Source organism: Cajanus cajan, chromosome 6 (assembly GCF_000230855.2).
Source record: "Cajanus cajan strain Asha chromosome 6, NIPB_CcT2T_4, whole genome shotgun sequence".
In the NCBI taxonomy this organism is placed as follows: Eukaryota; Viridiplantae; Streptophyta; class Magnoliopsida; order Fabales; family Fabaceae; genus Cajanus; species Cajanus cajan.
The window spans coordinates 29,069,491-29,141,579 of record NC_138522.1 but is presented as its reverse complement, the minus strand read 5'-3'; the positions used below and the strand labels follow the sequence as shown (position 1 = coordinate 29,141,579).

Genomic DNA, 72,089 nt, shown 5'->3' with positions numbered 1-72,089 from the left:
GTTTTAGAGAGGATTTATTTTTCAAAAATGATTTTTGTAAGAATGGATGGCCAAGGTAGGCTTATGTGTTTAGGCTTGTTTGATTAAACACTTATGAAGTTAAAAAGTCGTGTTGTGATTCGACAACTTGGATAGCTTCCCTTGAACCTTTCTTTTTGAATTCGGTTCATGGTACCATCATGGATTTCTTTTGTTTTTTTGATTGTCCTTACTTTTGCCTAAAACACCCTTTTGTGGTGTTTTAGCGGACTTTTGTTTTTTGTTTATTTTGCAACCCTAATTTTTGCCTAGGTCACCCTTTCGTGGGATTCCTAGCGGGTTCTTTGCTCTTATTTTTGCGCATTCCCCTTTTTGGGTTTTCTGCCGAGCTTCTTTTATTTTAAAGGATTTATTTTTATCCATGATGGCACTTGTCGAGGCCAAGGGAAGGTGCTCCAAGTTGTCACACACAATTCCACATAAAAATGATGCGGGTTTATTATTATTAAGATGATTTTAACCTCATTCATGTTTATTCAAACAGGGTTAAAAATAATGTGGTTTAGATTTTTATTATAAGCAAGAAAAGAAGCAATGAAGGATGATTTTATTATAATCATAGCGGAAACATGTGTCCTTATTTCATCACTGATATGGGTCCCAATGTTGACCTCTTTTATCTCTCGGCCATGCCCCAAATTCACAATCTCCAATTTCTCTTGACGAGCTTCTTGATCTAGCAATCTTTGCAGATCCGGAGAAATGGTCTCCTCATCACTGTCCAACTCAACCCTTTCACCTTTGGATCCCGGTCAGAGCGAACAATTACAGACATAATTATTTTATTGGTTCTGTTTAGGTTTAGAATTATTAATGTTAATGAGGAAAGAGAGAAAAGAACAAAAAAGAGAGTAATGTGAAAAATGCCTCTTTATTGATATGTATTAAAACTGTACAAAAACCCTTATTTACATGAAAAGGTTCTCATGATCTCGGATACTGATCATGAGTCCCTAAAAGAGAAATATGAAGGGGCCCTATCGTGGCTTGTTCTTCTCTCTACTCCTGCTTTGGCAGAGGATTCTTGCTCACGTCGGGCGCTGTCGAATCGAAGGTGACCCACCCGGCATCAATAAGGTTTTGGACCTTGTATTTGAGAGCTAGGCATTTCTCTGTTGAATGCCCTGGTGCCCCCGAATGGTATAAACATTTGCCTTGTGGCTTGTACCAATCGGGGTAAGGTGGGTCGATCTTCCTTGGTGGAACATGAGCTAGAAGTTTGGCTTCTACTAGCTTCGGCAGGAGATCGCTGTAAGTGGTCGGAAGTTTATCAAACTTCTTCACAGGGGTGAATTGCGATCTTCCTGACTTCGAAGTGGAAGAAGATGAAGAAATGGTTATGGCGTTGACTCCTCCCTCCTTCTTCTTCCCGAAGGTCTTCTTAGCTTCGAATGATTGGGAAGGCTTAGCCAGCTTCCCACTTTTAAGTCCTTGTTCCACTCTCTCCCCAATGGTGATGATGTCCGAGAAGAGTGTCGTTGTGTTCCCTATCATTTTATCGTAATAGGGACCAGTCAATGAGTTGATGAATAAGGACACCGTCTCCTTATCCGACAGCGGGGGCTCTATCTGTGCCGCCAACTCCCTCCATTGTTGGGCGTACGCCTTGAAGGATTCATCATTTGTCTTACTCAAGGCTTGAAGATCGGACCTATCGAGTGTTAGGTCGATGTTATATTTATAGCGCTTGAGAAAGGCGTCGGCCAACTGCCTCCATGTGCACACTTGACTTCCATCCAGCTGCATATACCAATTGAGTGCGGTGTCAGCCAAGCTCTCTTGGAAGCAATGGATCAAGAGCTTTTCATTGGTAGCATATGCAGCCATTTTTCGGCAATACATGGTGAGATGACTTTTGGGGCAAGTCGATCCCACATATTTTGGGAAATCGGGCACTTTGAATTTGGGAGGGAATTGGATGTCCCTCACTAAGCACATGTCGGCGGCATCTTTAATATCAAAATCATGCCCCTCCATAGCCCTCAGCCGATCTTCTAGAGCGCGGAATTGGTCTTTTGAAATTTCAGGCTCTCTAATCGTAATCCCCGCCCCAAGGGGTACAGCTCGCGGAGGGTCTTGTTCTTCCTCATGATCCTCCTCATGATGGGACTCATGGTCACTGTGGTGAGCCCCATTCATGTTTTGATGACGCATGAGTTCCATCATTTGCGCCATTTTCTCCTTGAGCTGTGAGAGCTCGGCTGTAAGCTTCTTATTTTGTTCCTCCAACGCGTCCATCTTCTTGATTTTCTGCGCGCGCGTGAGGACAGAGAGATGACACCCTCCATTTTTAAGGCGCTGCCTTTTTAAAACAGAGTGTTACCACCCTCCTTGACTTATGATCCCTCCCCAACGGAGAATCTCGATAATTATGGGTCTCTTTTACTCATGTCAAGAGGTATTGGTGAACCTAAAATGCATGGTTTATGAGGATGCATGATGTCTTATTGGTAATGATGTACATGCTCCTCACTTTTATTATATTTCCACACATGGTCTTTCCTCTCATGTCATGGTATTTTCATGCATGGGGATTATTCTTAGACCTTATCACGAGGTTTATTATTAATGCACAAACAATTGCACATAAGCATTTACACAAACAATTCACTCATCCACGAACAGTCACGAGCGAATCCCGAGGTAGGGGTATCCTGCAGAAAAGTGCATATTCAAGGTGGATCTAACTGTTCTCACCGGTCTGAGGCCCCCAAGGTGCCCCCATTATAGGGACCCAATTCCTCTCGTCGTAAGCCGATGGAAAGCTCCAACGCACTGTCGGACTCGAGTTCATGGTTATCACCTTGAGTGATGCTTTCCGACAACGGTCTACGGGCACCTATAGACCCATTCGACAACCGGCCGTACTAACATCCACTCCCTATGGTTTACCACTCATGCCCCCGGGTATAGAGGGAACTGTTGTGTGCAAAGGTTTGTGTGCAGTTTTTATTTCAAACAATTGCGGAAAATTAAACAAACAACAGTTATTAAAGCCATATAAATAAAGCATGTTATTTATCAAACAAGGGGTAATGAAGTAATTTTAACTATTATTTGTTAAAAATAATCTGTCACTAAATGGGACTGACTCTCGAGGCTTCCCCAGTGGAGTCGCCATCTGTCGCCACCGGCCCGAAACGGGCTTTCGGCACTCGCGAGGGATGGTTGGACTCTTTTATTTGTTTAAAAATATGGATTGCTAGAATGACTTATTCTCAAACTGAGACCTCGTCAAACGAGCAATTTTATTAAAAGGCTCACCAATCCATGTTAATCCCAAGCGGGACCCTCCATGGATTAGCGGTTTTCATAAAAAGGAAGGGTTCATGGAGTCGCCACCAATGTTTTACTCAAAACATTGGAAAAAGAGATTTAAGGTAATCGATTCAAAAATCGACTTCGGCCATTACAACCAGAGTCGGGTAAGGGAGTCGGTTACGCGTGGGGAAGGTGTTAGCACCCCACAGCGCCCCTTTCGGGTTCCCTATGACAGATTATTTAAACATAATAGTGCGAAATTACTAAATTACCCCTATTTATTCTAAGCTATTATAAATTAACTATCTACATGATGACAGTTTAAATATGTACACACAGAAAGCGGTAAAAGAAGGGATTTTTAGAAAAGAAACCTCTTGAAGCGTGCTTTTTATATATCAAGTAAAACTGGGAAGCTTTTTGGCGTTCCCTCGCTCTACAAGCCCGCTCACTCCTTCCTTAAAAATTTTAACTATGGAAATCCGGAGGATTTCCCTTCGACTAGGTTCGAATCTCCAAGCTAAATGCTCGGAATTCCAGAACTTCATCGGATCGACTCCCAGAGAGATTTCTAGGGCAGAACACTGCTCAAAAACCCCAGAATACTCAAGGAGGGAGTCAAAACTGTGTGTAAAAGTGTCAAATGACGTCCCATTGACGTCATATTTATAGGGATGAGGCTCAATACGGTTTATGAGGGTCAATACGGTCCATATTGAAATTTTGAACTACAATACGGCCGTATTGAATTCAATACGGCCGTATTGAAGTTCAAAAACCTCAATACGGCCGTATTGAAGTTCAGTGCAGCCGTATTGAGTTTAATGCAGCTGTATTGAACCTCAATACGGCCGTATTGAGTTCAGTGCGGCCGTATTGAAGTTCAAAATGTTCAATACGGCCGTACTGAACCTCTGGGAGGCCGTATTGGGCTTCATTCCTCCCACTTTTCTTATTTTAGCTATCCTAAGACCTCTAGACCTATAGAGAACCCTCCTTGGGCCTTCTGGAAGTCCTTCTGGCTGATCTTCCTTCAGTCTTCGAGAGTCTTCCAGCTTTATTTCCGACCCGGACAATTTTAGGGGTCTACACTCCTCGGCCGACCTTGGATTCATGATGCGAAAGCTGTACCCTCTACGCTCCACCAGAAATTCAAGTTCATAGTGGGTGACAAACTGGTGACCGTACAAGCTGAAGATGACATACTCATCAGCAAGCCATCCACCATACCTTATGTGGATGCAGCAGAGGAAGCTTTGGAAACCGCCTTCCAAGCATTGGAAATTGCCAATGTTGAGACGTTTCCCCGAGAAATGAAGAAAGTAGCCCATATGCTCACTAAGAACGGATACTTGCCAGGACAAGGATTAGGCAAGGACTCCCAAGGAATCCCGGAGCTACCCATTATCAAGGACAATCCGGGGAAACAAGGGTTAGGATACAACCCTGTTAATGATCAAAGAACGAAGAGGAATCAAGATCCTTCTCGACGTTCTTTAAGCCAGATCTTTAGGAAGGCTGTTTCACAAACGTCAAGGCCAGCTGTCGTCATCAAGTGTCCTTTTCCTTCTAATAGGGATGTGTAAGTTCAGTGACTATTAGAGATCACTCCTCGGGGACAGCCCGACCCCCGAGCCTTGATAGGGCACATGTTTTCCACTATGATTATAATAAAATCATTCTTTCTTATTGCTTCTTTTCTTGCTTGCAATAAAATTCTAAACCACATTATTTAACCCTGTTTGAATGAACATAAGTGAGGTTAAAATCGTCTTAATAATCAATAAATCCGCATCATTTTTATGTGGAAGTGTGTGTGACAACTTGGAGCACCTTTCCTTGGCCTCAATAAGTGCCGTCATGGATAAAAAGAAATCCATTCAGGACAAAAATCCTAAAAAACAAAAAGCTCGGCAGGAAACCCAAAAAGGGGACTGCGCAAAAATAAGAGCAAAAGACCCGCTAGGAATCCCACAAAAGGGTGACCTAGGCAAAAATTAGGGTTACAAAATAATGAACAAAAACAAAAGCCCGCTAAAACTCCACAAATGGGTGTTTTAGGCAAAAGTTAGGGCAATCGAAAAACAGAATAAATCCATGATGGTACCACCAACTGAATTCAACGAAGGGGCTCAAGAAAAGCTATTCAAGTTATCAAATCACAAATGTTAATAATCAAGACGTGCTTAACTTCATAAGTGTTTAATCAAACAAGCCTAAACACTTAAGCCTACCATTGGCCAAGCCATTCTTACAAAATCCATTTTTCAAAAAATAAATAATCCCTTCTAAAACACAAACTTTTGAAAATATATCCTTTCCTTCTTTTCTCTCTTGTCCCAACGATTTTTTAATAATCTAGTGGAAACATGGAGATATAGTGGTCAATAGGAGGGTTGACACATCTTCTAAAGGAAGGGAAAAGATCATTGGGTTGATGACACAAAAAACAAATATGCATCATTCCTCGGTCATAAAAGTCGGCAGCGCACAGTCCGTCTGGAGGAATGGCAAAATCCAAGCAAAAAACGCATCGGTTAATTCTTTTGAAAAATGAATCAAATAGAATTAGGTGCATCATACTGCATACATGCATACAGATGATAGGTGTAATGGAAGATCACTTATTCTCTGTTTATTGAAAAAAAACAAAAAAATATAAACTTCAAAAAAAAAAACAATGCGCCCGTACCATGTTCAGTACACCCGTACTAAAAATAGGGTTATGAACAAATTTTCAACTCAATACGGGCGTACTGAAATGGATATGGCCGTATTGGCCACAAAGAAATTTTCAAAGACCTTAACATAAGGCAATTGCATAAAATAAAAAAATAGAAAATTGCTTGTGTATGACAGCAGTCAACAAAAGCCGAAAACGAAAAAAGGCAAGGATACAAACAATACTCCTCAGTTTGTACAGAATAATTGAGCCTGGAGAGGCTTGCTGAAAAAATACTTCCTCAGAATAATTAAGCCTGGAGAGGCTTGCAGAAACAATACTCTCTCACCATACAGAATAACCGAGCCTGGAGAGGCTTGCCGAAATAATACTCCCACAGAATAATTGAGCCTGGAGTCTCTCAGAATAATTGAGCCTGGAGAGGCTTGCCGAAATAATACTCTCTCAGAATAACTGAGCCTGGAGAGGCTCGCCGAAATAATACTCTCTCAGAATAATTGAGCCTGGAGAGGCTCGCCGAAATAATACTCTCTCAGAATAACTGAGCCTGAAGAGGCTTGCTAAAATAATACTCCTCAGAGACATTTCTGTACAGAAAAAGCCAAAACCAACAAAAAAGGCAAAAATACAGAAAAAGCCAAAATCAACAAAAAATACAGAAAAAGCCAAAATCAACAAAAAATACAGAAAAAGCCGAAATCAACAAAAAAGGCAAAAACACAGAAAAACCAAAATCAACAAAAAAGGCAAAAACACATAAAAAGCCAAAATCAACAAAAAGGCAAAATACAGAAAATCCAACAAATTATACAGAATAACTGAGCCTGGAGAGGCTTGCCAAAATAATACTCTCCAAAAGACGTCTCAGCTCGCATTCTCGGGCTGAACAAAAAACCAATTCATCATACAGAATAATTGAGCCTGGAGAGGCTTGCCGAAATAATACTCTCTCAGAATAATTGAGCCTGGAGAGGCTCGCCGAAATAATACTCCCTCATCAGAATAATTGAGCCTGGAGAGGCTTGCCGAAATAATACTCGTACAGAATAATTGAGCCTGGAGAGGCTCGCAGAAATAATACTCCCCAGAGAAACCTCAACTTAAGCTCACGGAACAAATCCCCAGCGAGAGCTATCAAAGCAAGATCGACAAAATTCCCAATGGAAGCACGATCACCCAAGCAGTATATCTAGTCAAAGGACTTAAAACTTCCTCAGTGGAAAATAGCTCTCCAACTCAGGCGTTGAGTGAGTCTAAGCCTGTAGAGGCTTCCTAAATAATACTCTGGGATACATAAGATCCCCAAATCCCCAGTCGCCTACTCAAGAGGCATTCCTACAAAAAGGAAAAAATCAAAAGATCAATAATCATTCCCCAAGTGGAATCCGGCTCTTGGCCAAACATCAAGTGTCGAGATGATCTGCCTAACAGAAGAGGCTAATCACAATCAATGACAAAATTCCCCAGCGGATAACCGCCTACACAGAGGCGACAAAACCAGAAAAACAAAAAGAATCACCCGAATAAGGATAACCGGGATACTCCACCAACGTCGAAAGGACGTCAGCCAATCATAAGGCACCGCTCATCTCAGAAAGAGCATCTTCGTGTCTACACCCCAGGGAAACAGAAATTCCTCAATGGGCACCAACTATGCAAAGGAAAGTTGGGACACAAGAACCTATGAGTAACTGCACATCCCCTAGACGGATCCCTGCGTTATCCAGCCCTCAGTGGCACAAAAATCAAAAACAATTGTCAAAGCAGCATCGTGGACTGTGGAGACAAAATCAAAATCAACATCCAGAACCCCCAGTGGATAATAGCCTACATAGAGGCTACAAAATCAGAAAATCAAAGAGAGACACCCGAATAAGGATAATCGGGATACTCCACCAACGTCAAAGGACGTCAGCCAATCATAAGGCATCGCTCACATCAGAAGGAGCATCTTCGTGTCTACACCCCAAGGAAACAGAAATTCCTTAATGGGCACCAACTATACAAAGGAAAGTTGGGACACAAGAACCTATGAGTAACTGCACATCCCCTAGACGGATCCCTGCGTTATCCAGCCCTCAGTGGCACAAAAATCAAAAACAATTGTCAAAGCAGCATCGTGGACTGTGGAGACAAAATCAAAATCAACATCCAGAACCCCCAGTGGATAATAGCCTACATAGAGGCTACAAAATCAGAAAATCAAAGAGAGACACCCGAATAAGGATAATCGGGATACTCCACCAACGTCAAAGGACGTCAGCCAAACATAAGGCGTCGCTCAATTCAAGAAGAGCATCTGTGTCTACACCCCAAGGAGTCAGAAATTCCCCATGGGTACCAACTATGCAAATGCAAGTTGGGGCACAAGAACCTATGAATGACTGCACATCCCCTAGACGGATCCCTGCGTTATCCAGCCCCCAGTGGCACAAAATCAGAAAAAACGTCGAAGCAGCATAGTGGACTGTGGAGACAAAAACCATCTCAGATCCCTGGAGAGGGCAAACTCACATTGCCAATGTCATCAAGAACACGGAGGCAGACCCTGGGGAGGGCAAACCGCAGACCCTGGAGAGGGCAAACTCACGCTACCAAAGTGATCAGAAGCACGGAGGTACGCAGACCCTGGGGAGGGCAAACCGCAGACCCTAGAGAGGGCAAACTCACGCTACCAAAGTGATCAGAAGCACGGAGGTACGCAGACCCTGGGGAGGGCAAACCGCAGACCCTGGAGAGGGCAAACTCACGCTACCCAGATGTCCAGAGCACCGAGGTATGCACAAGCCTGGAGAGGCGGTACTCACGCTACCAAAGTGTTCAGAAGCACGGAGGTATGCAGCTTCCAGCTCGGGCGGCGAGCGAAGCAAAGCCTGGAGAGGCGGTACTCACAACTTCCAGCTCGGGCGTCGAGTGAAGTTGAGCCTGGAGAGGCGGTACTCACAGCTTCCAGCTTGGGCGGCAAGCGAAGCTAACCCTGGAGAGGGCAAACTCAACTGCCTAGGATGTCAGAAGCACCGAAGCAGAGCCTGGAGAGGCGGTACTCACAGCTTCCAGCTTGGGCGGCAAGCGAAGCTAACCCTGGAGAGGGCAAACTCAACTGCCTAGGATGTCAGAAGCACCGAAGCAGAGCCTGGAGAGGCGGTACTCACAGCTTTCAGCTTGGGCGGCAAGCGAAGCTAAGCCTGGAGAGGCGGTACTCACAACTTCCAGCTCGGGCGTCGAGTGAAGTTGAGCCTGGAGAGGCGGTACTCACGCTACCAGAGTGTTCAGAAGCACGGAGGTATGCAGCTTCCGGCTCGGGCGACGAGCGAAGCAAAACCTGGAGAGGCTACTCAGCAATTTTCCACCGGAAGATACTACAAGTCGGAATGATGGCCTTATTCCCCGGACAATTGGGTCAACTCCTTTACTTATCAACCGGTACACTAAAAGGCCGTTTGACTAAGTAAAGGGGGGGCAGCTGTAGACCCCTAAAATTGTCCGGGTCGGAAATAAGACTCGAAGACTCTCAAAGATCGAAGGAAAGTCAGCCAGAAGGACTCCCAGAAGACCATAGGATGACTATCTGTAGGTTTAGAGGTCTTAGAGTAGCCAAAAATAAGAAAGTGGGAGGTTTGAAGCTCAATACGGCCTCCTTGGAGTTCAGTACGGCCGTACTGCACATTTTGAACTACAATACGGCCGCACTGAACTCAATACGGCCGTATTGAAGTTTCTGAACTTCAATACGGCTGCATTGAATTCAATACGGCTGCACTGAACTTCAATACGGCTGCATTGAATTCAATACGGCTGCACTGAACTTCAATACGGCTGCACTGAACTTCAATACGGCCGTATTGAGGTTTTTTGAACTTCAATACGGCCGTATTGAATTCAATACGGCCGTATTGTAGTTCAAAACTTCAATACGGACCGTATTGACCCCCAGAGACCGTATTGCGCCTCATCCCTATAAATATGACGTCAATTGGACGTCATTCTAAACTTTTCCACACAGTTTTGACTCCCTCCTTGAGTATTCTGGGGTTTTTGAGCAGTGTTCTGCCCTAGAAATCTCTCTGGGAGTCGATCCGATGAAGTTCTGGAATTTCGAGCATTTAGCTTGGAGATTCGAACTTAGTCGAAGGGAAATCCTCCGGATTTCCATAGTTAAAATTTTATAGGAGGGAGCGAGCGGTCTTGTAGAGGGAAGGAACGCCAAAACGCTTCCCAATTTCTGTCAAGATATATAAGAAAGCACGCTTCAAAGGTTTATCTCTTTAAAGTCCCTTCTTTTACCGCTTTCTGTGTGTACATATTTAAACTGTCATCATGTAGATAGTTAATTTATAATTCCTTAGAATAAATAGGGGTAATTTAGTAATTTCGCACTATTATTTTTAAATAATCTGTCATAGGGAACCCGAAAGGGGCGCTGTGGGGTGCTAACACCTTCCCCACGCGTAACCGACTCCCTTACCCGACTCTGGTTGTAATGGCCGAAGTCGATTTTTGAATCGATTGCCTTAAACCTCTTTTTCCAATGTTTTGAGTAAAACATTGGTGGCGACTCCATGAACCCTTCCTTTTTATGAAAACCGCTAATCCATGGAGGGTCCCGCTTGGGATTAACATGGATTGGTGAGCCTTTTAATAAATTTGCTCGTTTGACGAGGTCTCAGTTTGAGAATAAGTCATTCTAGCAATCCATATTTTTCAAACAAATAAAAGAGTCCAACCATCCTTCGCGAATGCCGAAAGCCCGTTTCGGGCCGGTGGCGACAAAGTGGAGCAAATCTTCACTTGTCACCAAGTAGGGAAGAGAGAAAAGTTCCCTCAGCCACCTTAGCTTTCCAAGGACAAGCTATGTATTGGTGGACAGCCTTGGTTAGGGAAAGGAGACTCCATAATGACCCACCCATAGAATATTGGAATCATTTGAGGAGTGCTATGAGAAGAAGGCACATACCTTCTTATTATAGTAGGATGCTTATGGATAAGCTCCAAAGACTCCAACAAAAGAATATGAGTGTGGAAGAGTATAGATAAAAGATGGAGTTGTACTTGATGAGGGCTGGCATAAGGGAGGAGGAAAGATTAACCATTGCAAGATTCTTGAGTGGTCTTAATTTTGATATAAGAGATAGAGTTGAATTACTCCCTTATAGGGACCTTGATGACTTGGTCCAACTTTGTATAAAGGTAGAACAACAAAAACTTAGAAAATCTTCTAAAAGTACCAACTCTAAATCTTATATCAAGGAAGATCTCAAGAGGCCACATTGCCTCTCAATGCCCCACCAAAAAGACTATGATACCTTTGGAGGTGATGGAAGAGCATGGACCAAGGGTCTAACCACTAGAGCAATGGCTAGAAGACTACTTGAAGATTTGACTGCTTTAGAGCTTAGTGGGCCCAATGGGCTTTGTGGGCCTAGGGTGCTTTTCACTTGGGCTTTACATGAGTGACCACCACTTTATTGCATATTAGTAGTGTAGAAGTTCATATTGTTTTGGTCTTGTATTATGGACCCTAGATTAGGATTTTTGGGTTTTAGGCTTATTAGGCCTATTTTTGGGCTTCATGGGCCTATGGACTTTTGGTACCCAATATTGGGCTCATTTTCATTCTTGTAATTTTTCCTTTCCATTATATTTTCTTGGCCGTTTTACTTAGGCCATTAGAATAGGAATTTGAAAGAATTACATAATAGGCCTGGATCATAGAAACTTAATTACATTTAAGTGTAATTAGGGTTGCATTTGAGTCACATGTTTTGTGCCAAGGGTGGCTGCACATGTGAGACTCCAAATGAACTCCAAATTACATCAAAATGTAATTATGCTTCTAGATGGGAACCAGCCACATGTGGCACCAAAGCTTGGACGTCCAATTTGAATTCAAATTTCAAAATTTGAATTCAAACTTGGCGCCAACTTTGGCTTCTCTTGGTTGGCGCCTTTTATCATCAGTCTGTGCCTATATATTGCTATATCTCTCTTGTAAAATAACTTTTGAATAATAATGAATTTTTTGAAAATTACTTCAGCCCCATTCTCTCTCAAAGGTCACCGAAACTCACTTAGAGCTAGGAGAACCTACACTATTTTCCTACACTTGAAAGTCAGCTTTCATTTGGTTCTTGAGCTTGGATGCTTCCATCCTTAGCCTAGGAATCCTCTTCATCTGAATCACTCTTCCTTATTGATCAATCATTCGGTGGAAACCTCAAGGAGAAGATCATTGTTTTCGGAAGAGGCCACAAGGAGCAAGTATCCATCCATTGCTTCAACTAACTCCATCAGGAGGCTTGTCATACTTTGCTAGGTAGGCCATTGCAATTTGACAAACATACTATACATGATGGCCTTACTAACTGTTCTTACCGGGGATCCGAGGTGGAGATGATCCGCTGGGTAAGGTCGGTGAGCCTCCTTCACTGGTACGTTTGATGTTCCAAGATGGGGGTGGTACCTGCAAAAGAGACTCTGATTCTAAAGTTAGTGTTTGTGGGAATATGAGTCTCGTATAAGTAATGCACGTACCTTTGTGTGGATTAGGGTTTTCTTGGGCCTTAGGCCTGAGATCAGTTATGATCTGTTTAGGTAGCGGACCTCATCTTGGTCGAGGTCACTGAGTGCGTATACGAGGTGCGCATCTGAGGTCATCCTGCACTGCAAAACCAAGCTGAAGCTCGGCTTTGCGTTACGGATAGTACACTAGCCCCTCGAGCTCTGAAGACCGTGGGTCGAAGAGTTAATGCCGAGCTCGGAGGGAAGCCGTGACTCTTCGCGTACGCCTGTCTGTCAAGATGCCATGTGTCGCAACGATTACCCCATTCTCGAAAATGTGCAGGCGGCGTGCTAATGGAGTGACGGTTATGCAATGATGATAGTGCTCGTCATAATGGGGCTGACTAAATGAGTTTCCAGTTATGCTCTCTCTCTCTCCAACACCTGGCATGACCGTTTGAATTTAGGGAACCCCTTTTCTCCCTTTCGCGCCTCTTCTTCTTTCACTTTACTCTTTACATTCTCTTTCTTCTCTGGCTTCTTGAGCACGCCGGTTTTCTTTGTCTCCTTGCTTCTGTCATTTCAATTCTCCTCCGTCGCCTGCTCCAGCAACTGAGTTTTCCTCCTCTCGTTTCTATCTTTTTGTTTGTCGGAGGAGTACCAGGTATTTCGATCCTTTAATTTTCTCCTTCTTCTTCCTTTCTATTTTCTTGATGGCTGGAGAGAGTGGAGCCGCATCTTCTACGCCTGCCAAGGGCAAGGGTAAGGCGCACGGCAAGGCGACGGCTGCCGGAACAGCCGTTGCCGAAAAGAAAAAAGCGGTGAACCCGCCTAAGGATCTCGTCCCCGGCGTTCCAGCTATGACTGGGTCAGGCGTGACGTGGGTGAGTTCTAGAGTGTTTTCAGGTCCTTCATGGAGATCAATGCGATACGAAAATCGCACAGGATCTATGATTCTTCCGTCTCCGCGCTCGTCCGACTTGAGCCATGTCGGCCCGACGAGCGTGTCTATATGGGGGGTCCTTCTGACCCTCCTTTCTTTTACGTGTATCAGTGTTTGTTTAGGGATTTGGGTGTGTGCCTTCCCTTTTCTTAGTTTGAGTGCGATTTTTTAAATTTCATCAACTAGGCGCCTTGCCAGTTGCACCCCAACAGTTGGGGTTTTTTGCGGGCTTTTCAAGTTCTATGTTCAGACCTAGGGATAGAGGTGTCTCTTCCCGTTTTTCTCCACTTCTATCAGTTGAAAATAGGGGTTCCCCCTTATGGCTTACTGTCTTTGAGTGGGAGTAAGGATGGGGGTCTGTTTTCCCTTTACTCCCAGTCATATAAAAATTTTAGACAAGAATTTTTTCGGGTGGCGCTAGTGGGTGTCAACCCATTGGAGGATGGGGCGTTTTACTTCGGCGGGTTGCCGAAGTTTCCCTTTTATTGGCGGCCAACCCTGGCTAGATTTCACGGGATGGGGAAATTGCAATTGACAGCTTCAGAGTCGGCCGCCATTAAAAAACTTGAAGCGCTTCCTCGCCCGCTGGATTGCAAGCTCGTCCTGTCAGTTCCAATTTCTTTTGCTGACGTATCTATTTTTTGTACTTGCAGGCATAATGGGAAAAAATAAGTGGCGCGAGTTGAAGCACCACTACAATGTTGCCGAGATAGAGGTCCCGGAGCCTCAAGAGGAGGAGATAGCCCCCCTAGAGACTCGCCGGAAAAGAAAGAGGGAGAGAAGGAGGTCGGGGGGGACCTCTGCCCCTCGCAATGCAGAGTAGGTGACCTCGAGGGCCACTGACGCCGACGCGATCGATCTCACTGGGAGTTCTCCGCCTAAGGGAGCTTCCCAGATGGTCGCCGAGGAGGTGGCCCAAGCCGCCGAGGTTAGTACTGTCATCTCTTGTGGTTTTTCTTTTATGTTGTTTTTTCTTGGTTTCTGTCTTGAGAAGCAATTTTTCGTGTTTGTTTTTTGTAGGCGGGGAACGTTGGCGATGTCCAGGCGGCACCAAGCTCGGAGGTGCCCAGGGTGGGCGCTCCCATTGCTGAGCAGGGGGCGCCTGCTACTGCTTCTGCTACTACGGAGGATCGTGGCAAGGGGCCACGTTTCGAGGTTCCAACGCCCCCCAGAACCCAGTACCTTGCTCAGCGCTTTAAGAAGGGGGGTTCTGCGGTGAGGCTGGATCACTTGAGTGCTTCGGAGAACATCGAGTCGTGGTGGAGCATAGGGGTGACCTTAGAGAAGTTTCTTCCCAAAGGGTCACTAAGCACGACCGATCAAGCCATGATCGAGTCAGCCAGGCCCGTGGAAGGTCTAGATGCTACTGAGGTCTTTCTGCAGAGAGCCATGGCCATTGTTGATTACTGGAAGCACAAGTGGGTCAAGTAGCAGGAGGACCTGGCCAAGCTGAAAGGGCGAGTCTAGCCCTTGAAGGAGGAGAACAGGGCATTGGCGACTGCTCTCGACGAGGCCAAGATGCAGAACAAGGCTAAGCTGCAAGCTGCCCGAAGGGAGATGGAGAGGGTCCAGAAGTCCTTGGAGATTTCTCTAAGGTCTAATGAGACCTATGCTTCCTAGGTGCGCGAGCTGCTGGATCCTGCTAACTCCTCTCGGGCTCAGGTGCGCTTTTTGGAGGATGAGGTCACTACGCAGAAGGCCGAGCTAGTGGCGGCGGCCGAGAAGCGTCTTTGTGACGAGGTGCTTCTCGGCGGCCAAGTAGAGGAGAATGCTGCTCTGAGGGTGGACCTCGCAAGGCTGGAGGAGGCGAAGGCGGGGATGGAAAAGAAGCTTGAGGAAACCGAGCAGGCTGTTGTGTTTGAGCATAAGAGGGGATTCCTCAAGGCAGCTTGCTAGGCGAGGCTGCTCGCCCCGGGGTTCGACCTCTCTGCCATGCACGTGGAGAAGGAAGTCCGATTTGGGAAGCTGGTGAAGGAGGACGACCTCGAGGACAGCTCCAGTGAAAACGCCTCTGCGTAGGCCAACTTTGTAATAGCCTAGGTCCTTTGCTTCTTTATTTTCCTCGTTGGATTCCTGATGTGAACTCATAGTTGTTGTGTATATATTATTTTTTTTAGTCTTCTCTGCGCTTTTGGTGGTTTTTCTTAGACTTCTGATTTTGCGTTTACGCCTTACGTTCAGCGTTTGTTGTTTATTTTTGTGCTTTGTGGCGCCTAGACCCGACTTAGAGCAAAGTGATTTGTTCCAAGGTTCGAATTCGACCTTGGGCGAAATTGAGATGTTTCGCAGTGAGGTTCAAGCTTGACCTCAAATGGATTGTGCTGAGGTTCGAACTCGACCTTGAGTTGATTGTACCAAGGTTCGAGCTCGACCTTGAGTTGGTTATGTCAAGGTTCGAACTTGACCTTGAGTTGATCGTACCTAGGTTCGAACTCGACCTTAGGTTGAAGTAGAATGAATCGTATGGAGGTTCGAACTCGACCTCGAGTTTATTATGTCAAGGTTTGAACTCGACCTTAGGTTGGTTATGCCGAGGTTTGAATTCGACCTTGAGTTGATCGTACCTAGGTTCGAACTCGACCTTAGATTGAAGTAGAATGAATCGTATGGAGGTTCGAACTCGACCTCGAGTTTATTATGTCAAGGTTCAAACTCGACCTTAGATTTGTTATGCCGAGGTTTGAATTCGACCTTGAGTTGATCATACCTAGGTTCGAACTCGACCTTGGGTTGAAGTAGAATGAATCGTATGGAGGTTCGAACTTGACCTCGAGTTTATTATGTCAAGGTTCGAACTCGACCATAGGTTTGTTATGCCGAGGTTCGAATTTGACCTTGAGTTGATCATACCTAGGTTCGAACTCGACCTTGGGTTGAAGTAGAATGAATCGTATGGAGGTCCGAACTCGACCTCGATTAATAGCGAGATAAGTTGGACCAAGGTTCGAATTCGACCTCGACGTAAAGTAAGATATGTTGTGTCAAGGTACGAACTCGACCTTGGCTTAGCATAAGACATTTTATGGTAAAATAATGTAAAGTTAGGAGAATATGAATGAAAAGAATGAGTTACTTTATTAATTGTGTATATGTGCCTCGTTAAAAACCCTCTCAGCCAAAACCCGTTTTTCTATTTTTTGGGACAAAAGACTGAGGCGGGAAAAGAGTGCACAACTCATTCGTACAAATTTAGTTGAAATAAAACTTGAGATGCGTGGCATTCCAAGTTCGCAGTACGGACTTTCCACTGAGTTCTTCTAGTCGGTATGCTCCGTTTTCCAAGTCCTCTACAACTCGTAATGGGCCACCCCAGGTAGGTGCGAGTTTTCCATCTGCCGTGTCTTTTGTGCTTCGCCCAGCAATCGCCACACTAAGTCGCCAACTCAGAAAGAGCGAGGTCTCACTCTCGTATTGTATCTTCTGGAAGCTCAGAGCTTGCAGGCTTCTTCGTGGATTTGAGCTTTTCCTCTGAGCTTGTCAACTAGGTCGAGGTCAACTGCTAACTCTTGAGCTTTCTGCTCGCTGTTGAATACTTGGCGTCGGTGAGATGTCTCTCCGATTTCCATTGGAATCATTGCATCAGCTCCGTAAGTCAGCCTGTAAGGCGTTTCTTACGTTGTTGATTGGGGGGGTGAAATGATACGCCCAGAGGATGCTGGGAAGCTTGTCGGCCCATTGTCCTTTAGTGTTCCCCAGTCTCTTCTTAAGTTCTCAGAGGATGACCTTGTTGGCAGCTTCGGCCTGACCATTGGTCTAGGGGTGTTCCACCGAGGTTGGGAGATGCTTGATACCGAGCTCACGGAGGAAGTCCTCGAAGCCTTGTGCGATGAACTGCCTACTGTTGTCGGTAACGAGGGTGTGAGGGATTCTGAATCTGCAAACAATATTCCTCCAGGTGAATATCTGTACATTTTCGGTGGTGATTTTGGTGAGTGGGCATGCCTCAATCCACTTGGTGAAATAGTCGATCGCCACTAGGAGGAACTTGAGTTGACCTTTCGTGGGGGGGAATGGCCCGAGGATGTCCATACCCCACTGGGAAAAAGGCCATGACGACATCATCTGGTGAAGAGTTTCGGGTGGTTGCCAATGTGAGTTGCCGAACTACTGGCATTCTTTGCACCTTTGTACGTAGTCCTGGCAATCTAACTTCAAAGTGGGCCAGTAGTATCCTGCTCGGAGTACTCTGGTTGCCATTGAGCGTGCCCCGGAATGCATGCCACATATGCCTCGGTGGATCTCCTCGATGACATAGGCTGCCTGTTGTGTAGTTAAGCACTTGAGTAGTGGGGTGGAGATGCCACGCTTGAACAGTTCATGACCGACAATCACGAACTTGGCCGACCTCATCCTCATCTTCCGAGCTTCGTCCCTATCTTCGAGCAAAACTCCTGCCTTCAAGTAGCTCCAGATGCCTGTCATCCATCCCTGGTCTTCGTTGTTGCTGGTGTTGACGACCTTGTCGTCTAGGCTGGGTGAATGCAAGGTCTCCTGGATGATGGTCCGATGTTGTCCAGGGCGTTTAGTGCTGACGAGATTTGATAGGAGGTCGGCTCTGGTGTTTTGTTCTCGTGGTACATGTTGTATGGTGAACTCGTCGAAGGACGAGATCTGTTGTGATGCCACGTGGAAATACCGTTGTAGGAGAACGTCCTTGGCTTGGTACGTTCCACTGAGCTGCTCTACCATGAGTTTCGAGTCGCTGTTGCAACTCACTCTCCGAGCCCCGAGGTCATGAGCCAACCTTAGCCCTGCGAGAAGCGCCTCACACTTTGCCTGGTTGTTGGTCACCTTGAAGCTGAACTTGAGGGATTGCTCCAAAGTGACTTGGTTCGGTCCTTCCAAGATGATGCCTGCACCACCACCCTTAGAGTTGGAGGACCCGTCAACGTGAAAAGTCCATACCTGTGGTTCTTCAATTGAGGTAGGCGTGAGTTTAGCTACAAAGTCGACCAGGCATTGAGCTTTTAGGGTGCCGTGACTTTCGTACTGGATGCCAAACTCGGACAATTCTACCGACCAGGCTATCATCTATCCGGCGAGCTCTGCTTCCTCAAGATCTGCTTAACCGGGTAGTCAGTCTTGACAATCACTTGGTAGCTCTGGAAGTATGGTCGGAGGCGCCGAGCTGTGGTGACGAGCGCCAGTGCAAGCTTTTCAATAGTCTGATACTGTTTCTCCGCGTCATGGAGGACTTGGCTAATGAAATAGACAGGTGTCTGCTCTTTTTGGTTCTCTTGCACTATAACTGCGCTGATTGCGCCTTCTACCACGGCTAAGTAGAGGAGGAGGTCGGCTACGTGATCCGGCCTCTAGAGGATTGGCGGTGTCGTGAGAAAGCTAAAAAGCCTCCTCGCACCGATCTGTCCACTCGAAGTTTTTTGGCTTTTGTAGTAGAGTGAAGATGGGCCCTGCCTTCTCTACGAGCTTGGGGATAAAACGGGACAGGGAAACCAATCGTCCAGCCAGGCGTTGGACTTCCTTCACCGTTTGAGGACTTTGCATCTAGATGATGGCTTTGCACTTTTCCGGGTTGGCCTCAATCCCCCTGTTAGTGATCATAAAACCGAGGAACTTACCTCCATAGACACCGAAGACACACTTCTTCGGGTTGAGACGCATGTTGTGTCTCCTAATCTGGCTGAAGACCTCGGCGAGGTCGGTAGCATGACCCTCGGCCGAGGTGGTTTTGACCACCATGTCGTCAACGTAGACTTCCATGTTTCTCCCGATCTGCTGGTGGAAGACCTTGTCCATCAGCCGCTGGTAAGTAGCCCCTACATTTTTGTGACCGAATGGCATCAGCTGGTATCAGAAATTGGCGTGGTCGGTGATGAATGATGTGTGCACCTCGTCTGGTGGGTACATCATGATCTGGTTATACCCTGAATAGGCATCGAGAAAGCTGAGGAGGGCGTGCCAGGATGCTCCATCGACCAGCCTGTCGATGCTCGGCAAGGGGTACGAGTCCTTGGGGCATGCTTTGTTTAGGTCGGTGTAGTTGACGCACATGCGCCGCTTCCCCGAACTCTTCTTCACCAGAACCACGTTAGCCAGCCACGTGATGTATCTGACCTCACGGATGAAGTCTGCATTCAGTAGCTTTTGTGTCTCGGCGATGATGGCTTCCTACCTTTCACCGCCGACCTTCCGCTTCCTCTAAGCCACTGGCTTCGCTTCCTTGTGAATTTCTAACCTGTGGTAGATGAAGTTAGCGTCTATACCTGGCATGTTGGCACTGGACCATGCAAAGAGGTCGGCATTCCTGAGGATCTCAGTTTCGAGTTGTTGCCGCAACTCCGGGTTCAACTACTTGCTGATTTCGTGCACTGCCCAGGAAGACTCCCGATCTGGAGGTTATTGAGCTCGTCGATGGGACTTGGTCGTTCATCATGGGAGTCGGATCTCGGGTCGAGGTCAGTGATATCCACGTGGGTGATGTGAGCCACTATGGGGGGATCACTCCAGCAACGTTCGTCGGATGAGGAGACCCTGAGGCTTTCGGCGTAGCACTACCGGGCTGTCTTTTGGTTTGCCTTGACGGAGATAATCTTATCGTCAGTCCCAGGGAATTTCATGGTGAGGTGTGGGGTAGACACCACTGCTCCGAGCTGGTTAAGCGTCGGTCGTCCAATAAAGATGTTGTAGGACGTGTTGGCCTCGACGAGGAGATATCGGACCATGATCCGCCTGGTGTCCAGAGAGGTCCCAAAAGTTGTCAACAGGTCCACGTACCCTCAAGCGTGTACTCGCTCTCCTGCAAAACTGACTAGGGGCTCTGTGTGAGGTTGGATGAGAGAGCGAGGGATATCTAACCTGAGGCACGTCGGCCAATACAGGACGTCAGCCGAGCTCCCTTGGTCGATCAATGTCTTGTGGACCTCCCAATTGGCGACTTCCATGGCGATGACCATTGGGTCATCCTGGTTGGGGCTGACGCCAACGTAGTTGTCATTAGTGAAAGTAATCGAAGGTGAGCTTTGATGCGAGGCCGAGGTAGCGGAATGAACGTTGTTGATGTTGCGCAAATGTCATTTCCGCCCCGAGCTATTAGAGCCTCCCCCTGCGAAACAACCTGTAATTGTGTTAATGACGCCCCGCTGTAGACCCCTTGTAGACCCCTAAAATTGTCCGGGTCGGAAATAAAGCTTGAAGACTCTCGAAGACCAAAGGAAAGTCAGCCGGAAGGACTCCCAGAAGACCATAGGATGACTATCTGTAGGTTTAGAGGTCTTAGAATAGCTAAAATAAGAAAAATGGGAGGAATGAAGCCCAATACGGCCTCCCAGAGGTTCAGTACGACCGTATTGAACATTTTGAACTTCAATACGGCCGCACTGAACTCAATACGGCCGTATTGAAGTTTCTGAACTTCAATACGGCTGCATTGAATTCAATACGGCTGCACTGAACTTTAATACGGCTGCATTGAATTCAATACGACTGCACTGAACTTCAATACGGCTGCACTGAACTTCAATACGGCCGTATTAAGGTTTTTTGAACTTCAATACGGCCGTATTGAATTCAATACGGCCGTATTGTAGTTCAAAATTTCAGTGTTGACCGTATTGACCCCCAGAGACCGTATTGAGCCTTTTCCCTATAAATATGACGTCAATGGGACGTCATTTCACACTTTTGGACGGAGTTTTAACCCTCTTCTTGAGTATTCTGGGTTTTTTTTGAGCAGTGCTCTGCCTAGAAATCACTCGGAGAGTTGATCCGACGAAGTTTTTGAGTTCTGAGCATTTTGCTTGAGTCTCGAACTAAGTCGAAGGGAAATCCATTGGATTTCCAAGTCAAAAATTATTTTTTAGGAAGGAGCGAGCGGGCTTGTAGAGTGAGGGAACGCCAAAAAACTTCCCAATTTCTGTTTAAATATATAGAAAAGCACGCTTCAAAGGTTTCCTTCTTAAATCCTTTCTTTTATTGCTTTCTAAGTGTTGCATACTTAAATTATCATCATGTAGATATTTCGCTTATAATCGCTTATAATAAATAGGGGTAATTTAGTAATTTTTGCGCTATTATTTTAGAAATAATCTGTCATAGGGAACCCGAAAGGGGCGCTGTGGGGTGCTAACACCTTCCCCACGCGTAACCGACTCCCTTACCCAACTCTGGTTGTAATGGCCGAAGTTGATTTATAAAATCAATTGCCTTATCCCTTTTTCCAATGTTTTGAGTAAAACATTGGTGGCGACTCCATGAACCCTTCCTTTTTATGAAAACCGCTAATCTATGGAGGGTCCCGCTTGGGATTAACATGGATTGGTGAGCCTTTTAATAAAATTGCTCGTTTGACGAGGTCTCAGTTTGAGAATAAGTCATTCTAGCAATCCATATTTTTAAACAAACAAAAGAGTCCAACCATCCTTCGCGAATGCCGAAAGCCCGTTTCGGGCCGGTGGCGACAGATGGCGACTCCACTGGGGAAGCCTCGAGAGTCAGTCCCATTTAGTGACAGATTATTTTTAACAAATAATAGTTAAAATTACTTCATTACCCCTTGCTTGTATGATAACATGTTTATCTATTTGGCTTTAATAACTGTTGTTTGTTTAATTTTTTGCAATTGTTTGAAATAAAAACTGCACACAAACCTTTGCACACAACAGTTCCCTCTATACCCGGGGGCATGAGTGGTAAACCATAGGGAGTGGATGTTAGTACGGCTGGTTGTCGAATGGGTCTATAGGTGCCCGTAGACCGTTGTCAGAAAGCATCACTCAAGGTGATAACCATGAACTCGAGTCCGACAGTGCGTTGCAGCTTTCCATCGACTTACGACGAGAGGAATTGGGTCCCTATAATGGGGGCACCTTGGGGGCCTCAGACCGGTGAGAACAGTTAGAACCACCTTGAATATGCACTTTTCTGCAGGATACCCCTACCTCGTGATTCGCTCGTGACTGTTCGTGGATGAGTGAATTGTTTGTGTAAATGCTTATATGCAATTGTTTGTGCATTAATAAATAACCTCGTGATAAGGTCAAAGAATAAATCCCCATGCATGAAAATGTCATGACATGAGAGGAAAAACCAATGTGTGAAAATATAATAAAAGTAAGGAGCATAGGCATCATTATCAATAATACCTCATGCATCCTCATCATCATTTATAGGTTCACTAATACCCTCTCGATGTGAGTAAAAGAGACCCGTGACTATTGAGATTCTCCGTTGTGGAGAGATCATAGGCTAGGGAGGGTGATAAACTTTCATCTTAAAAAGGCAGCGCCTTAAAGATGAAAGATTATCAAGCTCACATCAAGAGTGTATTCATATCATAAATAAGCTAATTAGAATAAACATTCATTTTAGAAAGTGGCTGGTCATCTCTCTATCCTCACGCGCGCGCAGAAAATCAAGAAAATGGAAGCGCTGGAAGAGCAAAATAAGAAGCTCACAACCGAGCTCTCTCAGCTCAAAGAACAGATGGCGCAAATGATGGAGCTCATGCGTCACCACAATGTGCATGGATCACACCACAATGACCATGAGTCCCATCATGGAGAGGAAGAAGAACACGAGGAAGAGCCTCCACACGCTATACCTATAGGGGCTGGAATTGTAATCAAAGAGCCCGAGGTTTCAAAGGAACAATTCCACGCCCTAGAGGATCGGTTGAGGGCTATGGAGGGGCATGATTTTGACATCAAAGATGCCGCCGACATGTGTTTAGTGAGGGACATCCAATTCCCTCCTAAATTTAAAGTGCCAGATTTCCCAAAGTACGTGGGATCGACTTGCCCTAAGAGTCATCTCACCATGTACTGTCGCAAAATGGCTGCATATGCCACGAATGAAAAGCTCTTGATCCATTGCTTCCAAGAGAGCTTAGCCGATACTGCGCTCAATTGGTATATGCAGCTAGATGGAAATCTAGTACATACATGGAGGCAGTTGGCCGACGCCTTTCTCAAGCGCTATAAATACAACATCGACCTAACACCCGATAGGTCAGATCTTCAAGCCTTGAGTAAAAAGAACGATGAATCCTTCAAGGCGTACGCCCAACGTTGGAGGGAGTTGGCGGCACAGATAGAGCCCCCGCTGTCGGATAAGGAGACAATGTCCTTGTTCATCAATTCGTTGACTGGTCCCTATTATGACAAGATGATAGGGAACACGACAACACTCTTCTCGGACATCATCACCATTGGAGAAAGGGTGGAACAAGGACTCAAAAGTGGGATGCTGGCTAACCCTTCCCAACCATATGAAGCTAAGAAGGCCTTCGGGAAGAAGAAAGAAGGAGGAGTCAACGCTGTAACCATTTCTCCATCTTCTTCCACTTCGAAGTCAGGTAAATCGCAATACAACTCTGTGAAGAAGTTTGACAAACTTCCGACCACTTATAGCGATCTCCTGCCGAAGCTAGTAGAAGCCCAACTTCTAGCTTATGTTCCACCGAGAAAGATCGACCCACCTTACCCCGATTGGTACAAACCACAAGACAAATGTCTATACCATTCGGGAGCGCCGGGGCATTCAACGGAGAACTGCCTAGCTCTCAAGCACAAGGTCCAAAGCCTTATTGACGCTGGTTGGGTCACTTTCGATTCGACAGCGCCCGACGTGAGCAAGAACCCTCTGCCAAAACAGGAGTAGAGAGAAGGGCAAGCCATGATAGGACCCCTCCACATTTTTCTTTTGGGGACTCATGATCAGTACCCGAGATCATGAGGACCTTTTCATGTAAATAAGGGTTTTGTACAGTTTTACATACATATATCAATAAAGAGGCATTTTTCATACATTATTCTCTCATTTTGTTCTATTCTCTCTCTCTCACCAATATTAATAATTCTAAACCTAAACAGAACCAGTAAATAATTATGTCTGTGATTGTTCGCTCTGATCGGGATCCGAAAGCCAAGGATGAATGGGTTGAGTCGGACAGTGATGAGGAGACCATCTCTCCAGATCTGCAAAGACTGCTAGATCAAGAAGCTCGTCTACTCCAGCCATATCAAGAGAAATTGGAGACCGTGAATTTGGGGCAGGGTCAAGAGTTACAAGAAGTCAATATTGGGACCCATATCAGTGATGAAATAAAAACGCAATTGATTCAATTGTTGAGGGAATACAAAGACGTATTTGCATGGTCGTACCATGATATGCCCGGTTTGGACTCCAACATCGTCGAACACAAGTTGCCATTAAAAGAGGGGTTTCGACCCATTAAGCAAAAGCTTCGACGAATCAAGCTCGAATGGTCCTTAAAGATTAAGGAGGAGGTAGAAAAACAATTAGACGCGGGATTCTTGGTTGTATCCCAGTATCCCGAATGGCTGGCTAACATTGTGCCAGTCATCAAAAAGAATGGGAAGGTTAGAGTGTGTGTTGATTATAGGGATTTGAATCGTGCCAGTCCAAAGGACGATTTTCCCTTGCCCCACATCGATACACTTGTGGATCACACTGCCACAAACACACTCTATTCCTTTATGGATGGATACTCGAGGTATAATCAAATAAAGATGAATATAGAAGACCGCGAGAAAACTTCTTTCATTACACCCTGGGGCATTTTCTGCTACAGGGTGATGCCTTTTGGACTTAAAAATGCGGGTGCCACCTACCAACGAGCGATGGTGACGCTATTCCACGATATGATCCACAAAGAAATTGAAGTATACGTGGATGACATGATCGCAAAGTCGAAGGACGAGATGGACCACATCCAATATTTGAGAAAATTATTCAATCGGCTTCGTAAGTATCAGCTTAAGCTAAACCCGGCTAAGTGTACTTTCGGAGTTCGGTCAGGTAAGCTTCTCGGGTTCATCGTCAGTGAAAAAGGCATAGAGGTGGACCCCGATAAAGTAAAGGCAATAATGGAAATGCCTCCTCCTAGAACCGAGAAAGAAATAAGAGGATTCCTCGGCAGGGTGAACTACGTCGCGAGGTTCATCGCACAATTGACTGACACGTGCAAACCGATATTCAAGCTGTTGCACAAGAATCATTCCGAAACTTGGGATGAGAATTGTCAACAAGCTTTCGATAAGATCAAACAGTGCTTGGCCAATCCACCAGTGTTGGTGCCACCTGTTGAGGGAAGACCATTAATCCTCTATCTAACGGTACTTGATGAGTCCATGGGAGCTGTGCTAGGACAACAAGATGAAACAAGGAAGAAAGAACAAGCCATCTACTACCTGAGCAAAAAGTTTCTTGATTATGAAACCCGCTACACGCCGCTAGAAAAGACGTGCTGCGCGTTAGCATGGGCAACACAAAGGCTCAGGCAGTATATGATTAGGCATACTACTTGGTTGGTTTCCAAAATGGACCCAATTAAGTATGTGTTCGACAAACCCATAATCACTGGGAAGATTGCCCGATGGCAAGTGCAATTATCAGAATTTGACATCATACATGTCACCCAAAAGGCCATCAAGGGCAGTACCCTAGCTGATTACCTAGCACACGGGCCGACCAATGACTATCAATCCCTTCAGGATGATTTCCCCGATGAGGATATCATGAACTTACAACATGAAGAGCGCAAAGATGATGCGTGGACCATGTATTTTGATGGAGCCTCCAACATGCTTGGACAGGGGATTGGAACAGTGTTAATCTCCCCACAAGGAAAGCATATCCCCCTAACAGCAAGACTCAATTTCGACTGTACAAACAACATGGCCGAATACGAAGCTTGCGCGCTAGGAATCCAAGCAGCTATCAACAATGGTATCCTAAAGCTCAAAGTGTTTGGAGATTCGGCTTTAGTCATTCATCAGCTACGAGGTGACTGGGAAGTCCGAAATCCTAAACTAATACCATATGTTGAGCATATCAAAGACTTGACACATCTTTTTCAAAGTGTCGTCTTTGAGTATATTCCAAGGGAGGAAAATCAGTTTGCCGACGCTCTTGCTACACTCTCGTCGATGTTCGCCTTGGATAAAGAGCATGAAATGCCCATCATTAATATCCGACGGCATGATAAGCAAGCGTTCTGCCTTCTGATAGCTGAAGTTATCGACGATTTTCCATGGTTCCACGATATCAAACAATATCTGAAAAAAAGGGAATATCCTGATATGGCCAACGATAATGACAAAAAGCATATCCGAAGAAGGGCCATGGGATTTCTGCTGATAGGAGAAACCCTCTACAAAAAGAATTATGACTCGGTTTTGTTGAGGTGTGTAGACCAAGTCGAAGCTCAAAATGTGATCAAAGAAATACATGAGGGGGTTTTCGGTACCCACATTCCCGGACCTGCAATGGCTAAGAAAATCCTTAGGGCAGGGTACTATTGGTCGACCATGGAAAGGGATTGTTACCAATACGTTCGGAAATGCCACAAATGTGAAGCATATGCCGACAATATTCATGTCCCACCAACGCCACTCAATGTATTGGCTTCACCTTGGCCATTTGCAATGTGGGGCATGGATGTTATTGGACCCATCGAACCAAAGGCATCCAATGGACATAGATTCATCCTGGTGGCCATTGATTATTTCACCAAATGGGTAGAAGCGGCATCGTATGCTCATGTGACCCGAAAGGTGGTAACGTCCTTCATCAGAAAAAACATTATATGCAGATACGGTATTCCCGATAAGATCATCACTGATAATGGATCCAATCTAAATAACAAGATGGTGGAAGAACTGGCCAAGAGTTCAAAATCCAACACCACAACTCTTCCCCCTATCGACCAAAGATGAATGGGGCAGTCGAGGCAGCCAATAAGAATATCAAGAAAATAGTACAGAAGATGGTTGTCTCATTCAAAGACTGGCATGAGATGTTACCCTTCGCTCTCCATGGATACAGGACTTCAGTGCGCACATCCACAGGAGCTACTCCATTTTCCCTTGTTTATGGAATGGAGGCAGTTCTGCCTGTTGAAGTCGAGATACCTTCTCTGAGAGTAATCATGGAAGCAAAACTTTCCGAGGCAGAATGGGTTCAAAGCCGATACGACCAATTGAACCTTATCGAAGAAAAATGACTGAACGCCATATGTCATGGTCAAGCCTACCAAAGGAAGATCAAAAAGGCTTTTGACAAGAAAGTCCACCCTCGAATCTACCATGAGGGAGAGCTGGTGATGAAGAAATTGCTACCAGCTCAAAAGGACAAAATCGGAAAGTGGGCCCCAAATTACGAAGGACCATACGTGGTGAAGCGATCCTTCTCCGGAGGAGCACTGATCCTCACAAACATGGACGGAGAAGAACTTCGATACCCAGTCAACGCTGACGTGGTAAAGAAGTATTATGCTTGAAGACGTTGCTTGCACAAGCCCGCTAGGATGAAAACCCAAAAAGGGCATCCTAGGCAAAAGTTAGGGCAAAACGAAAAGCCCGCCAGTACAAGGGTACTAGGCAAAACAAAGGCAAAATTATCCCCGCTAGGATACGTCCTAGGCAAAAGTTAGGGGCAAAAGAATAAGACATAAAAATAAAGCAAGCAACGATCACTTGAATCGAAAACCGAAAGGCAATTCATGTGATTATCTTCTAGAAGCAAGCGTCTTACAGTGTCTACACTCCTGGCTCAGGCATCTCACCCGAAGCAGCTAGGGGAACGGGAAGAGCGACAATTACAGATATGATTGTTTAAGCCAAATGTATAAATAGCCCACCTTGGCCAGCCATTCTTCAGAAATTCCCTTTGCAAATCTTTCTGTAAAAACATTTTTGAATATCAAATAAAATATCCATTTGTTTCTTTTCTCTCTTGACCATATGATTATGCCTCTAAATTGGTATTTCTAAAAAATTGTATGAAATTCCTTAATAATCGGTCAATAAAGAAAATTGGAGGGGTTCCTATAAAATCCATAATCTCCTGCATAAAAGGCTCACAAAAATATTTCCTCACGTCAATGACAGAAATTCCTCCAAGAAAAGGAGGATAGGGAGAGCCATTCATTTTTCTAAAAACATTAAATAATAAAACTTGCATTTGTGCATCACACACATTAGTTGCACATTCGAAGACCTTATCATGAGGAAATTGCATAAAATAGAAAATAGAAAAATTGCTTGTGTATGGCAGCGGTCAAACAGAAAAAGCCGCAAATCAACAGAAAAGGCAAAAAAAGTACAGAAAAAGCCAAAAACGACAAAAAAGGCAAAAGATTTAGAAAATCAATCGCCTCGTACAGAATAACTGAGCCTGGAGAGGCCTGCCGAAATAATACTCTCTCAGAATAATTGAGCCTGGAGAGGCTCGCCGAAATAATACTCCCCAGAGATATCTCAGCTCCCACTCACGGGCCAAATTCCCCAGCGAGAGCTATCAAAGCAAGATCGGCAAAAATCCCCAATGGAAACGCGATCATCCAAAGCAAAATATTCAGTCAAAGGACTTAAAACTTCCTCAGTGGAAGATAGCTCTCCAACTCAGGCATTGAGTGAGTCTAAGCCTGTAGAGGCTTCCTAAATAATACTCTGGGATACATAAGATCCCTAAATCCCCAGTCGCCTACTCAAGAGGCATTCCTATAAAAAGGAAAAAAATCAAAAAATATATATCAATAAATATTCCCCAAGCGGAATGCGGCATCCAGCCAAGCACCAAACATCAAGATTATTTGCCTAACAGAAGAGGCCAGTCAAGAAATGAATGACAAAATCCCCAGTGGATAAACAGCCTACACAGAGGCTACAAAAAATCAAAAAAATCGAAAAGAGACACCCGAATAAGGACAACCGGGATACTCCACCTACGTCAAAAGGACGTCAGCCAAAGGCACCGCTCAACTCAAAGAGAGAGCATCTGTGTCTACACCCCAAGGAGTCAGAAATTCCCCATGGGTACCAATAATGCAATGCAAATTGGAGCACAGGAACCTATGAATGACTGCACATCCCCTAGACGGATCCCTGCGTTATCCAGCCCTCAGCGGCACAAAATCAGAAAAACCGTCGAAGCAGCATCGTGGACTGTGGAGACAAAAATCATCTCAAATCCCTGGAAAGGGTAAACTTACATTGCCGAAGTGATCAGAAGACACGGACGCAGACCCTGGAGAGGGTAAACTCACACTGCCGAATGTTAAGAGGCAGGGCCTGGAGAGGCGATACTCAACTGCCGAATGTTAAGAGGCAGGGCCTGGAGAGGCGATACTCAACTACCTCATGTTGAGAGGCAGGGCCTGGAGAGGCGGTATTCAACCATCAGCGTCGTCAAAGGCACGTTGGTGTTCAACTTCCGGCTCGGGCGTCGAGAGAAGTTGACCCTGGAGAGGGTAAACTTAGCTGCCTAGGTCGTCAGAAACAACCGAAGCAGAGCCTGGAGAGGCAGTACTCAATCATCGGTGATGTTAACACTGGTGTCTAGCTTCCGGCTCGGGCGTCGAGTGAGGCTAGGCCTGGAGAGGCGGTACTCAACCATCAGCGTCGTCAGAGGCACGTTGGTGTTCAACTTCCGGCTCGGGCGTCGAGTGAAGTTGACCCTGGAGAGGGTAAACTTAGCTACCGAGGTTGTCAGAAACGCCGAGGTATGCAACAACCTGGAGAGGCTACTCAACAATTTTCCACCGGAAGACGCTACAAGTCAGAAGGTTGGCACATCACCCGGAAAATTGGGTCAACTCCTTTACTTGTCAGCCGGTACACCAAAAGGCCGTCCGACTAAGTAAAGGGGGGGCAGCTGTAGACCCCTAAAATTGTCCGGGTCGGAAATAAAGCTTGAAGACTCTCGAAGACCAAAGGAAAGTCAGCCGGAAGGACTCCCAGAAGACCATAGGATGACTATCTGTAGGTTTAGAGGTCTTAGAATAGCTAAAATAAGAAAAATGGGAGGAATGAAGCCCAATACGGCCTCCCAGAGGTTCAGTACGGCCGTATTGAACATTTTGAACTTCAATACGGCCGCACTGAACTCAATACGGCCGTATTGAAGTTTCTGAACTTCAATACGGCTGCATTGAATTCAATACGGCTGCACTGAACTTTAATATGGCTGCATTGAATTCAATACGACTGCACTGAACTTCAATACGGCTGCACTGAACTTCAATACGGCCGTATTAAGGTTTTTTGAACTTCAATACGGCCGTATTGAATTCAATACGGCCGTATTGTAGTTCAAAATTTCAGTGTTGACCGTATTGACCCCCAGAGACCGTATTGAGCCTTTTCCCTATAAATATGACGTCAATGGGACGTCATTTCACACTTTTGGACGGAGTTTTAACCCTCTTCTTGAGTATCCTGGGTTTTTTTGAGCAGTGCTCTGCCTAGAAATCACTCGGAGAGTTGATCCGACGAAGTTTTTGAGTTCTGAGCATTTTGCTTGAGTCTCGAACTAAGTCGAAGGGAAATCCATTGGATTTCCAAGTCAAAAATTATTTTTTAGGAAGGAGCGAGCGGGCTTGTAGAGTGAGGGAACGCCAAAAAGCTTCCCAATTTCTGTTTAAATATATAGAAAAGCACGCTTCAAAGGTTTCCTTCTTAAATCCTTTCTTTTACTGCTTTCTGAGTGTTGCATACTTAAATTATCATCATGTAGATATTTCGCTTATAATCGCTTATAATAAATAGGGGTAATTTAGTAATTTTTGCGCTATTATTTTAGAAATAATCTGTCATAGGGAACCCGAAAGGGGCGCTGTGGGGTGCTAACACCTTCCCCACGCGTAACCGACTCCCTTACCCAACTCTGGTTGTAATGGCCGAAGTTGATTTATAAAATCAATTGCCTTATCCCTTTTTCCAATGTTTTGAGTAAAACATTGGTGGCGACTCCATGAACCCTTCCTTTTTATGAAAACCGCTAATCTATGGAGGGTCCCGCTTGGGATTAACATGGATTGGTGAGCCTTTTAATAAAATTGCTCGTTTGACGAGGTCTCAGTTTGAGAATAAGTCATTATAGCAATCCATATTTTTAAACAAACAAAAGAGTCCAACCATCCTTCGCGAATGCCGAAAGCCCGTTTCGGGCCGGTGGCGACACCCCTAAAATTGTCCAGGTCGGAAATAAAACTCGAAGACTCTCAAAGATCAAAGGAAAGTCAGCCAGAAGGACTCCCAGAAGACCATAGGATGACTATCTGTAGGTTTAGAGGTCTTAGAGTAGCCAAAAATAAGAAAGTGGGAGGTTTGGAGCTCAATACGGCCTCCTTGGAGTTCAGTACGGCCGTACTGCACATTTTGAACTACAATACGGCCGCACTAAACTCAATACGGCTGCATTGAATTCAATACGGCTGCACTGAACTTCAATACGGCTGCATTGAATTCAATACGGCTGCACTGAACTTCAATACGACTGCACTGAACTTCAATACGGCCGTATTGAGGTTTTTTGAACTTCAATACGGCCGTATTGAATTCAATACGGCCGTATTGTAGTTCAAAATTTCAATGTGGACCGTATTGACCCCCAGAGACCGTATTGAGCCTCATCCCTATAAATATGACGTCAATGGGACGTCATCCTACACTTTTACACACAGTTTTGACTCCCTCCTTGAGTATTCTGGGGTTTTTGAGCAGTGTTCTGCCCTAGAAATCTCTCTGGGAGTCGATCCGGCGAAGTTCTGGAATTCCGAGCATTTAGCTTGGAGATTCGAACCTAGTCGAAGGGAAATCCTCCGGATTTCCATAGTTAAAATTTTATAGGAGGGAGCGAGCGGTCTTGTAGAGGGAGGGAACGCCAAAACGCTTCCCAATTTCTGTCAAGATATATAAGAAAGCACGCTTCAAAGGTTTATCTCTTTAAAGTCCCTTCTTTTACCGCTTTCTGTGTGTACATATTTAAACTGTCATCATGTAGATAGTTAATTTATAATCGCTTAGAATAAATAGGGGTAATTTAGTAATTTCACACTATTATTTTTAAATAATCTGTCATAGGGAACCCGAAAGGGGCGCTGTGGGGTGCTAACACCTTCCCCACGCGTAACCGACTCCCTTACCCGACTCTGGTTGTAATGGCCGAAGTCGATTTTTGAATCGATTGCCTTAAATCTCTTTTTCCAATGTTTTGAGTAAAACATTGGTGGCGACTCGATGAACCCTTCCTTTTTATGAAAACCGCAAATCCATGGAGGGTCCCGCTTGGGATTAACATGGATTGGTGAGCCTTTTAATAAAATTGCTCGTTTGACGAGGTCTCAGTTTGAGAATAAGTCATTCTAGCAATCCATATTTTTAAACAAACAAAAGAGTCCATCCATCCTTCGCGAATGCCGAAAGCCCGTTTCGGGCCGGGTGGCGACAGATGGCGACTCCACTGGGGAAGCCTCGAGAGTCAGTCCCATTTAGTGACAGATTATTTTTTAACAAATAATAGTTAAAATTACTTCATTACCCCTTGTTTGTATAATAACACGTTTTACCTATTTGGCTTTAAATAACTGTTGTATGTTTAAATTTTTGCAATTGTTTGAAATAAAAACTGCACACAAACCTTTGCACACAACAGTTCCCTCTATACCCGGGGGCATGAGTGGTAAGCCATAGGGAGTGGATCTTAGTACGGCCGGTTGTCGAATGGGTCTATAGGTGCCCGTAGACCGTTGTCGGAAAGCATCACTCAAGGTGATAACCATGAACTCGAGTCCGACAGTGCGTTGGAGCTTTCCATCGACTTACGACGAGAGGAATTGGGTCCCTATAATGGGGGCACCTTGGGGGCCTCAGACCGGTGAGAACAGTTAGAACCACCTTGAATATGCACTTTTCTGCAGGAAACCCCTACCTCGTGATTCGCTCGTGACTGTTCGTGGATAAGTGAATTGTTTGTGTAAATGCTTATGTGCAATTGTTTGTGCATTAATAAATAACCTCGTGATAAGGTCTAAAGAATAATCCCCATGCATGAAAATGTCATGACATGAGAGGAAAAACCAATGTGTGAAAATATAATAAAAGTAAGGAGCATAGGCATCATTATCAATAATACCTCATGCATCCTCATCATCATTTATAGGTTCACTAATACCCTCTCGATGTGAGTGAAAGAGACCCGTGACTATTGAGATTCTCCGTTGTGGAGAGGTCATAGGCTAGGGAGGGTGATAAACTTTCATCTTAAAAAGGCAGCGCCTTAAAGATGACAGATTATCAAGCTCACATCAAGAGTGTATTCATATCATAAATAAGCTAATTAGAATAAACATCCATTTTAGAAAGTGGCTGGTCATCTCTCTGTCCTCACGCGCGCGCAGAAAATCAAGAAAATGGAAGCGCTGGAAGAGCAAAATAAGAAGCTCACAACCGAGCTCTCTCAGCTCAAAGAACAGATGGCGCAAATGATGGAGCTCATGCGTCACCACAATATGCATGGATCACACCACAGTGACCATGAGTCCCATCATGGAGAGGAGGAAGAGCACGAGGAAGACCCTCCGCGAGCTGTACCCCTTGGGGCGGGGATTACGATTAGAGAGCCTGAAATTTCAAAAGACCAATTCCACGCCCTAGAGGATCTGTTGAGGGCTATGGAGGGGCATGATTTTGACATCAAAGATGCCGCCGACATGTGTTTAGTGAGGGACATCCAATTCCCTCCTAAATTTAAAGTGCCGGATTTCCCAAAGTACGTGGGATCGACTTGCCCTAAGAGTCATCTCACCATGTACTGTCGCAAAATGGCTGCATATGCCACAAACGAAAAGCTCTTGATCCACTGCTTCCAAGAGAGCTTGGCTGATACCGCGCTCAACTGGTATATGCAGCTAGATGGAAATCTAGTACACACATGGAGGCAGTTGGCGGACGCCTTTCTCAAGCGCTACAAATACAACATCGACCTAACACCCGATAGGTCAGATCTTCAAGCCTTGAGTGAAAAGAACGATGAATCCTTCAAGGCGTACGCCCAACGTTGGAGGGAGTTGGCGGCACAGATAGAGCCCCCGCTGTCGGATAAGGAGACGGTGTCCTTGTTCATCAATTCGTTGACTGGTCCCTATTATGACAAGATGATAGGGAACACGACAACACTCTTCTCGGACATCATCACCATTGGAGAAAGGGTGGAACAAGGACTCAAAAGTGGGAAGCTGGCTAAGCCTTCCCAACCATATGAAGCTAAGAGGGCCTTCGGGAAGAAGAAAGAAGGAGGAGTCAACGCTATAACCATTTCTTCATCTTCTTCCACTTCGAAGTCAGGAAAGTCGCAGTATAACCCTGTGAGGAAGCTTGATAAACTTCCGACCACATATAGCGACCTCCTGCCGAAGTTAGTGGAAGCTCATCTTCTAGCTTACATTCCACCAAGGAAGATGGATCCACCTTATCCCGAGTGGTACAAACCACAAGATAAATGCCTATACCACTCGGGGGCACCAGGACATTCAACGGAGAACTGTAGGGCTCTCAAACACAAGGTCCAAGACCTTATTGATGCCGGGTGGGTCACCTTCGATTCGACAGCACCCGACGTGAGCAAGAATCCTCTACCAAAGCAGGAGTAGAGAATGACAAGCCACAATAGGGCCCCTCCATATTTTTCTTTTCTTTTCTTTGTACAAATTTTAATACATATCAATAAAGAGGCATTTTTCACACATTATTCTCTCATTTGTTCTTTTCTCTCTTTCTCTCATTAATATTAATAAATTCTAAACCTAAACAGAACCAATAAAACAATTATGTCTGTGATTGTTCGCTCCGACCGGGATCCGAAAGTTGAGGATGAATGGGTTGAGTTGGACAGTGATGAGGAGACCATTTCTCCGGACTTGCAAAGACTGCTAGATCAAGAGGCTCGTCTACTCCAACCGCATCAAGAAAAATTGGAGACCGTAAATTTGGGGCAAGGCCAAGAAATAAAAGAGGTCAATATTGGAACCCATATCAGTGATGAAATAAGGGAGCAATTGATCCAGTTGTTAAAGGAATACAAAGATGTATTTGCATGGTCGTACCATGATATGCCCGGTTTGGACTCTAATATCGTCGAGCACAAATTACCACTGAAAAAAGGGTTTCGACCCGTCAAACAAAAGCTCCGACGAGTCAAGCCCGAATGGTCTTTAAAGATCAAGGAGGAGGTAGAAACACAATTAGACGCGGGGTTCCTGGTTGTGTCCCAGTATCCCGAATGGCTGGCTAACATTGTGCCAGTCATTAAAAAGAATGGAAAGGTTAGAGTTTGTGTTGACTACAGGGATCTTAATCGTGCTAGTCCAAAGGACGATTTTCCCTTACCACACATCGATACATTGGTAGATCATACAGCCACAAACACACTCTATTCCTTCATGGATGGGTACTCTGGGTACAACCAAATCAAGATGAATGTGGAAGACCGCGAGAAGACTTCCTTCATTACACCCTGGGGTACTTTTTGCTACAGGGTAATGCCTTTTGGACTCAAGAATGCGGGTGCCACCTATCAACGAGCGATGGTGACGTTATTCCATGATATGATCCACAAAGAAATTGAAGTATATGTGGATGACATGATCGCAAAGTCAAAAGATGAGATGGATCATGTCCAATATTTGAGAAAATTATTCAATCGGCTTCGCAAGTATCAGCTTAAGCTAAATCCGGCAAAGTGTACTTTCGGAGTCCGGTCGGGTAAGCTTCTCGGGTTCATCGTCAGTGAAAAAGGCATAGAGGTGGACCCTGATAAAGTAAAGGCAATAATGGAAATGCCTCCTCCTAAAACTGAGAAAGAAATTAGAGGATTCCTCAGCAGGGTGAACTACGTCGCAAGGTTCATCGCATAGTTGACTGACACGTGAAAGCCAATATTCAAGCTGTTGCGCAAGAATCATTCCGAAGTTTGGGATGAAAATTGTCAACAAGCTTTTGATAAGATCAAACAGTGCTTGGCCAATCCACCGGTATTGGTGCCACCTGTCGAGGGAAGACCATTAATCCTCTACTTGACGGTGCTTGATGAGTCTATGGGGGCTGTGCTGGGACAACAAGATGAAACAGGAAAGAAAGAACAAGCCATCTACTACCTGAGCAAGAAATTTCTTGATTATGAAACCCGCTATACGCCGCTAGAAAAAACGTGCTGCGCGTTAGCATGGGCAACGCAAAGGCTCAGGCAGTATATGATATGGCATACTACTTGGTTGGTTTCCAAAATGGACCCAATCAAGTACGTGTTCGACAAACCAATAATCACTGGGAAGATTGCCCGATGGCAAGTACAGTTATCAGAATTTGACATCATACATGTCACTCAAAAGGCCATCAAGGGTAGTACCCTAGCTGATTACCTAGCACACGGGCCGACCAACGACTACCAATCCCTTCAGGATGATTTCCCCGATGAGCATATAATGCATCTACAACATGAAGAGCTTAAAGATGATGCATGGACCATGTATTTTGATGGAGCCTCCAACATGCTTGGACGAGGGATTGGCACAGTGCTAATCTCTCCACAAGGAAAACACATCCCCATAACGGCAAGACTCAACTTCGATTGTACAAACAATATGGCAGAATACGAGGCTTGCGCGTTGGGAATCCAAGCAGCCATCAACAATGGTATCCTAAAGCTCAAAGTATTTGGTGATTCGGCCCTAGTCATCTACCAATTACGAGGTGAATGGGAAGTCCGAAATCCCAAATTGATACCATATGTTGAGCACATCAAAGATTTGACACAACTCTTCCAAAGTGTCATCTTTGAATACATTCCAAGGGAGGAAAATCAGTTTGCCAACGCTCTTGCCACACTATCATCAATGTTCGCCTTGGATAATGAGCATGAAATGCCCATCATCAATATCCGGAGGCATGATAAGCAAGCGTTTTACCTTTTGATAGATGAAGTAGTTGATGATCATCCATGGTTCCATGACATCAAGCAATATTTGACAAAAGGGGAATATCCTGATATGGCCAGTGATAATGACAAGAAGCATATCCGAAGAAGGGCCATGGGATTTTTGCTAGTCGGCGAAACCCTCTACAAGAAAAATTATGACTCGGTCTTGTTGAGATGTGTAGACCAAGTCGAAGCTCAAAACATGATCAAAGAAGTTCATGAGGGGGTTTTCGGTACCCACATTCCCGGGCCCGCAATGGCTAAAAAGATCCTCAGGGCGGGATATTATTGGTCGACCATGGAAAAGGATTGTTACCAATATGTGCGAAAATGCCATAAATGTCAAGCATACGCCGACAATATTCATATCCCACCAACCCCACTCAACGTGTTGGCTTCGCCTTGGCCATTCGCAATGTGGGGCATGGATGTTATTGGACCTATCGAGCCAAAAGCATCCAATGGACATAGGTTCATCCTTGTGGCCATTGACTATTTCACCAAATGGGTAGAAGCGGCATCATATGCTCATGTGACCCGAAAGGTGGTAACATCCTTCATCAGGAAGAACATCATATGCAGATACGGTATTCCCGATAAAATCATCACTGATAATGGATCCAATCTAAATAACAAGATGGTGGAAGAACTGTGCCAAGAGTTCAAAATCCAACACCACAACTCTTCCCCCTATCGACCAAAGATGAATGGGGCAGTCGAGGCAGCCAATAAAAATATCAAGAAGATAGTGCAAAAGATGGTTGTCTCATTCAAAGACTGGCATGAGATGCTACCCTTCGCTCTCCATGGATACAGGACTTCAGTGCGCACATCCACAGGAGCTACTCCATTCTCCCTCGTTTATGGGATGGAGGCGGTCTTGCCTGTTGAAGTTGAGATACCTTCTCTAAGGGTAATCATGGAAGCAAAACTTTCCGAGGCAGAATGGGTTCAAAGCCGATACGACCAGTTAAACCTTATTGAAGAAAAACGGCTGAACGCCATATGCCATGGTCAAGCCTATCAGAGAAAGATTAAAAAGGCTTTTGACAAGAAAGTCCACCCTCGAGTCTATCATGAGGGAGAACTGGTAATGAAGAAGTTGCTACCAGCTCAAAAGGACAAAATCGGAAAGTGGGCCCCAAATTACGAAGGACCATATGTGGTGAGGCGAGCCTTCTCAGGAGGAGCACTGATCCTCACGGACATGGATGGAGAAGAACTTCGATACCCAGTTAACGCTGACGTGGTAAAGAAGTACTACGCTTGAAGACGTTGCTTGCACAGGCCCGCTAGGATGAAAACCCGAAAAGGGCGTCCTAGGCAAAAGTTAGGGCAAAATAAAAAGCCTGCCAGTACAAGGGTACTAGGCAAAACAAAGGCAAAATCACCCCCGCTAGGATACGTCCTAGGCAAAAGTTAGGGGCAAAAGAATAAGACATAAAAATAAAGCAAGCAACGATCACTTGAATCGAAAACCGAAAGGCGATTCATGTGATTATCTTCTAGAAGCAAGCGTCTTGCAGTGTCTACACTCCTGACTCAGGCATATCACCCGAAACAACTAGGAGAACGTACGGAGCAACAATTACAGATATAATTGTTAAGCCCAATGTAAATAGCCTACCCAGGCCAGCCATTCTTCAGAAATTTCCTTCTGTATATCTTTCTGTAAAAACACTTGTGAATATTAATAAAATATCTATTCATTTCTTTTCTCTCTTGACCATGTGATTATGCCTCTGAATTGGTATTTCTAAAAAATTGTATGAAATTCCCTAATAATCGGTCAATAAAAGAAAATGGGAGGGGTTCCTATAAAATCCGTAATCTCCTGCGTAAAAAGGCTCACAAAAATATTCCCTCACGTCAATGACAGAAGTTCCTCCAAGAAGAGGAGGATAGGGAGAGCCATTCATTTTTTCTAAATAAAAGAACAAAAATAAAAACTTGCATCGCGTGCATCACACACATTAGTTGCACATTTAAAGACCTTACCACGAGGCAATTGCATAAAATAGAAAATAGGAAAAATTGCTTGTGGATGACAGCAGAAAAAACCGAAAAATCGGCAAAAAGGCAATCAATAATAGAAAAAGCCAAAAATCGACAAAAAAGGCAAAAATACAGAAAAAGCCAAAATTCGACAAAAAAGGCAAAAATACAGAAAAAGCCAAAATTCGACAAAAAAGGCAAAGATTCAGAAAATCAACAGCATCATACAGAATAACTGAGCCTGGAGAGGCTTGCCGAAATAATACTCTTAGAAAAACTGAGCCTGGAGAGGCTCGCCGAAACAATACTCTCTCACCATACAGAATAACTGAGCCTGGAGAGGCTTGCCGAAATAATACTCTCTCAGAATAACTGAGCCTGGAGAGGCTTGTTGAAATAATACTCGTATAGAATAATTGAGCCTGGAGAGGCTCGCTGAAATAATACTCCCCAGAGATATCTCAGCTTCCACTCACGGGCCAATTCCCCAGCAAAAGCTATCAAACCAAGATCAGCAAAATTCCCCAAGGGAGGCTTGATCATCTAAACAGAATATCCAAGTCGAAAGGACTTAAACTTCTTCAGTGGAAGATAGCTTTCCAACTCAAACAAAGAGTGAAGCCAAGCCTGAAGAGGCTTTCTAAATAATACTCTGGGATACATAAGATCCCCAAATCCCCAGTCGCCTACTCAAGAGGCACCCTTACAAAAGGAGAAAAATAAAAAATAAATATTCCCCAAGCGGAATTCGGCATCTAGCCAAACCACTAAACATCAAGATGATTTGCCTAACAGAAGAGGTCAATCAAAAATCAACATTCAGAATCCCCAGCAGATAACAGCCTACACAGAGGCAGCAAAAATCAGACAATCAAAAAAGAGTCACCCGAATAAGGATAACCGGGATACTCCACAACGTCAAAGGACGTCAGCCAATCATAAGGCATCGCTCACATCAGAAAGAGCATCTTCGTGTCTACACCCCAAGGAAACAGAAATTCCTCAATGGGTACCAACTACACAATGGAAAGTTGGGACACAAGAACCTATGAGTAACTGCACATCCCCTAGACCGATCCCTGCGTTATCCAGCCCTCAGCGGCACCAAAATCAAAAACAAATCGTCAAAGCAGCATCGTGGACTGTGGAGACAAAACCATCACAGATCCCTGGAGAGGGCAAACTCACATTGCCAACGTCGTCAAGAACACGGAGGCAGACCCTGGGGAGGGCAAACCGCAGACCCTGGAGAGGGCAAACTCAACTGCCTAGGTTGTCAGAAACACCAAAGCAGAGCCTGGAGAGGCGGTACTCACGCTACCAAAGTGTTCAGAAGCACGGAGGTATGCAACTTCCAGCTCGGGCGGCGAGCGAAGCAAAGCCTGGAGAGGCGGTACTCACAACTTCCAGCTCGGGCGTCGAGTGAAGTTGAGCCTGGAGAGGCGGTACTCACAGCTTCCAGCTTGGGCGGCAAGCGAAGCTAACCCTGGAGAGGGCAAACTCAACTGCCTAGGATGTCAGAAGCACCGAAGCAGAGCCTGGAGAGGCGGTACTCACAGCTTCCAGCTTGGGCGGCAAGCGAAGCTAACACTGGAGAGGGAAAACTCAACTGCCTAGGATGTCAGAAGCACCGAAGCAGAGCCTGGAGAGGCGGTACTCACAGCTTCCAGCTTGGGCGGCAAGCGAAGCTAACCCTGGAGAGGGCAAACTCAACTGCCTAGGATGTCAGAAGCACCGAAGCAGAGCCTGGAGAGGCGGTACTCACAGCTTCCAGCTTGGGCAGCAAGCGAAGCTAACCCTGGAGAGGGCAAACTCAGCTGCCTAGGATGTCAGAAGCACCGAAGCAGAGCCTGGAGAGGCGGTACTCACAGCTTCCAGCTTGGGCGGCAAGTGAAGCTAAGCCTGGAGAGGCGGTACTCACAACTTCCAGCTCGGGCGTCGAGTGAAGTTGAGCCTGGAGAGGCGGTACTCACGCTACCAGAGTGTTCAGAAGCACGGAGGTATGCAGCTTCCGGCTCGGGCGACGAGCGAAGCAAAACCTGGAGAGGCTACTCAGCAATTTTCCACCGGAAGACACTACAAGTCGGAAGGATGGCCTTATTCCCCGGACAATTGGGTCAACTCCTTTACTTATCAACCGGTACACTAAAAGGCCGTTTGACTAAGTAAAGGGGGGGCAGCTGTAGACCCCTAAAATTGTCTGGGTCAGAAATAAGACTCGAAGACTCTCAAAGATCAAAGGAAAGTCAGCCAGAAGGACTCCCAGAAGACCATAGGATGACTATCTGTAGGTTTAGAGGTCTTAGAGTAGCCAAAAATAAGAAAGTGGGAGGTTTGGAGCTCAATACGGCCTCCTTGGAGTTCAGTACGGCCGTACTGCACATTTTGAACTACAATACGGCCGCACTGAACTCAATACGGCCGTATTGAAGTTTCTGAACTTCAATACGGCTGCATTGAATTCAATACGGCTGCACTGAACTTCAATACGGCTGCACTGAACTTCAATACGGTCGTATTAAGGTTTTTTGAACTTCAATACGGCCGTATTGAATTCAATACGGCCGTATTGTAGTTCAAAATTTCAATGTGGACCGTATTGACCCCCAGAGACCGTATTGAGCCTCATCCCTATAAATATGACGTCAATGGGACGTCATTCTACACTTTTACACACAGTTTTGACTCCCTCCTTGAGTATTCTGGGATTTTTGAGCAGTGTTCTGCCCTAGAAATCTCTCTAGGAGTCGATCCGACGAAGTTCTGGAATTCCGAGCATTTAGCTTGGAGATTCGAACCTAGTCGAAGGGAAATCCTCCGGATTTCCATACTTAAAATTTTATAGGAGGGAGCGAGCGGTCTTGTAGAGGGAGGGAACGCCAAAACGCTTCCCAATTTCTGTCAAGATATATAAGAAAGCACGCTTCAAAGGTTTATCTCTTTAAAGTCCCTTCTTTTACCGCTTTCTGTGTGTACATATTTAAACTGTCATCATGTAGATAGTTAATTTATAATCGCTTAGAATAAATAGGGGTAATTTAGTAATTTCACACTATTATTTTTAAATAATCTGTCATAGGGAACCCGAAAGGGGCGCTGTGGGGTGCTAACACCTTCCCCACGCGTAACCGACTCCCTTACCCGACTCTGGTTGTAATGGCCGAAGTCGATTTTTGAATCGATTGCCTTAAATCTCTTTTTCCAATGTTTTGAGTAAAACATTGGTGGCGACTCCATGAACCCTTCCTTTTTATGAAAACCGCAAATCCATGGAGGGTCCCGCTTGGGATTAACATGGATTGGTGAGCCTTTTAATAAAATTGCTCGTTTGACGAGGTCTCAGTTTGAGAATAAGTCATTCTAGCAATCCATATTTTTAAACAAACAAAAGAGTCCAACCATCCTTCGCGAATGCCGAAAGCCCGTTTCGGGCCGGTGGCGACACCCGCAAGAGGGCTGACCCTGTTTCCTGGCTTACCTTGGCCTGTACTGCGTTGCCGGTGTTTTGCTGAGAGCCAGAGGGTTGGTCCGTGCGAGCTCCCAAACCGCGACCTCTGCCTCGCCCTCGTCCATCGTAGCCTCCTCTGTGACCCTGCTGTCGTTGGACATATTAGCCGAGGTGACCTGCCTGGATGAGTTCTTCGATACGGTCTTGGATGTGCAGCACTCTTCAGTGGTGTGACCGTGGTTTTGGTGGTATTGGCAGTGTTTGGACTTGTCTGCACTGTTGGGAGTGTGACCTGGTGGTGGCAGGGTGAGCAGGTTGCTATTACTTGCCTCCTCCAGGATGTGAACTCGGGGCGTATTCAGGGGAGTGTAGAATTCGTATCTCCCCCCTTGCTTGTCCTAGCAGTTTTCTTGAACTGGCTATCATTGGTGACCTTCATCTTGTCTTTGTGGCCACTATCGGGTTTCGCTTGTGATTTTTCGCGAACCTAGTCACGGAAGGCAGAATGTTCTTCCATTTGGATGTACCTAGCAGCACGAGCACAGAGCTCGTCCATGTCACGAGGAGCTTCACGACATAGACTGTCGACGAACGGTCCAGGCTTGAGTGCCATGAGCATGGCGTGTAGGCCGACCTCGACATTTAGATTTTGGATCTTTATCGAGATGGTAGTGAATCGTTCCATGAACGTCCGGAGTGGTTCGTTGTCGCTCTGTCTGAGACTGGCCAGGTAGCTGACGTTATGTGATGAGGTCGGCTCGTCGCATACTGTGCTGTGAACCGTCTGACCAGGGTGCCGAAGCTGTCAATTGACTCGGCAGGTAGCTGGGTGTACCAGTTGAGCGCAGCCCCTTTGAGCGAACTCGGAAAGACCCTACACAGTATAGCATCCTCATTAGTATAGAGGTTTACCTGTGTGGTGTATAGATCAATGTGTTCGTCTGGGTCTGTCGTGCCATCGTAGCGATCGAGGTGGAGAGGTTTCCAGCCAAAGGGGAGGGGTGTCTCCATGATGCCATCCACAAAAGGATGACGGTAGAAAGTCGCCTGATTTCCCATGACGTGGGCAGGAGTGTTGCTGACATCATGTGCCGACCTGTTCGTCGGTACGTGAGACCGATGTGTGGCAGGCCTGGGACTCGGTGCCCTAGTCACTGTTGACAGTTGGGAAACCGAGTTCCCTTCCTCCTCATGCAGGTTACTCTATTGAGGGGGTTGATCAGAGGGATGTCGAGGGAGTTGGGCGCGAATACACTCGTTCTCGGCACATAGCGCCGCTAGGTCAGCCTCATTAGTGATACACATTGGGACTAGGTAGTTTCATGCTTAGAACGCATGCTTTGTAGATCGGCGACGTGTTGCTGCCGCATCTGCTCGACCTGCTCAATCAGTCTCCTCAATGCTGCTTCGTTATCCATGCTAGTTGCGTGATCTAGGTCGTCTGTTGCGCGTCTGCTATGGCTTCTGGTGAAAACCATAAGAGTGGCCGATAAGAGCTGTCTTGATCGGCCCCACGGTGGGCGCCAAATGTTCTTACCGGGGATCCGAGGTGGAGATGATCCCCTGGGTAAGGTCGGTGAGCCTCTTTCACTGGTACGTTTGTTGTTCCAAGATGGGGGTGGTACCTGCAAAAGAGACTTCGATGCTAAAGTTAGTGTTTGTGGGAATATGAGTCTCGTATAAGTAATGCACGTACCTTTGTGTGGATTAGGATTTTCTTGGGCCTTGGGCCTGAGATCAGTAATGATCTATTTAGGTAGAAGACCTCGTCTTGGCCGAGGTCACCGAGTGTGTGTGCGAGGTGCGCATCCGAGGTCATCCTGCACTGCAAAACCAAGTTGAAGCTCGACTTTGCGGTACGGATAATACACTAACAAAATATCCTTCACTCATAAAGATAGAAAAATTGTTTTTCATCCTTTAACACCACCCCAAGTGTTTGAAGATCAAAAAAAATAAAAAGAAAAAGAAATAAAGAAAGAAAAGAAAAAAACTTATTAGGGAAGGGTGAAGATGAAGGGGCCTCCTCTAAAGAACTTGTGACTATAGAGAGTTACTTTATCACCAAACAACCATTGAAAAATACTTTCTTTATTCATAAAGGTCTTAACTCTTACCCTAATACTACCACTAATCATGAAGTTGAGAATGAGAAACAAGATAATTTTCAAGAAAAGATTTCTCAACTTCAAGATATAGTGAAGAAGGAGTGGACTATTCCTAGTCCTACTTCTTATACTACTTACTTGGAGGTGCCTAAGAAAGATAGTTTTGTTGTTTTTAGGACTCTTCTTTCTTTAGTAGTCTTAATAAAGCACCCAATTTTTGGCTTATATTGTTTGATAGATACATCCTCCAGCGTTTCATATTCTATTTTTGATCTTTTGGGAAGCTCATTACCATTTGAACATAATTTTCCTCTTTCCTTATGGGACAAAAATAGTTTATATGAGTTTTCAAGACTCCCTAGGGCACTATATTTTCATGATTATCTAACAAGCAATAAAATCCAAAATTGTTTAGGGAGTTTTCTAGTAGCGTTTTCTTTAATTTTTAGGAAGCACCTAGGTCCTTATTTAGGGTTCCTTAGGCAAGATGCTTTAGTCTTTAGGAATAACTCTTTCCATTGTTATAGTTTTAGCTTTATCACATTTTTAGGATTTAGTTATATTCCTAGACTTTGCTTAGGAGTGGATCCTATCCCTACCTTTCGGGAGCTTAGTTTCATTAGTGTAAATTTCTTTGATAGGATATATAGAAGGATTCCTCTTAGGGTGCACATTCCTTTTCTACCATTTGAACATAACACCTCTTATACATGGTTTTTGGTTAATGTAGGTGATGATATCTATCATAGAGACCCTCTTTATTTGAGGACAAATCCCTTTCAAGGGGGAGGGTATGATGGAATCATGCTTATGAAGGCAATGGGTGACATCTTGAAGGAAACAACAGGAATGTGCTAGATATGAAGATTTGGCCCAGTCAAAGCCCAATAGGCCTGAGAGGCTTGGAAGGCCCAAGTGATTCCCACATAGGCCACACCTTGAGATAGCCTTTCTCTTATATTTTGAAAATATTAATATTAGCATAGGTTTCATATATTTTGGTCTTGTATATTGGACCACATAGAGTAGCATTTTTGGGCCATAGACTTATTGGGCCTAATTTTGGGCTTCATGGGCCTTTGGGCTTTTGGTACCCAATATTGGGCTCATTTTAATTCTTGTAATTTTTCCTTTTGATTGTATTTGCTTGGCCATTGTATTTAGGCCATTAGAATAGGAATTTAAAAGGAATAAGTATTAGACATGAATCATAGAATTGAAATTACATTTAAGAGTAATTAGAGTTACATTTTAGTCACATGTCTTGTGCCAAGGGTGGTTGCACATGTGATCACTTAGATGAACCCTAAATTACATTTAAATGTAATTAGGATTTCTAGAAAGGTGGTTTCCACATAGGAGAGCATAGTGGACATCCAATTTTGAATTCAAATTTGAATTTGAGTTCAAAATTGGCGCCTCTTGGAGCACATGGAGTTGGCGCCATTTTTCCCTTTGATCCATAGCCTATATATGCTATTTTCCTTTCAATATGTAATCACTTTGAATTATAATTGAGATTTCTGAAAATTCATTCAGCCAAGTCTCTCTCAAAGTCTCTCTCAAAAGTCCATAGCCTTAGCCTTAGGAATCCTAAATTCTAAGCTTAGTCCGTGGGCTTTCCTTTGAGTTTCTAGCTAGGATACTTCCATCTTAGCTTAGGAATTCAACCTTTTTGTTGCTTTTAAATCCTACTTCAATCCGGAGTCATTGTTCAAGGAAGAAGATCCGTGTTAGTGGAGAAGGAAAAGGAAGATCAAGCTTCACTTCACTTGCCTCCTCTGATGGAATCATGCTTTGGAGTGCAAGAGGTGACATACTCAAAGATCCAAGAGGAGTTGGCTAGACATGAAGGTTTGGGCCAGCCAGGGTCCAATGGGCCTTATGGGCCTGGGAAGGCCCAAGTTGAACTTTTCATGGGCCATAGTTTGTTATAGCTATTTTCATATGTTTTGTATACATCATGTTAGTATAGGTATCATATATTTTGGTCTTGTATTTTGGACCACATAGAGTAGCATTTTAGGTTTTAGGCTAGTTGGGCCTAGTTTTTGGCTTCATGGGCCTTTGGGCTTTTGGTACCCAATATTGGGCTCATTTTCATTCTTGTAATTTTTCCTTTTCATTGTAATTGTTGGACCAATATAATTAGGTCATTAGAATAGGAAAATACAAGGAATACTAAAGTATGCTAACTATGTTAAATTAGGTTTAATTTGGAAGTCATTTAAGTTACATTTGAGTCACATGTTTAGCACCTTGGGTGGCTGAACATGTGCCACTCAAATTAACCCTAAATGACTCTCAAATCACACCTAAATGCACTTTGGTACCTAAATTTTCGGACTTACACATGTGTACCAATGTTTGAATTCAAATTTCAAATTTGAATTCAAACTTTAGGCGCCATTTTGTGAACCTTAAGCTTAGGCGCCTAAGTGTCATAATTTCGGTGCATACTTAAGCCAATTCCTTCTCACTTTGTATTCATTTTGAATATTCAGAAATTTGAGAGCCATTGAGCCAAGTTTCTCCCTCAAAGTCACCGTGAATTCTCTATAGTTTTAGGAGTTCACCATTGTTCCTTCTCTTTGAAGTGAACAATCCATTGATGCTTGAGCTTGGATACTTCCTTCTAAGCTTAACCTCCTTCCATTCAAAAAATCTCCATCTACTTAAGCCTCCATTCCATTCGGTTTGCATCTCCATTGAAGAGGATCCGAGCTAGGTGAAGAATATGAGAAGAACTACATTCACTTTTCCTACCTTCTTCTATCAATTTTGGTATCAGAGCAAGGTTTCTTCAAGGAGATAAGTTCTTCAAACTTTTGTGTCCGTTTCTTGTGTTGTCTTTGCTGTTCTTGTTTGTCTTAATTGAGTTTCATTTTCGGATCTATATTGTTGATGTTCTTGTGTTCATAGATCCATTGTTGATTGTTCTTGAATTTCTCCTTCAATCAACTTGTTTAGGAACTATTTGCTTGTGCTTAATTTTGTTTCTCTTTGAGTCTCTCCATTCTTGTATGTGTCCGTGATTGGACTTCATGCATTGCATTAGATTTTGGTTTTGAATCTATGTTTTGTCTTAGAAGTTTGTGTTTAGTCTTTATATGTTGCAAATTCCTTGAATAGCATGTTTAACCTAGTTTTATTTTGAACTTTGTGTCTACATATTGCTCTCGGTTTTGCTTCTCTTTGCCTACCTATATGTGCTTTTCTTTTACCTTATTGTGTTCATAATTTGCTATTAGTTCTAGCAAATTTCTTTAGAGTTAGGTTTCTATTGTGTACTAAAGTTTTCAATTCACTTTCCTTTGAAAATCTCTTAAAAATTTTGTGACCTAAAATTTCAAGTGTTTAACCTACTTCTAGTGCACTTTTCTTGTGGATTCAAATTTTTTTTAAAAAAAGGAGGCTGAAAACAGAGGAAATACAGAGCCTAAAACAAAAGAATAGTTCCAAATTTCAAAAGAAAAAGAGTACAAAAAGGAATCCAAACCAAAACCTAAAGACTAGTGCACTAGTTTCTCATTTTCACTTGAATTTTGACCTAATTTTTGGCTAACTTGTAGTCTCGGTTTCTATAGATTGGAATCATAGAAAAATTTGAAACAAAAGGCAAATATACTCTCTGGACTCTTAACTTGAAACTGAAAAAAGAAAGAATAAAAAAAAAATAGAGAAAGCAAATTAAAAGGAAAAAGCCGAGAGATGTACATTGGTGAAAAACCTACTTGATTCCTTGTTATTATTTTGACTACTATTTTTGCTATACTTATCCAATTGCTTTCAAAATTTTTTTGTTTTGTTCATCTACTCTAGTACCTATCTAGGAACATTCCTAACTGAGTGCTAGCTTTATTTGGAGTCTTATTTTCCAGTTTTACTTGTTGAACCTCTTTGAGTCTTGTCATATATACATATTACTCTTAACTTTTGGTATAAGCTTTTCAAATTGTGTTTCTATTGCTTGTCTAGTTTTCTTTCAATAATTTCCCTGTGCTAGAAGTGGCCTCAAATCCTTTCTCAAGGATCAAGCATTTCTCAACAAAGAGTAGGAAAAGTTTGGACACTAAGACCTAAAAATTTGACCTAAATTAGTGACCAAAACTTCTCCTAAACTTCCTTCACTTGAGTGACCATTCCTTTCACCTTGTGAGGCAGCCACCATTAACCTCTTTTGTTGTGATTCTTTGCAGGTCCAGGAGCATCAAATTTGAGGATTAGTGGCGGATTAAGACACTTAAACAAGTGTTAGAAAAGTTGAACACAAAACCGTCACTAATTGGTCACCAAAACCGCCATTTATTGCTTTCTAGGCTAGTTTAAATTTTGCAATCTCTCTTGTATTTTAAAATCAATTTGTAAAGCTTGGAGGGAGTATTAAGAAGCTGGTCAGGTATATCTAACTCCTTGTTAGCATTCTCACGTGTAGTACTAGTGGAAGTGGCTTGAAAATTTCATATGTTTCAAGCTTCCACCTAGGGCAAACCGACTAGTTGATTATCCTTGCTTCCTTCAAGTGTTTGAACTTTAATTTTGTTTACTAAGTTGCTTAAATTCGTCTAGACTTGTGTAGATTTACTTGCTCACGTTTAGTTTAGTCTCAAAAACAAACAAATTGTGAAAAAGCATTCAAAATTTTTGTGAAAAGTTTTGGGGAATTGGAAGTACCATAAAGGAGTTTAGTGATTTCCACTTGAAAAGGCTTGGTTATTAAGTGGCTCTTTGTAGCTCACCTCCCTTGATAGTGCAACTTGTACACTTAGACTTCCAAGTGTTATTTTCATTCCTAGAAAATACCAAAAACATTTTATAACTTTTTGCATAGCATATAAAATCTTATTGCTTAATCATGAGTCAACATTCTCAAAGTAGTAGTGACTTTGAATCTCCTAAAAGTTTTAAAAGAATTGTCAAGGAGGTTGAGGCACTAAAACTTTGGAAGCATGATGAAATACTTCAAAAACAAAAAGAAAAACTTGAAAAGGAAGTATAAATCATGGCTTTAGAACAAGAGATTCAAAAGATTAAGCAACGAGAAGAAAAACTTTTGAAAAGATTAAATAAAAATAAAAGTCCAAAAGGTTCTTCTAGGAGCTCAACCAAGAGCTCTAATGATTCTCAAAATCAAGATAATGATGGTAGTATACAAATGGATGCTTACTATCAACCCCCACCTAGGAGAGTCATTGTCGCCACCCCGCCGAAACGGACATTGGCATTCGCGACGATGGTTGGACTCTTTTTAAGTTTTGAAAAATGGTGGATTGTTAGAACGACTTATTCTCAAACTGAGACCTCATCGAGCTAACAATTTTGTTTAAATGACTCTCACCAATCCATGTTAATCCCAAGCGGGACCCTCCATGGATTAGTGGTTTTCGCAAAAAGAAGGGGTTCTTGGAGTCGCCACCAATGTTTTACTCAAAACATTGGAAAAAGATATAAGGCAATTGATTTTCGCAAATCAACTTCGGCCATTACAACCAGAGTTGGGTAAGGGAGTCGGTTACGTGTGAGGAAGGTGTTAGCACCCCACAACGCCCCTTTCGGGTTCCCTATGACAGATTATTTCATAAATAATAGCGTAAAGTTACTAAATTACCCCCATTTATTAGAAACGATTATAAGTAAAATATTTACATGATGAAAGCTTTAAACGTGTAATGCAACAATCAAAAAGCGGTAAAAGAAAGGATTTTGGGAATAAACCTTTGAAGCGTGCTTTTATATATTCAAAACGAAGTTTAGGAGGCTTTTTGGCGCTCCTTCCCACTACACGTCCGCTCGCTCCTTTCCCTAAAGATAATTTTTACTATGGAAATCAAAGAGATTTCCCTTCGACTTGTTCGAGTCTCAAGCTAATGGCTCATGACTCAAGAACTTCGTCGGATTGGCTCTCGGAGAGACTTCTAGGGCAGAGAATAGCTCAAAAACCCAAGAATACTCAGCACGAGGGTCCAGAAGTGTGGGAAAAGTGTGGAATGACGTGCAAATGACGTCCTATTTATAGGATTGAGGCGCAATACGGCCTGGGAGGTCAATACGGCCCGTACTGGGTTTTTGAACTACAGTACGGCCGTATTGAATTTGGTACGGCCGTACTGAAGTTCAAAAACTTCAGTACGGCCGTATTGAGTTCACTACGGCCGTATTGCAGTTTAAATGGCTCAGTACGGCCGTACTGAACCTCTAGGAGGGTGTATTGAGCTCCAATCCTCGCACACCCTTATTCTAAGCTACTCTAAGACTTCTAGACCTACAAAGAATCATCCTAGGGTCTTCCAGGAGTCCTTCCGGCTGACTTTCTTTCGGTCTTCGAGAGTCTTTGAGTCTTATTTCCGACTCGGACAATTTTAGGGGTCTACAGCTGCCCCCCCTTTACTTAGTCGAACGACTTTTTGGTGTACCGGTTGACAAGTAAAGGAGTTGACCCAATTGTCCGGGGAGTAAGCCATCCTTCCGACTTGTAGTGTCTTCCGGTGGGAAAATTGTTGAGTGGCCTCTCCAGGTTGAGTATTAGTCGTCGCCTCTCCAGGCTCGTGCATACCTCGGTGTTTCTGACAACCTCGGTAGCGTGAGTTTGCCCTCTCCAGGGTCTGCATGCCTCCGTGTTTCTGACGACGTTGGCAGCTGCATACCTCCGTGTTTCTGACGATGTCGGTAGCTGAGTATTAGTCGTCGCCTCTCCAGGCTCGTGCGTACCTCAGTGTTTCTGATCACCTTGGCAGCTGAGTATTAGTCGTCGCCTCTCCAGGCTCGTGCGTACCTCAGTGTTTCTGATCACCTTGGCAGCTTGAGTTTGCCCTCTCCAGGGTCTACATGCCTCCGTGTTTCTGACGACGTTGGCAGCTGCATACCTCCGTGTTTCTGACGATGTCGGTAGCTGAGTATTAGTCGTCGCCTCTCCAGGCTCGTGCATACCTCGATGTTTCTGACAACCTCGGTAGCTGCATACCTCCGTGTTTCTGACGACGGGGTAGCTGAGTATTGGTCGTCGCCTCTCCAGGCTCGTTGCATACCTCGGTGTTTCTGACAACCTCGGTAGCTGCATACCTCCGTGTTTCTGACGACGGGGTAGCTGAGTATTAGTCGTTGCCTCTCCAGGCTCGTGCATACCTCGGTGTTTCTGACAACCTCGGTAGCTGCATACCTCCATGTTTCTGACGACGGGGTAGCTGAGTATTGGTCTTCGCCTCTCCAGGCTCGTTGCATACCTCGGTGTTTCTAACAACCTCGGTAGCGTGAGTTTGCCCTCTCCAGGGTCTGCGGTTTGCCCTCCCCAGGGTTGCATACCTCCGTGCTTCTGGTCACTTTGGTAGCGTGAGTTTGCCCTCTCCAGGGATGCATACCTCCGTGCTTCTAGTCACTTTGGTAGCGTGAGTTTGCCCTCTCCAGGGATGCATACCTCCGTGCTTCTGGTCACTTTGGTAGCGTGAGTTTGCCCTCTCCAGGGATTTGTGATGATTTTGTCTCCACAGTCCACGATGCTGTTTCGACGGTTGTTTTTGATTTTGGTGCCGCTGAGGGCTGGATAACGCAGGGATCCGTCTAGGGGATGTGCAGTTACTCATAGGTTCTTGTGTCCCAACTTTCCATTGCGTAGTTGGTGCCCTCTGGGGAAATTCTGATTCCTTGGGGATGCAGACACAAAGATGCTCTTTCTGAGGTGAGCGATGCCTTATGATTGGCTGACGTCCTTTCGACGTAGGTGGAGTATCCCGGTTATCCTTATTCGGGTGACTCTTTTGATTTTCTGGTTTTGTTGCCTCTGCGTAGGCTGTTATCCTGGGGGATTCTGTCGTATTGATCTTGATTGGCCTCTTCTGTTAGGCGGATTATCTTGACGTTCAGTTTTTTGGTTGAATACCGAATTCCGCTTGGGGAATGGGTATTGATCTTTTTGGATTTTCCTTTTTTGGAGGAGTGCCTCTGAGTAGGCGAATGGGGATTGAGGATCTTATGTATCCCAGAGTATTATTTAGAAAGCCTCTTCAGGCTTAGCTTCACTCGTCGCTCGAGTTGGAAAGCTATCTTCCACTGAGGAAGTCTAAGTCCTTTGACTCGGATATTTTGTTTGGATGATCATGCTTCCATTGGGGAATCTTGCTAATCTTGCCCTGATAGCTTTCACTGGGAATTCGGCCCAAGAGTGCAAGCTGAGATGTCTCTGGGGAGTATTATTTCGGCAAGCCTCTCCAGGCTCAGTTATTCTGTACGATTTGTTGGATTTTCTGAATTTTTGCCTTTTTTGTCGATTATTCGGCTTTTTCTGTTGGCTGCTGTCATACACAAGAAATTTTTCCTATTTTCTATTTTATGCGACTGCCTCATGATAAGGTCTTTGAATGTGCAACTAATGTGGTGGACGTTATGGCCAATACGGCCGTATTCATTTCAGTACGCCCGTATTGAGTTGAAAATTTGTTCATAACCCTAATTTTAGTACGGGCGTACTGAACATGGTACGGGCGCATTGTTTTTTCTGAAGTTTATTTTTTTTTTTTTTCAATAAACAAAGAATAAGTGATCTTCCAGTACACCTATCATCTGTATGCATGTATGCGGTATGATGCACCTAATTCTATTTGATTTATTTTTCAAAAGAATTAACCGATGCGTTTCTTTGCTTGGATTTTTGCCATTCCTCTAGACGGGCTGTGCGCTGCCGATTTCTGTAACCGAGGAATGATGCGTGTTATATCGGGATTGGTGTCATCAACCCAGTGATCATTCCCTTCCTTTAGAAGATGTATTAACCTTCCTATTGACCACTGTATCTCCATGTTTCCACTAGATTATTCTAAAATCGTTTGGGACAAGAGAAAAGAAGGGAAAGGTATTTTTGTTCAAAAGTTTGTGTTTTAGAGGGGATTATTTATTGTTTTTAAAACGGTTTTTGTAAGAATGGCTGGCCAAGGTAGGCTCATGTGTTTAGGCTTGTTTGATTAAACACTTATGAAGTTAAGAAAGTCTTGTTATTGACGTTGTGATTCGACAACTTAGATAGTTTCCCTTGAACCTTTCTTTTTGAATTCAGCTCATGGTACCATCATGGATTTCTTTTGCTTTTTGATTGTCCTTATTTTTTGCCTAAAACACCCTTTTGTGGCGTCTCAGCGGACCTTTGTTTTTGTTTATTTTTGCAACCCTAATTTTTGCCTAGGTCACCCTTTCGTGGGATTCCTAGCGGGTTCTTTGCTCTTATTTTTGCGCAGCCCCCTTTTTGGGTTTCTTGCCGAGCTTTTTTTTGTTTTTATGATTTTTGTTTTTAAAGGATTTCTTTTTTATCCATGATGGCACTTGTCGAGGCCAAGGAAAGGTGCTCCAAGTTGTCGCGCACACTTCCACATAAAAATGATGCGGGTTTATTGTTATTAAGACGATTTTAACCTCATTCATGCTTATTCAAACAGGGTTAAAATAATGTGGTCTAGAAATTTATTGCAAGCAAGAAAAGAAGCAATAAGAACTAATAAAGAATGATTTTATTATAATTCTAGCGGAAACATGTGCCCTATCGAGGCTCGGGGGTCGGGCTGTCCCCGAGGAGTAATCTCTAACAGTCATCAGGTCTATACATCCCTATCGGAAGGAGAAGAGCACTTGATGACGACGACCGGCCTTGACGCTTGTGAACCGGCCTTCCTAAAGATCTGGCTTAAAGAACGTCGAGAAGGATCTTGGTTCCTCTTCGTCCTTTGATCTTTATTAGGGTTGTATCCTAACCCTTGTTTCCCCGGATTATCCTTAATAATGGGTAGCTCGGGAATTCCTTGGGAATCCTTGCCAAGTCCTTGTCCAGGCAAGTATCCGTTCTTGGTGAGCATGTAGGCTACCTTCTTCATTTCTCGGGGAAACGTTTCGACATTAGCAATCTCCAATGCTTGGAAGGCGGTCTCTAGAGCTTCCTCTGCTGCATCCACGTAAGGTATGGCAGATGGCTTGTTGATGAGTATCTCATCTTCGGCTTGTACGGTCACCAGCTTGTCACCCACTATGAATTTGACTTTCTGGTGGAGCGTAGAGGGAACAGCTTTCGCATCATGAATCCAAGGTCGGCCGAGGAGACAGCTGTACACGGGAGTAATGTCCATCACTTGAAATTCGACATTAAAGATGGTGGGTCCAATTTGGATTGGAAGATTAATTTCTCCCACCACCTCTCTTTTAGAACCGTCGAAAGCTCGGACGATCATGTTGCTCGGGCGCATTTGGATTCCCTTGATTGCCACTTGATCAAATGTTCTTTTTGGCATCACATTCAAGGAAGATCCATTATCCACCAAGACTTTAGCGATGTGATATTCCTTGCACTTTACAGAGATGTGCAAGGGCTTGTTGTGGTTCGGTCCCTCAGCGGGGATTTCTTCATCGGTGAAAGTGAGGTGATCATTAGCCGTGATGTGACTAACAATCCCCTCAAATTTGTCTTGGGAGATAGTGTGCGACACGTATGCCTCGTTCAAGACTTTCAACAGAGCTTGTCGATGCGATTCGGAGCTTAGGATCAACGACAACAGAGTAATCTTTGCTGGCGTCTTATGAAGTTGATCCACGATGGAGTACTCGCTCTGTCGGATATATTTTAACAGCTCATCAGTCTCCTCCTCGGATTCCTTATTTTCCTCATTTTTTTCTTTTTCTTTTTCCTTTCCTTTAGTCTTGGGAGCTTTATCATGAAGATCTTCGGGAGTGTAGATCCTGCCACTCCTAGTCATGCCCCCAAGTCCAGCGATGTTAGAGATATCGCTGTCGACAGAAGAATGGATGTCGTATATCCATGGCACAGCTTTATTCGATTCGTAGGGGAAAGGTCTTGGAGCAGTGATCTTCAACGGTGTCGGACCTTCCCCTTTATTCGTCTTGATTACCAACAACAGAGTTGATGTGCGTTTGCTTGGCGCGGTTGTTGGCTTACACTTAATAACAAACGGCGTGCGATCCATTCTGAACATACGCATCGATTAATCCTTTCTTTTTATTAATGTTATTAATGAATTACTAGGAGAGATGTATGCAATGTACTCCCCTAGATCCCTCCATGATCTTCGATAAGAATGCATGATATGAGATGATGGCGTTGAATATGCATGCATTGTGTTTATTCTACTAAGCATTATCATGTTTTCGGGATGTTCCTAAGATGATGCATGATATTGCTTGGTTTGGATAAATAATTTTTTTCTTTTTTTGGGTATTTTGTTTTTTGTATTTTTTCGGGTGAAAAGGGAAACTACCTACATGAATGTGATGAGGGTAGATGTTAACACCATGTAATGGAAGATTCTTATTCCTATTTATTCTTATTTTAAAAGGGAATGTTGTATGTTTAAAGAATGCAATGTATGCTCAAACAATGTCACATAAACAATTCACTCATCCACGAACAGTCACGAGCGAATCACGAGGTAGGGGTATCCTGCAGACAAGTGCATAATCAAGGAGGTTCTAACTGTTCTCACCGGTCCAAGGCCCCCAAGGTGCCCCCATTATAGGGACCCAATTCCTCTCGTCGTAAGTCGATGGAAAGCTCCAACGCACTATCGGACTCAAGTTCATGGTTTTCACCTTGAGTGATGCTTTCCGACAACGGTCTACGGGCACCTATAGACCCATTCGACAACCGGCCGTACTAACATCCACTCCCTATGGCTTTCCACTCATGCCCCCGGGTATAGAGGGAACTGTTGTGTGCAAAGGTTCGTGTGCAGTTTCTATTTCAAACAATTGCGAAAATTTAAACATCCAACAGTTATTAAAGCCAATTAGGTAAAACGTATTATCATACAAGCGAGGGGTAATGAAGTAATTTTGAACTATCATTTTAGAAATAATCCATCACTAAATGGAACTGACTCTCGAGGCTTCCCCAGCGGAGTCGCCATCTGTCGCCACCCGCCGAAACGGACATTGGCATTCGCGACGATGGTTGGACTCTTTTTAAGTTTTGAAAAATGGTGGATTGTTAGAATGACTTATTCTCAAACTGAGACCTCATCGAGCTAACAATTTTGTTTAAATGACTCTCACCAATCCATGTTAATCCCAAGCGGGACCCTCCATGGATTAGTGGTTTTCGCAAAAAGAAGGGGTTCTTGGAGTCGCCACCAATGTTTTACTCAAAACATTGGAAAAAGATATAAGGCAATTGATTTTCGCAAATCAACTTCGGCCATTACAACCAGAGTTGGGTAAGGGAGTCGGTTACGTGTGAGGAAGGTGTTAGCACCCCACAACGCCCCTTTCGGGTTCCCTATGACAGATTATTTCATAAATAATAGCGTAAAGTTACTAAATTACCCCCATTTATTAGAAACGATTATAAGTAAAATATTTACATGATGAAAGCTTTAAACGTGTAATGCAACAATCAAAAAGCGGTAAAAGAAAGGATTTTGGGAATAAACCTTTGAAGCGTGCTTTTATATATTCAAAACGAAGTTTAGGAGGCTTTTTGGCGCTCCTTCCCACTACACGTCCGCTCGCTCCTTTCCCTAAAGATAATTTTTACTATGGAAATCAAAGAGATTTCCCTTCGACTTGTTCGAGTCTCAAGCTAATGGCTCATGACTCAAGAACTTCGTCGGATTGGCTCTCGGAGAGACTTCTAGGACAGAGAATAGCTCAAAAACCCAAGAATACTCAGCACGAGGGTCCAGAAGTGTGGGAAAAGTGTGGAATGATGTGCAAATGACGTCCTATTTATAGGATTGAGGCGCAATACGGCGTGGGAGGTCAATACGGCCCGTACTAGGTTTTTGAACTACAGTACGGCCGTATTGAATTTGGTACGGCCGTACTGAAGTTCAAAAACTTTAGTACGGCCGTATTGAGTTCACTACGGCCGTATTGCAGTTCAAATGGCTCAGTACGGCCGTACTGAACCTCTAGGAGGGTGTATTTAGCTCCAATCCTCACACACCCTTATTCTAAACTACTCTAAGACTTCTAGACCTACAAAGAATCATCCTAGGGTCTTCCAGGAGTCCTTCCGGCTGACTTTCTTTCGGTCTTCGAGAGTCTTTGAGTCTTATTTCTGACCCGGACAATTTTAGGGGTCTATAGTCATTAAAGAACACAAAGTGAGGGAATCAAGGATTGATCTCCCTTACTTTCATGGAAAAGAAGATATGGATGCCTACTTGGATTGGGAAATGAAAGTGCAGCAAATCTTCACTTGTCACCAAGTAGGTGAAGAAAGAAAAGTTCCCTTGGCCACCTTAGCTTTCCAAGGACAAGCTATGTATTGGTGGACCTCCTTAGAGAGAGAGAGAAGACTTCACAATGACCCTCCAATCACTTATTGGAATGAGTTGAGGAGTGCTATGAGAAGAAGGCACATACCTTCTTATTATAGTAGGGAGCTTATGGATAAGCTCCAAAGACTCCAACAAAAGAATATGAGTGTTGAGGAGTATAGACAAAAGATGGAGTTGTATCTCATGAGGGCTGGCATAAGGGAAGAGGAAAGATTGACCATTGCTAGGTTTTTAAGTGGTCTAAATTTTGATATAAGAGATAGAGTTGAGTTACTCCCTTATAGGGACCTTGATGATTTGGTCCAACTTTGTATAAGGGTGGAACAACAAAATTTGAGAAAAGGAAAAACTCAAACTAACTCTTATATCAAGAATGACTACAAGAGAGAGGGTCAATATGACTCTTCTAAAAACTCTAGTAAGGGTCAAGAAAAAGAAATAAAAAAAGAAAATAATAAAAATGTTGTCACTTCTAGTAGTAAAACTAGTGACATCAAATGCTTTAAATGTCTTGGGAGAGGCCATATAGCTTCTCAATGTCCAACTAAAAAGGTCATGATTTTGAGAGGACAAGACATTTATAGTAGTCTTGATGAATCTAGTTCTACCACTTCAAGTGGTAGTGAGACTAGTGAGGAAGATCCTAAAATTGAAAAGTTGTATCCTATGGATGGTGATCTTCTTATGATCAAAAGGCTTCTTGGAAGCCAACCTTGTCCCACTTCACTATCTCAAAGAGAGAACATCTTTCACACAAGATGTTTAGTTTCTAAAAGAACTTGTTCTCTCATTGTTGATAGTGGATCATGTTCTAATTGTTGTAGTACAAGGTTGGTTAACAAGTTAGCCCTTACTACCATTCCTCACCCTCGCCCTTATAAACTTCATTGGCTCAATGAAGGTGAGGAATTGGAGGTGAATCAACAAGTGAAGGTCAAGTTTTCTATAAGGGATTATAAAGACAAAGTTTTATGTGATGTGATCCCTATGGAAGCTTGTCATATTTTGCTTGGTAGGCCATGGCAATTTGATAAACAAACTATACATGATGGCCTTACTAACAAAATAACCTTCACTCATAAAAATAAGGAAATTGTTTTTAATCCTTTAACACCACCCCAAGTGTTTGAGGATCAAAAGCAAATGAAAAGAAAAAGAAATAAAGTAAGAAAAGAAGGAAAGAGTGTGGAAGAAGGGGATTCCACTAAAACCTTTGTGACCAAGGAGAGTTATTTTATGACCAAACAAGACTTGAAAAGAACTCTCTTTATTCATAAAAGTTTTGACTCTTGTCCTAATGCTGCCACTTATCTTAGAGTTGAGAACGAAAAACAAAATAAATTTCAAACCAAGAATTCTCAACTTAGAGATATAGTGAATAAGGAGTGGACTATTCCTAGTGTTACTCCTTATACTACTTCCTTGATGGTGCACAAGGAAGGAAGTATTTCTTTAAATTTAATAAAGCACCCAATTTTCGGTTTACATTGTTTAGTAGATACAACTTGTAATAATCTATATTCTATCTTCCCTACAAGACAAAAATAGATTATATGACTATGAGTATCTAATAAACAATCAAATCCAAAATTGTTTAGGACGTTTTTTAGTAGTATTTTCTTTATATTTTAGGAAAAGCCTAGGATACCATTTAGGGTACTTTAGGCAAGATATTGTAGTGTTTAAAAATCAGTCTTTTCATTGTCTTAGTCATAGTGTTCTTACATTTTTAGGTTTTACTTCTAGGTTATGCTTAGAAGAGGAGCCTATTTCTAGAGAGTCTAATATTTTATCTTTCTTTAGGTTAGATACTAGGACTCCTCTTAGGATCCATGATCTTTTCTCTTACCATGTTACTTCTTATTCCTTGCATGTTTTATATGTAGGTGTTAATTTTTCTTCTTCCATTCATCCTCGATATTTGAGGACAAATCCTTTTCAAGAGGGAGGGGATGATGGAATCATGCTTTGAAGTGCAAGAGGTGACATACTCAAAGATCCAAGAGGAGTTGGCTAGACGTGAAGGTTTGGGCCAGCCAGGGCCCAATGGGCCTTATGGGCCTGGGAAGGCCCAAGTTGAACTTTTCATGGGCCATAGTTTGTTATAGCTATTTTCATATGTTTTGTATACATCATGTTAGTATAGGTATCATATATTTTGGTCTTGTATTTTGGACCACATAGAGTAGCATTTTAGGTTTTAGGCTAGTTAGGCCTAGTTTTGGGCTTCATGGGCCTTTGGGCTTTTGGTACCCAATATTGGGCTCATTTTCATTCTTGTAATTTTTCCTTTTCATTGTAATTGTTGGACCAATGTAATTAGGTTATTAGAATAGGAAAATACAAGGAATACTAAAGTATGCTAACTAGGTTAAATTAGGTTTAATTTGGAAGTCATTTAAGTTACATTTGAGTCACATGTTTAGCACCTTGGGTGGCTGAACATGTGCCACTCAAATTAACCCTAAATGACTCTCAAATCACACCTAAATGCACTTTGGTACCTAAATTTGCGGACTTACACATGTGCACCAAAGTTTGAATTCAAATTTCAAATTTGAATTCAAACTTTAGGCGCCATTTTGTGAACCTTAAGCTTAGGCGCCTAAGTGTCATAATTTCGATGCATACTTAAGCCAATTCCTTCTCACTTTGTATTCACTTTGAATATTCAGAAATTTGAGAGCCATTGAGCCAAGTTTCTCCCTCAAAGTCACCGTGAATTCTCTCTAGTTTTAGGAGTTCACCATTGTTCCTTCTCTTTGAAGTGAACAATCCATTGATGCTTGAGCTTGGATACTTCCTTCTAAGCTTAACCTCCTTCCATTCCGAAAATCTCCATCTACTTAAGCCTCTATTCCATTCGGTTTGCATCTCCATTGAAGAGGATCCGAGCTAGGTGAAGAATAGGAGAAGAACTACATTCACTTTTCCTACCTTCTTCTATCATCCTCCCATCATATATGGTATGATTTTTCTGTTTTCCATTTAAGAATATTCAAAGCAAAGAAGCAAAGTCTGACGAAAAGCCTGCCCCCTGTTACTTGAGGGATGGTATTTTGGAAGGAAAAACTAATTTTATATTAGGAGGTAAGCTCTAATACAATGCATCCCTTGTATTTGAAGGCATAAAACTAGATTTGAGAACCTAACAACACAACAACGACTTAGTAGAAAGTTCTTTAGTGCATTTAGACAACTATGTAACTACAACTGATACAGACCAAGAACTCCAAAGTGATTCAATTACCCTGCCTTTTGAGTTGGGCTTAAATTATCCTCATCTTCACACTTATCCTGATAATCTTGTGCAAATCTGTCCAAAACATGCAACTCATGGTATAATTCCTGAGGCCATCAAAATTAGTTTTCCATTTTTTTTCAGAATTAATTCACATAAATAAAATGAACAAATATATATATGCATGAGAAGATGACACACAATGAGCAATAAATAAATTCCCCCTACCTCAATTTATTTCATAAAATGATAAAATCATCAATTTACAAGTAAATATATAATATTTCTACAATTATATATGATGCTATATTCTTTCAATAGGATCAATTATTCAATCATCTAAAAAAGAAATTCCAGTCAAGCATCCCCTTTGTTTTATTCCAAAACATTCATGTTATCATGAAGTAGTAGTAAACTACTCATATATTTGAAGTCCAATTTATTAGATTACAAGGTTTACAACAAGTGGTGATCATGGAAATCATAACACCCACAGATTAGTATAAAGCTAAAAGTAGTTGAACCTGAATATAGTAATTCCAATTGACTTCATATATAAACATTGTTTCACATAAGAGACATAAATTAGGAATAGAGAAAGTGAGGAATACAAAGAAAACCCCATATGTAATTGATATGTAACACAAGTACAAGAAAAGTAGTGAAACATGTTCAAATCAATTTCCACAAGAAGACAAAATGTAATTAAACCCAACTGAATAACAAAATGTAGCAACATAGAAGATGAGATATTTGATCCACAAATCAAGACTTTTATTTTTCTACAGCCATCAAAATAAAGGTAATTAAATTCTCAGTCCAACACGAACAAATTGCACATAGAATTGCATGTTGTTAACATTCTACACACATAAAAACTTCAAGTTCATCTTTAGATACCTTATGGAAATATTGCCAAAAAAAATTGCACTTTTGAATGGGATACGTTTTCCCCTTATCAGCCAGCACCCACATTTTGTGCTTAATGTCTTGTGCGCCCACGCATCTGAAACCAACAAAAACTCAAACATATCAACAAATACACAAAACCCAGCACCCGCGCATCTCAAATCAACACCCAACACACAAAACCCTAAAATCAACCATTTAAAACAAAAACTCACCGAATCTAATCCATAATTCAACACAACATATCAAGAAAATACGAAACATGATAGGTAAAAAAAGAGAAGATAGATGGGATTAGCAACGGTGGCCATTTAGAATCAACAACAAAATTTGGTTCCATATATGATGTCAAATCGAGAAACAGAAAACCTAACTTGAAATCTGAATCGAGAGTCATCGTTTAATGATTCCAGATATGATACCAAGGGATTTGGATTCATAACCCTCGGTGATGGGACCGAGGATCTCTTCGTTCATCAATTGCAGATTCGATCTGACGGATTCTGAAGCCTCACCGAGGAGGAGTCTGTCGAGTTCGCCATTGAGTCTGACTCTGACGGTCGCGCTAAGGCGGTCGAGGTCATCGACCCCGACGACTCCAACGTTCAGGGATCCAGGTGCAGTGGTGATGGTGGCTATGGCGGAGGTGGCTATGGTGGAAGAGGCGATGGCGGTGGTGAAGGCATTTACAACTGTGGTGAGTCTAGTCATAGGGCTAGGGATTGCTTTCAGGGAGGTAGTGGAAGAGGCAGCGATAGTGGAGGGAGGTATGGCGGAGGGGATGGTGGAAGGTATGGTGGAGGAGTGGCAGCGACGGTGTTGGAAACTGCTACAATTGTGGAGAATTGGTGCATTTTGCAAGGGATTGCCCAACATGTGCTCGTTGAATGGCTAATAATTCATAAATAATGCGTAAAATGGCTAATAATAATGTACTTTTACATCGTTTCTTATTAAAACCGATGTAGAATAGTGTACTTTTACATCATTTCTTATTAAAACCGATTTAAAATGGCTAATAATTCGTAAATAATTACAAAATTTCCACCACACCTTTTTTTTACATCAGTTATTGAACAATCGATGTAGAAGACCCAATGTAAAATAGTATTTTTGTAGTAGTGAATTATTCCAATTATAATGCAATAATTTCAGGCAACAACAACAATCATACAATCAACAAATTTTTGATCATCAAACTTTCTTTACCTCTTACATTTTTAGCTGAGAATAGAGGAAAAAGAAGAGGAAGAACTCCATACATCTCTGATTCAAGATTTCTAGCTTTAGAAGCTTGAATCACCAAGTCAACCTCTCATATTAGTTGTAGGGAAGGGTGAGGAAAGGATTTCAACAAAAAAAGAGGAGGAAGAAAGTTTCTAGTCCCAAAGACGTTCTCTCTAACTTCTCTCTAATTTTTCTTAAAATATGAACTTGTGAGTTCATATCTTAGGAAAAACATTATAAACCCTTACTCTAGCTAACCCAATTAACTCTAACCAAAACTAATTTAGAAATAACTTAACTGTTAGAGTCCCTTGACAAACCCCCTTTTGTTACCATCCCCTTCCATCCCAAAGTTATAAAACAACATCAAGAACAACAAAACAATAATTTAATCACATAATTATATTCAAAACCTAAAATATAAAATATTATATTATATATAATTAAATAATATATATATATATATATATATATTTTGAGTCATAAATTAACACACCAACTTATATTTAATTATATATATAAATAAATAAAAGAGTCCAACCAAAAATTAATATAATAATTTATAGAAATCAAATTAAATTTCGTATTCTATTCAAATATCAAACTCATAATATGTTATGATATTAACCTTTAATATATTACCTTCATTCAGATTCCTAATGTATCGTCCAGATAGATAATACTCACAAATTAACTTAACGGATAATAATAAGTTTTATACTAAATTTTTTTATTAGTTTTATTTTTTATTCATAAGTTTTACGCTAATTTAAATGTTGAATAAGATAATTTTAATACATTTTTTTCTATATATTATTTATTGTATTATTTAAAATTATTATAATCACAAAATTTTATAAATTTTATTCAAATTTAATGAAATTTTACTCATGATTTAATAAATTTTAATAACTTTTTTCGATGCTGAAGCATAGTAAAAATATATCGTTAACATTTTTGTGTGTGTATTATTGGCATTCTTTTGTTTTCATAATATATCATCAGTTAATTATTTGGATTTTAACATTACCGACATAATGGATGTAGAAGCCAACATATATATCGACGTACAAACAAGATACAACAATACAAAATGCCCAGCCGACACCTAAAAGGCGTGAAAAATAATACATTGAAATGTGATGTGGTTGAGCAATGCTTTGTCGTTGATTGATTTGTCAAATGGTTTTTGTTTCGTTTAGAAAATAAGTGTGTAATAATACAATAACGAAAGAGACTTGAACACTGGAGTATCCTTAATTACTAAAATCTATTTTACTCGATACGTATTACCTATAATTCACTTCTTTATTAGAAGAAGAAGAAAAAAATCAATTGTATCAATGTATATATTTTTAATTCAAGAATTGGATATAAGTCATTAATGTATAGAATCCAAGATCGAATCATTTATATGTCTAGACTGTTAGTTTAAGGATAAACAATTTATAGGATTTATGGAAAATTCATGGAGGAACATAAAAGTATAAGGATGGGGGCTTTTCTATCGAAAGAAAAGTTGAAAGAACTTAAAAAAGGTTCAAATAGTGAAACGACACATACTTCGATAATATGCATAAGGAACACAAAATTATCATGAATTCCTTGGACAAAAAGGAGGAATTAATGGGTTTGAATGAGGAGGAAATTGTCACCAGGAAGAATTTACAAGAAAAATTTCTGGATTGTGGTGAATAGATGTGAATTAATACTAACCCAAAAATCGAGAGCAAGATGATTAGTGGAAGGGGATGTGAATATTAAATTATTCCACTTGATAGTTACTTGCATGAGGAAGAAAAACACATTGTTGGGTTTGAATGTCGAGGGAGCCTAGGTGGAAGTGTTGATCAAGCTCAAGATGAAGATATGATCTTAGTTAGTTTTGATGATTGCAAATGAATCTTTTGAGAGATAAGAGTGCAACTTGTAGTTTATTGTGTTTTGAGCCTCTTGATAAATAACAGTGCAAGTTGTATCTTGTTTTGTGTGTTTTAAGCTTTGTTGCTTATGTGTTTTGTGTTTGGTAAGTAACTTTGTATTTTATCTCTATCTAGATGATGATTGATGACTTGGATATATGTTGAAATTGATTTGTAAAGAAAAATGATATGAAAAATTAAGATAATAAGTTTTCACTTAATATAATCGATTATTTCAAGTAATAATTAATTATTTGGTCTATTTTTCAGTTGCTTGAGAAGCAATTGTTGTAATAATTGATTATTCAGAAAAATAATCGATTATTTAAGAAACCAGGTTATGCAATAATCAATTATTACTCAAAATAATCAATTAAATTGTTCTTTGTTGATTTTCAAAAATGCTAAGAAAAAAAAATCAATTATCCAAGTAAATAATCAATTACAAAGACACTCTCTGTAGCACATTTCTATTTACAAGAAGAGGTTCTTTGACCTTTATGATAACCTCAAGAAAGTTTTCAAGAATTGAGTTGATCATCATCTTCATAGAATGAAAGGTTAAGCTACATGGTTGATTCACCTTCTCTAATCTGTTTTGTACATCAGATGAATTCGTTCCTTAATTCTCAGTACTAGTTGTTATCTTAAAAAGGTTTCTTAAGAAGAGAAAATCTTGTAGTGGTGTGCTACAAATATGTGTTTCTTGGGGTTCAAGAAATTGTTTCTTTAATAATGTAAAAGTGTATTGCATGTGGTATTGTGGTTGTAAAACTTCTGACATTAAAGATTAGTTGAAAATCTCAATCGAGTTGATTGGGTGATGGAGGCCTATGGGCCAAAGACCCAACTAGTAGAGCCATGGCCAAGAGGATGCATGAAGAATGGGCCAGTAATAAAGCAAAGCCCATACTTCTTTTTGGTTGGGCTATTCTCTAAAGCCCATGTAGATTAGGGTTAGCCCAATGGGCTTGTATTTTGTTTTGGGCCTCGTATTTTGGCCAAGTAGATTAGGCATTTGATTTCCATGTAATTTAAATTTAGGTTTAAGAGGAGTTTCATGTGCATCTCAATTTAAATGTCATTAGCCTTACATTTAGAGAACATTCCAGCCATGTGCTTTCATGTACATGGGGTATCCGAAATTTACTCTCAAATGAATGCTAAATGACATTCAAATGGAGTACCACATGGGGGGTGACGGTTTGGCACGAAAATTTGAATTTAAGCATTCAAATTTTGGCGCCTAAGGTTTAATTAACCATACCATTGTTTAATTAAACCTTAGGTTAAGCCTAGCTTACCTAACACACTTCCTAAAACCTATTTAACCTTTTGTGGCCGTGTAATTGGTACTTTTGGCATATATGATGGAAACACTTGGAGGAGAATGATGTTCTTCCAAGCTCTCCATGCTTAGGACCGTGAACTCTTGAGGTAGACCTTAGAAGAAGCTTGAAACTCCACGAAGAAGTCTTCAATGGAGGAGAAGCCTTGAGGTGATTCGGTTACTCCTAGCTTGTTGTAGAAACTTGAGGAACCAAGGTAAAAGTTGAAGAACCTTTGGTAGGAACCTAGAGAGAAAATTCTCTACGGTTTTGGAGAGACTCTTGAGAGAGAAATCTGAAGTTTATTTCTCAAAATGTCAAAAGTGAATACAAGAGAAGGTTTTACAAATATATAGGGAGAGGTAGCTTCTAGAAGAAGCTAACCTTAACCATGGTTCACTAGGAACCATGGTAAGGTGTAGCTAACCTTCCATGGTTTATAAAACTTGTAGGAGAAGCTACCTTGACCATGGTTCACTTAAGAACCATGGTAAGGTCAACTCAACCTACCAAGGTTTAGAAACTTGGAAGGGAAGCTACTAAGCTTGAAGGAGGAGACTTGAAATTTTCGGCCAAAAAGAGACTTAGAGAGCTAGGCGGCCAAGTACTCAAATTGCTCCATGATTTAATTCAAAAATGTTTGATTTGGTTTAGTTATGTTCATCATTTGATGATGAGACCTAGCTAAATCAAATCTATGAAAAATTAGGAGCAAAATGAGTCCAATATGTAAAATTTTGCCTAGGCCCAGTCCTAGCCCAATTACTAGTCACACCCTCAAGCATTGTTAAATGCCACCCTTTTTTCCCTACTGAAAAAATACAAAATGAATGTATCAATTAGGGAGGTTAAATGAAGTTAAACTCTCCAAGTAGCCTACCTTAAAATCAATATACAAACACTAGAAAAAGCGAGTAAAGTGCCTCACAAATACAAAGGCAAAAATACACTAAAATAAGAGAAATATGTACAAACTTTATACAAATAGAACTAGGCCTTCTCTTCATGATAGAGTTGTCCAAGTGAAGAATACCTTGGGATTAAGAAGCTCACTAGTCTTCAAGAGGTACAACTCTTCTTGTACTCTTCTAGCCATAGCTCTGGTAACTGGGCCTTTGGCCCATGGTCTATCATTCATCCCCTCCTTCTTGAGAAGGATTTGTCCTCAAATCTGTAGGTTCATCTTCCTCATCATAACTTGCAAAGGGAATAAGATCACTCACATTAAAAGTGTTTCTTACTCCATAATCACTGGGAAGATCTAACCTGTAGGCATTATCATTGATTCTTTGGAGGACTTGAAAGGGACCATCTCCTCTTGGATCAAGTTTAGACTTCCTTTGAGAAGGAAACCTTTCCTTTCTCAAATGAAGCCAAACCCAATCTCCTTCCTCAAAGATGAGGTTTTTCTTTCCTTTTCTTCTTTCCAAAGCATTTCTCTCATTTTGTTGTTGTATATGTGTTTTAACCTTCTCATGTAATTTCTTAACAAATTCAGCCCTAGATACTCCTTCTTTATGAAAATAGTGAGAAGAATCTAGTAGGGGTATTAGGTCCAAAGGAGTAAGAGGGTTATAACCATACACAACCTCAAAAGGTGAGATTTTGGTAGTTTTATGGACTACCTTGTTATAAGAAAATTCAATATGGGGAAAGTGCTCATCCCAAGACTTATGGTTACCCTTAAGGACTGCCCTTAACATTGTAGATAGGGATCTATTAACTACTTCAGTTTGCCCATCAGTTTGTGGGTGACAAGTAGTAGAGAAAAGTAGTTTAGTTCCTATCCTACTCCAAAGAGTTTTCCAGAAATGGCTAAGGAACTTGGTATCCCTAGCTGAAACAATAGTTTTGGGTAGACCATGAAGTCTAACTACTTCCTTGAAGAAGAGTCTTGCTATGTTGCTTGCATCATCTATTTTGTGGCAGGGTATAAAGTGGGCCATTTTGATAAATCTGTCCACTACCACAAAAATAGAATCCATGCCTCTCTGGGTCTTGGGAAAGCCCAAAATAAAGTCCATACTGATATCAACCCATGGAGAGTTAGCAACAGGCAAGGGTGTATAGGTTCCATGAGGCATTACTTTAGACTTTTTTTGTAAACAAGCTATACATCTAGAGCAAAACCTCACAACATCCCTTCTCATATGGGGCCAAAAGAATTTTTCTTTTAGAAAGCTTAGAGTCTTTTCAACTCCAAAGTGCCCCATGAGACCACCCTCATGACTTTCTCTAACAAGGAGTTTCCTTTAGAAATACCCTTCAGAAATATAGAAACCTCCTTGAGGTTTGGCTAAACATTGGGTATAATTTTCATTGAATTCAAGATCATTAGAATACAATTCCTTAATGTTATTAAATCCCAAGATTTGAGATCCAAGGGAGACTAACAAAGTATGTCTCCTAGAAAGGGCATCAGCCACAACATTATTTTTCCCTTTCTTGTATTTAATCACATATAGGAATTGTTCTAAGAACTCTACCCACTTAGCATGCCTTTTATTTACTTTTCCTTGGCCCCTCAAATATTTAAGTGACTCATGGTCACTATGAATGACAAACTCTTTGGGAATAAGATAATGTTCCTAAGTTTGAAGGTCCCTAACCAAAGCATAAAGCTCTTTGTCATAGGTAGGGTAGTTAAGGGAGGCAGCTTTGAGTTTTTCACTGAAATAAGCAATTGGGTGCCCACCCTGTAACAAAACCACCCCTATGCCAACTCCAGAGGCATCACATTCTAACTCAAAAGTTTTTGAAAAATCAGGTAGAGCCAGAAGTGGTGCACGGGTAAACTTATCCTTTAAGGTTAGAAAGGCATTTTCTTATTTCTCTCCCCATATAAACTCAACATTTTTCTTGACTAACTCATTGTCGCCACCGGCCCGAAACGGGCTTTCGGCATTCGCGAAGGATGGTTGGACTCTTTTATTTGTTTAAAAATATGGATTGCTAGAATGACTTATTCTCAAACTGAGACCTCGTCAAACGAGCAATTTTATTAAAAGGCTCACCAATCCATGTTAATCCCAAGCGGGACCCTCCATGGATTAGCGGTTTTCATAAAAAGGAAGGGTTCATGGAGTCGCCACCAATGTTTTACTCAAAACATTGGAAAAAGAGGTTTAAGGCAATCGATTCAAAAATCGACTTCGGCCATTACAACCAGAGTCGGGTAAGGGAGTCAGTTACGCGTGAGGAAGGTGTTAGCACCCCACAGCGCCCCTTTCGGGTTCCCTATGACAGATTATTTATTAAATAATAGCGCGAAATTACTAAATTACCCCTATTTATTCTAAGCAATTATAAATTAACTATCTACATGATGACAGTTTAAATATGTACAATCAGAAAGCGGTAAAAGAAGGGATTTTTAGAAAAGAAACCTCTTGAAGCGTGCTTTTTATATATCAAGTAAAACTAGGAAGCTTTTTGGCGTTCCCTCGTTCTACAAGCCCGCTCACTCCTTCCTAAAAAATTTTAACTATGGAAATCCGGAGGATTTCCCTTCGACTAAGTTCGAATCTCCAAGCTAAATGCTCGGAATTCCAGAACTTCGTCGGATCGACTCCCAGAGAGATTTCTAGGGCAGAACACTGCTCAAAAACCCCAGAATACTCAAGGAGGGAGTCAAAACTCAGTGGAAAAGTGTAGAATGACGTCCCATTGACATCATATTTATAGGGATGAGGCTCAATACGGTCTCTGGGGGTCAATACGGTCAACATTGAAATTTTGAACTACAATACGACCGTATTGAATTCAATACGGCCGTATTGAAGTTCAAAAAACCTCAATACGGCCGTATTGAAGTTCAGTGCGGCCGTATTGAAGTTCAGTGCAGCCGTATTGAATTCAATGCAGCCGTATTGAAGTTCAGAAACTTCAATACGGCCGTATTGAGTTCAGTGCGGCCGTATTGAAGTTCAAAATGTTCAATACGGCCGTACTGAACCTCTGGGAGGCCGTATTGGGCTTCATTCCTCCCACTTTTCTTATTTTAGCTATCCTAAGACCTCTAGACCTATAGAGAACCCTCCTTGGGCCTTCTGGAAGTCCTTCTGGCTGATCTTCCTTCAGTCTTCGAGAGTCTTCAAGCTTTATTTCCGACCCGGACAATTTTAGGGGTCTACAGCTGCCCCCCCCTTTACTTAGTCGGACGACCTTTTGGTGTACCGGCTGACAAGTAAAGGAGTTGACCCAATTGTCCGGGTGATGTGCCAACCTTCTGACTTGTAGCGTCTTCCGGTGGAAAATTGTTGAGTAGCCTCTCCAGGTTGTTGCATACCTCGGCGCTTCTGACAACCTCGGTAGCTAAGTTTACCCTCTCCAGGGTCAACTTCACTCGACGCCCGAGCTGGAAGTTGAACACCAACGTGCCTCTGACGACGCTGATGGTTGAGTACTGTCTCTCCAGACCTTGAGTACCGTCTCTCCAGACTTTGAGTACTGTCTCTCCAGACCTTGAGTACTGTCTCTCCAGACCTTGAGTACCGTCTCTCCAGACTTTGTTTGAGTACCGTCTCTCCAGACTTTGTTTGAGTACCGTCTCTCCAGACCTTGTTTGAGTACCGTCTCTCCAGACCTTGTTTGAGTATCGTCTCTCTAGACCTTGTTTGAGTACCGTCTCTCCAGACTTTGTTTGAGTACCGTCTCTCCAGACTTTGTTTGAGTACCGTCTCTCCAGACTTTGTTTGAGTACCGTCTCTCCAGACTTTGTTTGAGTACCGTCTCTCCAGACTTTGTTTGAGTACCGTCTCTCCAGACTTTGTTTAGGTTGTCTTTGACGACCTAGGCAACTGAGTTTGCCCTCTCCAGGGTCTGCGTCCGTGTCTTCTGATCACTTCGGCAATGCGAGTTTACCCTCTTCAGGGATCTGAGATGATTTTTTGTCTCCACAGTCCACTATGCTGCTTCGACGGTTTGTTTTTCTGATTTTGTGCCGCTGGGGGCTGGATAACGCAGGGATCCGTCTAGGGGATGTGCAGTCATTCATAGGTTCTTGTGCCCCAACTTGCATTTGCATAGTTGGTACCCATGGGGAATTTCTGACTCCTTGGGGTGTAGACACAGATGCTCTTCTTGAATTGAGCGATGCCTTATGTTTGGCTGACGTCCTTTGACGTTGGTGGAGTATCCCGGTTATCCTTATTCGGGTGTCTCTCTTTGATTTTCTGATTTTGTAGCCTCTGTGTAGGCTATTATCCACTGGGGGATTCTGGATGTTGATTTTGATTTTGTCTCCACAGTCCACGATGCTGCTTTGACGATTGTTTTTGATTTTTGTGCCACTGAGGGCTGGATAACGCAGGGATCCGTCTAGGGGATGTGCAGTTACTCATAGGTTCTTGTGTCCCAACTTTCCTTTGCATAGTTGGTGCCCATTGAGGAATTTCTGTTTCCCTGGGGTGTAGACACGAAGATGCTCTTTCTGAGATGAGCGGTGCCTTATGATTGGCTGACGTCCTTTCGACGATGGTGGAGTA

At 42.8% G+C, this 72,089-nt stretch overlaps 1 protein-coding gene and 1 pseudogene across 1 annotated transcript; one reads left to right on the top strand and one right to left on the bottom strand.

Moving 5' to 3' along the window:
* Window positions 1–17,528: 17,528 nt before the first annotated feature.
* LOC145958627 (uncharacterized) lies at window positions 17,529–18,113 on the bottom strand. Its single transcript, XM_083076132.1, has one exon. The coding sequence runs from the start codon at window positions 18,111–18,113 to the stop codon at window positions 17,529–17,531; it is 585 nt and encodes a 194-aa protein (XP_082932258.1).
* Window positions 18,114–42,811: 24,698 nt separating this feature from the next.
* LOC109794102 (cold shock protein 2-like) lies at window positions 42,812–63,013 on the top strand (annotated as a pseudogene).
* The last annotated feature ends 9,076 nt before the right edge of the window (window positions 63,014–72,089 follow it).

What these genes read in the sequence shown, in the direction of transcription:
- LOC145958627 (XM_083076132.1), bottom strand. Translation starts at nt 18,113, where the DNA reads ATGGTAGAGCAGCTCAGTGGAACGTACCAAGCCAAGGACGTTCTCCTA.